General features: G+C 41.8%; 1 protein-coding gene and 1 long non-coding RNA gene across 3 annotated transcripts; one reads left to right on the top strand and one right to left on the bottom strand.

Moving 5' to 3' along the window:
* Window positions 1-23,700: 23,700 nt before the first annotated feature.
* LOC125714353 (uncharacterized) lies at window positions 23,701-25,747 on the bottom strand. Of its 2 annotated transcripts, XR_007383650.1 has the most exons (6): window positions 25,495-25,747; window positions 25,002-25,113; window positions 24,890-24,945; window positions 24,778-24,833; window positions 24,037-24,112; window positions 23,701-23,823 (listed from the first exon to the last, which is right to left on the bottom strand). It is a non-coding gene; the product is annotated as an uncharacterized LOC125714353 (long non-coding RNA). The 2 variants fall into 2 exon arrangements; XR_007383649.1 differs by lacking the exons at window positions 24,778-24,833; window positions 24,890-24,945.
* Window positions 25,748-49,168: 23,421 nt separating this feature from the next.
* Window positions 49,169-68,118, top strand: LOC125714352 (uncharacterized protein C14orf132). Its single transcript, XM_048984879.1, has 2 exons — window positions 49,169-49,436; window positions 67,415-68,118. The coding sequence occupies exons 1-2, from the start codon at window positions 49,410-49,412 to the stop codon at window positions 67,640-67,642; spliced, it is 255 nt and encodes an 84-aa protein (XP_048840836.1). The 5' UTR covers window positions 49,169-49,409; the 3' UTR covers window positions 67,643-68,118.
* The last annotated feature ends 3,971 nt before the right edge of the window (window positions 68,119-72,089 follow it).

The following is a 72,089-nucleotide window of genomic DNA, read 5'->3' as shown; positions in this document are numbered from 1 at the left end:
AATAGTCACAGAGCTGCTGGGCAGTATTTTTTGAGTCTAATACCATTATATATCTTTATAGATGTGATAATGGACATCATGTTATACTAAAGCTGGTTTTATTTCACAGAAAAATGTGTAAAAGCAGATGATACGAAGAAGACTGTTATTTATGTATGTGCTTCCTGTAATATCTGTTCATTCCTGGCGGTGGATTTCCATCTGGACTTTCAGATCTAGGCTGCAGGTGATGGGCATTGAACAAACGTTGCCAGAGCTACCATTCAGAAGCAAAGATGCACTTCCCAATTCCAAACCACCTACTCAGGACGTCTCGGGGTGGCTGAAGCTTAGGAAGCGATTTCGTGCTGGGAGGTGGGCATGCTCCGCGCGTCCAGCGTGTAAGCCTGCACTGACAGGCTGAGCTGTCCATCTGACAAGCTTCTTCTACACTTCTAACGTCAGTCCTCTGCTTATACACTCCTTGCTTTCCTTCCCTCTCTCACCAGCTACACGCATCTGGATAAATAATTTTTTTTGGATTGTTGGGGTGATGGTGGTTATGAATAAATAATAAGTAAACAATTGTATATGAATTATTTTACTGTAAGTAAAAATTTCTAGGAAAGACGGTAAAACTTTCAGCTGTAACGCTTTTCAAGAGAAATATGCAGATATTTCATGTTTCATCCATATTGCATCTCCGTTTTATTACAAGTTGAGGACACAGACAAAAATATTCCCAAGACATTTCCAAGTGAAAATTGATTATTTTGCAGTTAATAATACATGAAGCCAGACGACGACTTATTATCGACCATTAATTATCCCAAACTGTATTTATAGTAACAGTACAGTAATAAATCAAAAAATTATTAACAATGACCATGATTACTGAAAGAAGCAACAGTAATCTTGCTGAATTTTTCACGATGCAAAGGTATGGTTGCATAAATGTGCAGAGCGGCAGCCTCGCAAGTGCCGAAATCAGACAAGGTACAAGGGGGGGGGCAAGAATTCTGTTCACAGCCACAACATGCAAAACCCCAAGCAAATGCGGGCAGTTTTACCGAGCTGGTCCATGAAAGACCAGCAGGTCCGTCATGCTGTGATCTTCCTGCAGCCCTGGGGAACCACCCAGAGGAAAGACGTAACGGCACTCACCTGGCCCAGCATCAGGAGAAGCATGGCATCGGACATGCTGGAGCGGACTGCTGGTCCAGAGAGCACAAGGAGTCCTCGCGAGTGGCAGCCAGGACGTCTGCTGTCATCCTCCGGCGGTGCCTAGAGATGGGATTCTGGGTGTTGGAGCTGGGAGGGGCGGGCGGGGGTGGGGGGTCCGCCCCCTCCTTCAGTATGTCAAACCCGTGTTCTCGCTTCACTTGACTTCTATCTCGTCAGGACGCCACCGCCCCCTTCAGATCCCCCTGCCTGCTCCGCTGGATGACACCGTGCCCATGCCAGCCGTTACCGGGCGGGCAAAGCTGTTGCCGTGGGGAGCCAGCGAGGTCCTAAGCTCAGCCGTCCGTCGGTGGTGATGGTGGGGGGGTGGGGGGGGGGGGTTGCCGTGGCGAGTGACCTGATTCCGTCCGTGCACGGTCTCCACGCTGCCGTGGTGGAGCTCCACGAGCGCGAGGCATTCCCCGCTCCTTCTGCCGCGCATATTAAAAGGAGCCAGCGTTGCCTAGCAACCCACCCTGGGGAGCAGTGCAACGCCCAACGAGGAGAAGTGCCTGTGACAGAAGCAGCTGGCGAGGGGAGGGCCATCCCAGCTGCCTCTCGCCATCCATAGGGGATCCGCTTGCCTTTTTTTTTGGGGGGGGGGGTGGTTCAAACGCAACCAATGTGAGAACCTGTCTGCCTGGAGCTGCTCAGGCCTGACCACCACTGGGGGGTATGATCCCATCCATGACCCCTCCCACTAAACATCGTTTTACATCCACATGGCAGCTGGAGCAGATTGGCTCTTTGAATTAAGCCATTTTACAATCCCCTGCAATGAATAAATTCTATGAGTAGAGTGAATGTACCCTGTCTGAGGTCTGGGGACTCATTGTCTGGATCTGTACTCTGATCGCTAAGAACATCTCGCGCGCATGAGGTTTCCAGAGATGCCACTTACATCCTGAGCCCTGTCTTGTATCCACATTGCTGCATCATGGGAATACTCATTAAGTGTATCATCCCATCTCAGTGGGTTGAATGTACAGTAGTTTTCCATACTGTATTTAACCTATTTGAATATAATCAGGCACACACTGATATAACAATGTAATGCTTACCAGGGTTGCTGACTTTGGTCACCTAGCTGGTGCGAGACTTTTAGACAAGTCTGCACTTACATTAACATGCGTGTAGCAGTTTTATTACCTTGAAAATAGCCTGTAGGTCTTGCAAACTACCCCAATGCTTTTGATGCAACTAATTTTATATTCATAATAATTATATAGATTTGCCGTAAGATTTAAGAAGAGTAAGTGTGACAGTCTGAAAGTGTGAGTGTCACGCCAGATGCGAGAGAGGTGCTCACTCTGGCTAACAAGTCTGCAGGATGTAGCATTACCAAGCTGGAAGGGGGGGTTGTAGTGGTTTGGGTTTGGGTATTACTTACTTTGTCGTTGAATCACTACTAATGTTATAATACTGTTGCTATTGTAGTTAAATCATAGTTAAATTACTATTATTGTTATAATACTATAACTCATTATTAGTTATAGTATTCTCATAAAAATATTATTATACTTGTATTACTATTACTGTTATAGCACTGTTACTCTTATTAGTAATATTATTCTTATAAAAATATTATTATAGTTGTATTATTGTTACTGTTATAATACTGTTACTCTTATTAGTAATATTATTCTTATAGTACTATTACTTTTTCTAATGCGCTTTTCACCTGACTTCACCTCTCTCCCTTATTATATGTATAATATTATACTACATTTCAGTAAAAAAAAAATCTCCGGAAGACAAAGCCTGATTTATCTGAGATAGGGTACAAATAAAGTGGATAACGAATAATGATATTGAGAAGGATCATGTCAGCGAGCTGAAGGAAGACCATTATCTTAATGGTTCCAGTAATGCATGTCAGCATGGTGGCATGTAAACAGTGGACAGAACAGGGTAGAGGTGTGTGAGTAAAGCCTTCCATTCAGACAGGTTTGGTACATACGGCTGAGAGCGCACTCCCCTCCTAAAGCGGCACAAACCCCTCAGAGACGCTCAACAAGTCGCCTGCTGAAATATACACTTCATTTGCATATCATTCTGTGTAAGGCGTCATTCCACTGGGAATCGTGTGTTACAAAGTGTTTTCGTTTCCTTGAGTATTTGACTTTTTGAGTTTTTTTGTTTTCCTGACATTTTATTCTGTGTTTTTTTTCAGTATTGCAGTGCTAAGTCGATGCTCTTCAGGTAACCTTGCTAAATCCTGCCAGATCTGCTTTTCGCATGAATATTAGATGGCCAGAAACAAGAGGAACGTTTCTGCATCTTTAAAAACATGATGAAGAATGATGGTGCTGGTGATGATAAGAGCTGATAATAACAATAACAACAAAAACTAAAATACTAATCAAAATGATATATTATTATAGCAATTTATTTAAAGTTTTTTGAAATCTTTCTCCAAATGCACCACAGCACAATCTATATTTACATCTGTATATTCATGGGATACAATTCATTATAAGATGGCAGATGGAACATTATACTGAACCTTTACCCCCCTGAATCAGTTTTTATTGAAATATGTTTTCATAAAATATAACAAGAAGGAAAAGAAAATATAGAAAAATTAGAAATGAACCAATTAAGACGAGTATCAATAAGTCGAGATGTCAAGGTCGCGCTGACAGGACGAAGAGAGGGCAGCCCACTGTCACGCCAAGACGTCAGAGTCAGACTCACAGGATGGATAAAGGGCAGCCCAGTGTCATACAAGGGTGCAGTGGTGACAGGACGGATAGAGGGCAGCCTAATGTCACACCAGAACATCAAGGTCACGATTACAGGATGGATAGAGGGCAGCGCAGTGTCACACCAGGACATCAAGGTCACGATGACAGGATGGATAGAGGGCAGCGCAGTGTCACACCAGGACATCAAGCTCACGATTACAGGATGGATAGAGGGCAGCGCAGTGTCACACCAGGACATCAAGCTCACGATTACAGGATGGATAGAGGGCAGCGCAGTGTCACACCAGTACATCACAGTTACAGTGGTAAGATGGATAGAGGGCAGTGCAGTGTCACACCAGAACATCAAGGTCACGATTACAGGATGGATAGAGGGCAGCGCAGTGTCACATCAGGACATCAAGGTCACGATGACAGGATGGAGAGAGGGCAGCGCAGTGTCACACCAGGACATGAAGGTCACGATTACAGGATGGATAGAGGGCAGCGCAGTGTCACACCAGGACAGACTCACAGGATGGATAAAGGGCAACCCAGTGTCATACAAGGGTGCAGTGGTGACAGGATGGATAGAGGGCAGCCTAATGTCACACCAGAACATCAAGGTCACGATTACAGGATGGATAGAGGGCAGCACAGTGTCACACCAGGGCATCACAGTTACTGTGACAGAATGGAGAGAGGGCAGCGCAGTGTCACACCAGTACATCACAATTACAGTGACAAGATGGATAGAGGGCAGCGCAGTGTCACACCAGAACGTCAAGGTCACGATGACAGGATGGATAGAGGGCAGCGCAGTGTCACGCCAGGACATCAAGGTCACGATGACAGGATGGATAGAGGGCAGCACAGTGTCACACCGGTACATCACAGTTACAGTGGTAAGATGGATAGAGGGCAGTGCAGTGTCACACCAGAACATCAAGGTCACGATTACAGGATGGATAGAGGGCAGCGCAGTGTCACATCAGGACATCAAGGTCACGATGATAGGATGGAGAGAGGGCAGCGCAGTGTCACACCAGGACATGAAGGTCACGATTACAGGATGGATAGAGGGCAGCGCAGTGTCACACCAGTACATCACAGTTACAGTGGTAAGATGGAGAGAGGGCAGCACAGTGTCAGACCAGGTCATCAAGGTCATGATGACAGGATGGGTAGAGGGCAGCGCAGTGTCACGCCAGGACATCAAGGTCACGATGACAGGATGGATAGAGGGCAGTGCAGTGTTACACCAGGACATCAAGGTCACGATGACAGGATGGATAGAGGGCAGTGCAGTGTTACACCAGGACATCAAGGTCACGATGACAGGATGGATAGAGGGCAGTGCAGTGTCACACCAGTACATCACAGTTACAGTGGTAAGATGGATAGAGGGCAGTGCAGTGTCAGACCAGGTCATCAAGGTCATGATGACAGGATGGATAGAGAGCAGCACAGTGTCACACCAGGGTGCAGCGGTGACAAGATTGAGAGAGGGTACTTCAGCGTCACACCAGTGCGTCACAGTTACAGTGACAGGATGGAGAGATGGCAGCCCAGTGTCACATCAGGCCATCACAGTTACAGTGGCACCTGGGAAAGAAGGTACCTTATTGCTACACAAGAGTGTCACAGTCATCTTTTTTATGTATGATAGCATTTAAGAAAATCCCTCTGCTTTGCATTTTAAATATTAATTCTTTCTGTGTATTCAAATGAAAACCTTTCAAACTGAGAAATGCATGATTCCATATTAGACTGTATGATTACTGCTCCTTCAGTAAGGCTGAATTCATGATGGCTATTTTGTGAGCTATTTGCTGCCAGTTTACACCGAATGCTACACACGGATATTTAATTGCATGTTATTCCTACAGCTATAAGAAGCGTGAGGTCCCTTCCTCTTGACCCTTACAGTGGAGGATTACAGAGCTTGTAGGCAGGCTGCCTGTACTTTTCAGTTAACATCATTCTATTCCATAGGACCTGTGTGATTTCTTAGTGTTCCTCTGAAACAGATACTTTTGATAATAGAGGCTTGCTTCGGATGGCAGGGCCTGTCCCAGAAAGCAAACTGCTGACATTGATTTGAATAAGCATATCTGAAACGTGAAGTGCCTGTTTATTAAACCATTAGTATTGCACAAAAATATTGTTGATGCTCAAAAAAAAAATCCTCTCAGCTGACAGTCTGATTTTATTGTTTGCACACACAAGTCAATAGGAAACGAAACGTTCAAGCACACAGCTTCATGCTAATGTGTTTTCTTGCCAGCGTTTATAGTTTTACAATTATGTCGAGCAACATAAACAGTTCTTGCCTTGTGACCACATCGATCAATCAAGGCTACCGAAAGCAGATTGGTCGTCACGTCTTCCACTTAAAGAGTATACGTTTAAAAAAAAAAAAAGCATCGCTTCTGAAGGGTCTCACAAAGTCCGGATGATGTTTCAGGAAAAATTAGGACACCAGCATATTAGACAGTCACTTATTGGATATTTTTAATTGATTTTTTTTAATACATATTTTAATTTCAGGTTCTGCAGGGGGCAAAGAAACGGAATGTAGTCCCTTTGGTCGAGACAAAAACACGCAGAACAAGCTCCATACATCATGAAACAGTTTGTACTGCAATATTCAAGGAAAAGCCTTGAACTTTGCTTTAAAGCCCACGTTTGTCCCCAGTCAGCATTCCTACTCCGCTTTGATGTCTATTATCCTCTGTGGTATGCTATGAGAAGACCACTCCGCTATCCTTCCAGGACCTGCCTGACGAATTAAAAAAAGAGGGAAAAAAACTCCCAGTCTTTGCAAGAAGAAAAATGTGCATAAATTCATCATAGCAGTCAGTCCTGCAAGAGGTCACCTCTGCCTGGGAAACATCTCGCCAGACGGGGGCTCTCCCCCTCCCAGGAGCACCCCGTCACTGTGATACACGCTCTCAGCTCGCTGCAATGTAATGGGGGAAATTTCAAGGCTAAAAGGCAGTTTAAAATTCCACCGCAGCGGATGATACATGCGGTAAGTTCAAGTAAAATAGTTTCTTTTTTTCCATTTACTGTACCGAATGTATGAAGGCAATTCAGCTCTTGCTCACAGAGGTAACAATTTCGCCTCTCCCAGGGCTTACACTATATTGTTTTGAACCCCAGTGCAGTTCTTTGACCGCCATACCCCCTGCTGACCAGAACAAGGAATAACCAAAACCACAATCTTGCTCTAATTATAAGAAAGGGATGACTTTCCAACGATCTTGGTGATTAATCCATATTCCAGCTCCTTATCCATTACAGTGCAGTTGGAGACTCACCAGAGAAGCACAGCGTAGGGGAACACCCCCGACATATGGTACGCACAAACAGTACGGGCAATTTAGAGACACCAATTCATCTAAACCTATGTTTTTGGATGACAGCAGGAAACCAGAGCACCTGGGGAAAAAAAACCCACGCATACTATATAAATACAAAGCAGAAATGGGATTCAAGCCCCCAACGCTAGAGATCTGAGGTAACAGGACCACCCACTGAGCCACTGTGGCACCCACAGTAATCAATCTTTATTTTCCAAAAGCATAAATATTACCCCAAATGCTTCTTAGTAAAACTAAGAATTCTCCACTGATGCTCTAAATAAAAAGATAAGTTAAGCCAGCTCTCTCTAGACACATTCCAATATAGAGAGTAATTATCAACATAAAACACGCTGTTGTCTCGTCCCTGTGAACATTTGTCTTTAGATGTGTAAATATGACCATCATCGGTAATACGTTCCTTTATTCAGTTTTACCGAAGCACATAACGGCAAGAATTTAATGATTAATTTGCGCTGTTTAATTGGGCGGTTTGTAATAGTACACAGGTCCACAGCATTCCGTGTTTTATGTCATTGTAAATTGGGATTATACCCCTATGCTTGGATAATTACAGTGGTTTCAGCAGAGATAATTGGATTATTATTTCTCGGTAAGTTTGTTGTGTTTCATTCATCACAACCGAGCAACAAAAACGATCGCGGAACTTGAAAGTCTAGTATCAGATTTTTGTAAATGTCTCATTACAGGGAAGAAACCGGAAAAATAATGAGTAATAATAAAAAATATCATATGTCCTCTATAGCTGCTTGTCCTATGCAGGGTCCAGTATCCACCCGGGAAGGTGCAGGATCACGGTAGAGAATAACCCAGGATGGAGTGCCAGCACAATGCAGGCCATACGCACCTACAGTACGGACGATTTTCCAACTCCAGTTGATCTTAGTATGTTTTTGGACTGCGGGGATAAAACCAGAGGAAATCCCATGATGGCATGGGGAGAACATGCAGAGCTGGGGCTCGACCACTCTCTCCCCCCAGAAGTGTGCGGCAACAGTACCATTGTACTGCCTACTCACCTACTGGTACCATTGTACCACCTACTCATTAAATAGAACAAATGGGAATTCTTTCAAAAGCAGTCAGTAAATACTTCATTTGCTGTTCCGGATATGTATTACTGAGTGTGAGACGTAGCACAACATTTTCTGTAGCAGTGATGTTAAAAAATAATTATGAGTAAATTACAATATACACCCACTACCATGGAGTCAGACTCATTCAAGTCTTGCAGATTGCAAACACAAATGTGATTGTAATACGGCAACCAATAAACGCATACCAAAATTATATATCCTTGGAAGCTGAATATACTGGGAGACAAATATACTTTTTAAGAAATATTTGGAAAATAAATCCAATATTTTAGAATGGATTATAATACATCCACTCTATATTTTTAAAGAAATCTACATTTTTAAATTCCAGTTTAATCATGATTCTGCTGGCCGAAGGCTGCGCTGAGCAGCAGGTTTCGTCCAGGTTCACAATTTGTAAGACAGCAGTTCACAAGAATAAGGTGAAGCAGGAGATGCTGGGAATGACCTGAAACCAGCCAGGTAGAGGGAGGAAGCGACACTCTAATGCCAGAGATGACTGTTAACTTAACAGACAGTTTCTCATGAATTGAAGGATGACCTCAAGTGACCTTCAAAAGGAATGGGAAACATTAAGTGCAGGTGTGAGGTGCACTGCTAGGACAGTTCATATCAGGCTCCTAGAAGCAGGACTGAAGTCCTATAAAGCAAGGAAGAAGTCATTCATTAATGAGAAACAGGGAAAAACCAGACTACAGTTATATAATAATAATATATATTATTCACAGATGCACACTCATAAATTGAGAAATGAGTGAAACAAAAAATTGTGCTGTGGTCTCTTGATTTTTTCCACAGCTGTATATAAACCAGTAACATATATTCAATTAGTGCATAACCACAGATTAGTCTTTGTCCTGTGTTCCAGTCCAACAGATAAGGAAGGCAGCAAATTTGAATTAAGTCTGAAATGAAATTTGAAATGGCATGAAATTACTTTGCAGTATCTGGTACAAGGGCACTTATTGTGCGGAGTGTGTGTAAATCAGCACTTTGCCATCTGCTCTGGTGACGTCATTCGGGCTGTTTATCATCGCCGGGAGCAGGGCTGGACATGGATTAGGCATCAACATTGGCTCTTTTACACAATTTTCCATATCATCTGCAAAGAGATAACAGTGGCCGGCATTTTACAAGACAGTACACAAACAGCATTATAAAAAAATCACATATATTACTTGGCCCAAACACGATTTCTGTAGGAAAGGCGGTACTGTTCTGGGATACTGAAATGTTAACATTTAAGCAAAGTGGAAGAAAATATTTCACTGCTTTTAATTGAATCTAAGGTCACACTACTGTCATAACAAAACCAAAGACAAGAGTATCAATAATTCCTGCTTATATAATAATACTTTGCGCAGTTTGTCACAGATTACTTGCATATTTCTGTATTATCGTATTATGTGTTGCAAGCATACATCTTACTGAACTACGCAGCATCGTTTCTTTATGCTAAATATGTAGAAGCATTACAGCTCAGCCAGAGGTCATTTTTCCAGGGTGAAATTAGTGCAAACCTTTTCGTTCCCCCCTCCCACATATAAATATAGCACTGCTACATAACCCGTTGCATATAGCAAATGTATATGTATGTATTTTTTATTTTTGGTACTCCAAGCGTTCAGTGAGCGATACGGAAGAGCAAAAACCAGCAAAGCTTTTGGGGATTAATTAGGCTTTTAGCAGCTGAACTTTCAGCACCTTGGTGCGGCACATGAAATCTCTGGAGGAAGTCCCAGAAGCAGCGGCGTCTGGGTTTACCCGCATGGGTCTCGAGAAGTTACAGCAGGCCAGCATCCGGCTTAAGACAATCTCATCATTGATTTAAGGCGGCAGCAGGAAGCTAATAGGTTGCTATTTTGCCCATGACATTGGAGATAATATGCTTTTCCATGAATATCTGAGTGAAAAGGCAAAGGTATCTTAAGTAAAGCAATAAACTGTCTTCATGCATCAGATGTTTTTGTGGTCAGAGGACTCTAGGTCTGGAAGCGATGAACACTGATTGAAATATAGGGGCTAAGCTACATATTCTGATGTCATGCTTTGTTAGGTTATTCTTTGTTAGGACTTGTTTACAGCAGGTGGTAGCCCCTCCTATTCCACGGAATTTTCTTAGGGACTGCCAGGCGAAGAGAGCTGGGTAGAGCGCACTGGATGCATTGAGCTTATTTTTTGATAAGATGTATGTGCATGTTTTATGTGGGCCTGGTCTGCCTGAAGATATCAGATCAGCCCACTGTTGTTTCCTTGCTGTCTTCTCGCAACGTGCAGTGTTTCTTTTTGCTACCTCTACTCACGATGGCTATCAGGGGTATAAAATATAGATTTATGTGTTATCAATTATTGTTCTGCATCATTCTCTGATTTCCACAGTAAAAAGTGAATGCTGTGTGAATGTTGAAGCACAGTCATTTATGTATGTTACTAAGGGCTGGGGTTTCCCAATCTGGTCTTCAGGGACACAGGCGATCCATGTTTTTGCTCCCTCCAAACTCCCTGCCAGATAGTCAACATTTTTTGCTCCCTCCCTAGGGAGCTGGGAGGGAGCAAAACCATGGAGTGTCTGTGGGTACCCGAGGACCGGATTGGGTAACACTGCTTTGGATTATAACGATACTATGCCTTGCGTTGAAAATGAGCCAGCAGCCTGTTCTCAGTATCTAAGCAGGGATTCACAAACTGGCCTCTAAGAAGGCATTGACTGACAGGAGAAGCAGACACCTGTGTGCTGTGTTGGTACAGCCAAAGGACTGGTGAGTGGCGGCATCCTGAAATTCAGTGGAGCTGTCCAGAAGTGGGGAGACCGGAGATGCCAACTCAAAGGCTGCGGTCACAGCGGTGAACCTCTGCATCAAACCTGGAGACAAAGGGCAGGCCTGTTGAGTGGGAGGGGTGGCAGGACAGAACACAAAATCCCAGCTATCTCCATGGTTATTTCAGCAAAGGAGACGGCTAAAAACTAGCAAGACATGGATTTTTCTATTCTAAATGTTTTGTGATATTGCTGGGGCATAATATTTCCAGCTTAATGCTACTTTAACCATAAGCCCTATCTTGGTCTCATATTGCTACACTTAGGATTCTTGTAAAATTTACCCCATATATTTTTCGATACAGTTCACAGGAAGGACACGTTTAATGTCAGCAGATGGCGAGCTGCGGTCCTTGCCCCATACTGTGGCCCGGTCTAGGCTGTTACCGATCCATTTGGCGGGAAATAAAGGACGTTTCTTGGCAGAACTCATCTAGAATCTTTCATCTGTATGTGCAAGATAACAGGGGGCTTTCGTGCATAGAATGGTACTTTGGCACCCATGAGAAAGAACATTGTCCTACCTGCAGGACGTGTGCAGTCGTGAACAGTGTAACACAGCCTGCAAACGACATGAATGAATACGGATGTCCCTCATTAAAGGCATCTGTTATAAAGTTGGGTATAGAATTATATAGTATTCAGCTCCATTCCTCTGCAACGCTGCAGTGGCCCTGAAGTCCAAAAATCAACACATCAAAAGACTTCTTAATGTGTTTTGGCCGCGGCAAGAAACTCCTCTACTGAAGGTCTAAGACTTGGACGAGGGTAAGAGTGCCACTGCAGGGTATCTCCACGTCTGAAGGTGTGAGGGGTCCATTAAAACTGGACCCAAGCGCATTCTTTCCAGGACTATATCTGAGGTAATAAAAGAGGAAATAACCAGCATAAAATAATCACACGGTCTCCTTACCTGAAGTCATCCCATAGGATCAATTCAGATTTATATCCTTCCGTTCTTTTAACTTTTACTTATTGTTACCTGATTTTTAAAGTCCATCCATCCATCCATCCATCCCTTTTCCAAACCGCTTATCCTTCTGGGTCACGGGGGGTCCTATCCCAGAAGCTATGGGCACGAGGCAGGGAACAACCCCGGATGGGGTGCCAGCCCATCGCGGTATTTTTAAAGTTTTTATATTTTTCCATTTGGTAACACTTTACTTAGGGCCAAGTTTTTAGTAAATTATAAATACATTCATAATATTTATAGCCATGTTTATAATGCTTTATGAATGCATCATTATTTGCTATAAATGTGTTTATAAATTACTCAAAGCATGGCCTTAAGTAAAATGCTACCTTTCATTTACTCTATATGCCTGTATGTTGCAGGTGTATATTTTTCTGCTACAATACTGTGTGTAGTATCTCTATTGTACATTTTATCTTGCTTTTATGTTGGTGCTGGACAAAATTAATCCAAACATCCCAATTTATGCTAAAGTACTTAGCCAGGAAAGCTGTTCTGCTGTTCTGCTATTTGAAATAGCACATCAGAATGGTTAGTTGTATACGCTCGTGAAGCCCAACACAGTAATGGCTATTCGGGTTAAACACAATGGTCTGGTCATGCTTTCTGAATGCTACTGAACTACGTGAAATATTCCAGACACCTAAGGGAAGATAGATGCTACCCTGATCATGTGATCAACCTGCGTCAATGAAAGCATTCCATTTGCCTTTCAGTGCACTCAGTATAGCTCAGTCTAGCAAAGTTAGAGCAGTTTAATAGGAGAGGAAGTATATGCACCCAACTTGCAAAATTTGATGTGGCTGATGGGACAGTTTGTAAAAGTGACAAAAAAGAGACAAGTGTTTGATGTACATGCTGTACCCAAAAATCGCTGGTAGTAAGATAAATTTTCTTGAAATGTGTTGAGCAACGCTTGACGACAGATGTGATAGGAGTGACAGTCAGAGAGGTCCGATGATCTAAAATGTGCGGATACTCTCTTGCAAGGCGACAATGGGATTCCTCATATTCATTCAAATAATTTGCTAGTATGAAAATGAGAAGATTCTACTCACGTGCTAACATGCATTTTCATAAGCAGTCTTATAGAGTACCAGGCTTCACAGCACCTTGCCATGGAAATAGCTGGACTTTCATGGTAACTCCAGGTATATTTACTGTGGAAAGAGCTTACAGTCTATTATTGCACCTATTGTAGATACATTGACTTTGGGACAACATGGCTTAATGTTTGCTTGGCTTCTCCGATATTCAGAGATATCCAGAGATATCCTAAAACTCTGTCCGGGTAAGTAAGGCGATGTGCATTTTTCATCAGCACCATCAGTGAACCTCGCTGGCAGAGCCTGCGTGATGCTTCTGGTGCGCCGGGGATGATTAAAGAGTTTAATTCTTTCGTGCCTGACAAAGTACCGAGGATATGCATGTAAAGCCCACATTAATTAAAATGACCTGCCATGGTCCCTGTGACATCACAAGCCTAATACTTTCTGCTAATTGTTACCCCCCCCCCCCCCCCGCCCCCCTTTCCCCTTAACTGGGATTTGCAGGTTCGGAAAATAACAGCTGCCTCCTGTCCGTTTATGGCCACAGTCTGCTTCTCTGCTGCCCCCACTGAGAGAGTCTTGCCCTCCCCAGTTCCCCATGCATCTTACAGACATATTTTTGAGCCATAACTTTTAAAAATACTTTCCTTACTTCTTCAGCACATTAATTTGATCTGCTCTTTTGGAACTGCTGTTAAATAAACCCCTGCATGAGCATTTCATCGAGATATATACAGATTTATGAAAGCTAGAAAATACAATATCTGCTGATAAATATATCCCAGTTAAAATGTTAGACATACAGCCGCGAAAAAAAAATTAAGAGACCACAGCACAATTTTTTGTTTCACTTATTTCTCAGTTTATGGGTGTGTGTCTGTGAATAATATATATTTTCTGCAAACTGTAGTCTGGTTCTTCTCATTAATGAAGGGCTTCTTCCTTGCCTTGTGGAACCTCAGTCCTGCTTCTAGGAGCCTGATATGAACTGTCCTAGCAGTGCACCTCACACCTGCACTAAATGTTTCCCATTCCTTTCGAAGGTCACTTGATGTCATCTTACGATTCATGAAAAATTGCCGGATAAGTTAACGGTCATCTCTGGCGTAAGAAAGTCGCTTCCTCCCTCTACCTGGCTGATTCCTCGTCATTCCCAGTGTCTCCTGCTTCACCTTATTCTTGTGTACTGCTGTCTTAAAAATTTTGAACCTGAAAGCATCCTGCTGTTCAGTGTATCCTTCTGCCAGCAGAACCGCAATTAAACCATGATTTAAAAATGCAGATTTGTTTAAAAATATAGAGTGGTCTAAATTTTTTACACAGCTATTAATTGTTTTACCTATGGATATTGTTCTGTTCTTCAAGACCATCTGTGATACTGTGTCTACTTTAAGCAGCACATCAGCGTACTTTTCATTTATCCTCAGAGAACCCCTGTAAAATATACCCCAGTGGCTGAGAACAGATCTTATACCTCTGCACCTTATATGTAGTCTCCATCTTGCGTGGTCACTGTCACCTAAAAATATTAAAAATGTAAGAAAGTTAGTCCTTGCTGCACAGATACTGAGGTACTTGAAATTCTTCTCCTGTGTTCTTTCCTACCAGTAGGAACCTTTGAGGATAACAAAAGTATTCATGAGGTTTTAAATAATTCATTGAGGTCCTCGGGTCACCCAAACGGTCATACTGTATTCCTTTAATTATATGAAATCTCATCAAAGCATTTACCTCTTTCGACTTCCATCTCTGTTCACTATTATTAACTCCTTCCGCCGCAGATGGAAATAACTCGCTATGTTAATCTCCAAGCCTGGGAATTACCTTTGACATTCACTGACAGCTGCTATGCCAGTGTTTTGTTTTGCTGCAGTGCTAATGCGATGGTGAGGGTGTCCTGGCCTTTCCCAAAATCAGTGGCTTTCAGCAGAGCTGTTGGGCAGAATGGCCTACTGGAGATTTTGGGTTAGTGTATCACACAGAGAAGTACCTGCTGGTGGTGGGCTAGTTATGTTGCTGCGTGGGTTTCTGTGGGAACCCCTCTAGCGAATGTACCATGCTGAAGTTCACACAGGGTGCTTACGGTGCCATTCAAAAGCATGGACATGCCAAGAAGAGTGATAGTGTCACATCATGTGACCTGGCCACCTGACCCGAATACAGTAGAAATGGTTTTGGGGGAGTTTGACTAGAGAATGAAGGAAAAGTGACCAATGAGAGCTCAGCATATGTGGGGCCTCCTTCAGGACAGCTGGAAAAGCATCCTAAGAGGCCACTTGCGTAAAGGAATAAGGAGGGTCAGCCAGTATCCGGAGCAATTGGGATTAAGGGCTTTGCTCAATGTCTCAATGGTGGGATCACTCTGCCGACCCAGGGATTTGAACCAACACCCAGTCGTAACGGAAAGTGACGGCAAAACCAAAAAAGCATGAAAATACACCTGTTAAAAATTCCCTCCATAGACTATTCATATTGCGGTGGGCGTTTTGTGCCTGCATCATTAAGGTAACTTGCCTTTGGTGACTAAATTATTACTTAGGAATAAGACTGAGGACACAGATATATGGTTTGCTGGTCCAGAAAGACATTCCATTGCCTAGAGAAAAATGTCTCCTTCCATAATTCAATATAATAAATGAAAAGTGCATTTACTTAAAGCAAAGTATTGGTGCAAAGTTTGTAAATCAAATATATTCCTCCTACAAAATATCAGTAACAACTTGGTTGATTTGAAAAAAAAATTAATAAGTAATAACACTCAGTTAATCAAATGGAAGTGCCTATGCATGCATAAACAGGTGCCGTTTACTTCTGGCAGTCATGCGTGAAATAGAGCTGTTTTAGTTGCATGGTAATATTTAAATCATGAAGCTAAGCAGTTACTAGTAATAGGTTCCCTGATTGTTAGACATGCAGAGCTGGGCAGGATTTGAGGGACATGGTGACAGACCTGCCTTGCGATTCAGTGCTGCTCTTTGATTGGTACATTTGGTTCTCATTCTGCTGCCCGTCCTTGACGTATGGAAGGCTGTCGGTCACATGACTGTGCAGCAAGAGGATTGGGTAGAGAGCTTAATGTGAAATTCAGACTCATTGCCAGGATTTTAGTCATATGATGTGTTAAAGATTGGGAGTTAAGGGTATTTGGCATGTGCTCTTTGAGTTTCTTCCCAGAAAGGCATGTCATAGAACTCCGTAATATGTTTAGCATTGTGTGTGCCTTGTAGCAGACATACCTAGAAAGATGTTTTCCGCTAAGAGGATTTGACCAAGATCTTTCCATCTGGACCTGCCAGGGGGCAGTCTGATGGAACATCAGAAGAATTCGTATTTATTTGAATGCAATTGCATTCTCTCTACATCTAATCACTACAGGGGGAATAAAATGTTGTTGATCCTCAAACCTTAAAACAGCATAAGGAAACATTGCGTTAGGTACTGAACCACAAACCGTGGAGGGCAGAAGAAGAAAGACCACCGGAGTAATTAATCATTTTAGATAAAGGGTGTCATGTAAGACAAATCTATGCATTGTGTGTACAATAACAATAGTTTAACATCAGTGTCCAGGACAGCGTAAAAGCCTCATCGCACGTTCATATATAATGATTAATGTTTTATGAGCAGTGCATAGACATTCATAAAAGATACATAGCTTTGCAGGCATTGTGAAGGATTTATCCAAGACTCAGCTTAGGTAATTTGTTGTAATTGTTATTTTTACCTTGTCTATCCTGTGCAAAAATGTATTTCCACGGCAAACCCCTTAAATCCTAGGTTTTTGCAAAGCACCACTCTCACAGCCCACTCTGTTTATCCGACAGTTTTTAGTCAGTCGCAGATTAGGCATATTTAATTATTCCCTAACAAAGAGAAAGGGACTGTGTGCCCCAGAAAAAAAACAAAAGCTGATTTATCGTGCCGCTTCAAATCACATCTCTCTGACATGAGTAGAAATGACATTTGAAAGGAAATTTAAAAATAAGACCAGTGACTCACCTCTTATTAAAATCTCCAGACTTCATTTTATACCCGCCTGAGCTGTCCAGCGTCATCAGCACTGGAGATTCCGACACGATACAGAAGGTCGTGGTTAACCTTGATGTTGACAGGACTCGAGATTTTTTTAATAGCATTGCCATGATCTGATCTGCACCAGCCGCTGCCTCTTAGAATTATGGTATAACTTCAGACTGACATGACAGAAGATATAAAAACACAAAATAACAATATCTGGGAAGATACTTGAATGCCAAGGAATTCTGCAGGACTTCACTGTGCGTGATAGTCTATTGCCACATCTCTGCAGGTGAAACTGACTATATCTATATCATTTATATTTAGACCTGTAATGGCAACCTGCAGTGAATAACTAAATTAAACCATAAAAATGCTTAGTTTCTAGGTTTATGTGTAATCTTATGTCAATATTGGATTGCTATGACATACCTTTGCTTTTAGCGCAAGTCTTCAGTTATTTCTCTACAAGCTGTCTTTTTGGGGACCGACTGATATGCAGTGATGAATTCATTATATTCCGACATTTTGCTGCGGAGGAGAACAGCAGCTCACTGCTGACAGTCGACCCTCTCCTAACTGCCATGGATAATAATGCATAACTCTTATACAAGGTATATGTGTTCATTTTGTGTTAATTTGCATTTTATATTTAATGAGTAATGCTAAAGATAGTAACCGCATGCCACAAATCTATCAGAACATAATGATGTGAATATCCTCAATTCTACATCAATAATACACCGAGTGACATTGCATGAACAGTGAATGTGACTTACCATCATGCATAATACACACACCATTCCATCCCACTCAGCATTGAGGGGTATAATGTGATAAAAGGGTCTGTGAAGATTCTTGGGATCGTTTCTTCCTATATATAGATTCCACATTTGCCGCACCTTGTCGCAATGGGAAACCTCAAAAGCCCAAAGCGGGGAGGTGTGTCCTGCTATTAAAATGCAAGTTTGAATTTCTTTAGCCTATAAGACTCCCTCTAAAATCAATTCCTACGGTAGATATAGGATGATCTCTAGCTAATTTTATGGGTGTAGACTAACTGTGAACTTCTCCATAATATTCCATTTTTTTTTACACATTTTGGCCTGGTTTTCATCATCCAGAATTCCATCATCTGTCATACTGACTAACTGTTGCCTGCCTGGGAGTAAGAGTCATTTGATTTCCTCTTGAATGTTGCCACCAAGGTCGGGCTGTATTCTAGAATTTCTAAATATCAGCACAGTTACAACAGGTAATCTAGTGTCATGTTGCCATAGCAATGTTACGGTCAAATAAATATTCTCCATAGCCAGACTCCTTATGCCATAAATATCCCTCATATTCATTCTGAGCCACAACGCAAAGCGCCGTTTGGATTCGTGCCCATTGGATGCAGCTCCACATATGATCTTTACTGGAATGCTGCAAGAACAGTGAAGGTTGGGAATGGTCACCATATGACAATCTAATAATCTGACAATCCTAGGAAGAAGAGCACAAACTCAAAAATGTACCTAATGAAACAGCTGCAGGTTCAGCTCGTGCGATTTACTATGCCATTAATAGAAAGGTCCTTGTTTGCCTACGAAAAGGTCAAAAGATTGTTCTGTCGCTATATATCCACTTTTCCGCTGGAGGAATCAGTTCAGCCTTTCTCGGAGAAGTGATTAAAATTATTTTGGCAGAGGTCCATGTCAGCGCTTTCTGCCCACAAACTAAATAGCTCAGCCGGGCGAAACCGGAATTACATTTGAACCCAATAAAAAAGGTGAGTCAGTTATGACCATTATGCACGGACTGTTGTTTCTGCAGCAAGGAGTGACTCTGTGAATGGAGCAGAGCACCGTCTCAGACTGAAAGTTTTTTGGAGACACGAAGATGGCAGAAGCTCCAGAGAGACTCTGGAATCGTGGGACTGCCAGGGTGATAAACTCTTAATGACTTCTGAGCTTCCAAGCACAGAGGGAGATGCTAAACTGGATGCCGTATGAATAACCTTCTGCATTACTCATCCATCAAGCCCTTCCTGCAAGACTCACACCTACAGGGACAAAAAGGGAAACATGCCCATTGCTCTTATTCAATCATTGTCTGTTTACTGATAAATGCATGGTGGTTGTCCAGAAATCCTCATCTGTTCTCAGCAGTATGACTTCTGTTCTGAGGTTGGATTCCATTCCTTCACCACAGCCACACCCCCCCCCCCCCCCCCCATCAGGTCTCCCTCACTAGAATACTGATTCAGCTGTGTCTCACTCTTCTATATGGTTCCTCTTAATTGCCTAGCCTACTTAACCGGTTTCTTCACTGTGAGGAATTTTTGATTCACGTCCAATCCCCATTCCTGATCCCTGCCACCCCCATGTGCCTGGTTGTCCTCCCATGTGGTTCAATGTGAGTGATTCTTCCAAACTCCAGCCCGGTGAGTATGAGTTCTGATCCCTCTCTCAGTACAAGTGTGTGTTCCACTCCCCCTGAGTCTGCATGTGTGCCTGCCTTACCCTGTACCCCCAGGCATGGGCAGATTATGGCTCGGTCCCACTGGATCTTAGGGGGACCTCAAACAACGTTCCATACGTTGTGATGCAGTCCGTGGCCAATTTTAGATTAAATAAAGCTGTAGCTTTGGCTGTGCCAGTCATTTAAGGCCCTACACCAGTTTTAGCCAATTTGTATTAAAAGAAGCAATTCCTGGGGCTCTAAGTCCCCTTTAATTGCCTAAAGGCGGCGTCAAGCCCCGTCATCTATGTTCAGATGCTAGTTAGATGCACCGGTTAGTGCAGACTGGGATTTAGGGGCCTCGGTTTCCCATTTCTGATGAGAGCCTTTGACCATTTTTAGATGAAATCATCCAGTAAATAAGGCAGTGCTCGCTGTTTTAGGAAGGGCCAGAGCTGTCTTAGATAGTACACATTTCTTATCACAAACTGTGGGTTTTGGGGGCTCCCTCAATTACCAAGGGGCACCCCAAGCTTTGTTCCCATTTGTGAGTCTCTTCAGCAATTGTTTTTTAGATAAAAATCTTCCAGTAACAATAGCACTGCTAGTTCTTTATGGAGGTACCCTTATGGCATGTGTACACTATATAATTTTAGCCTGTGCCGCTGTAGCCTGTGCCGCTGTAGCCTGTGCCGCTTTAGCCTGTGCCGCTTTAGCCTCTGCCGCTGTAGCCTGTGCCGCTTTAGCCTGTGCCGCTTTAGCCTGTGCCGCTGTAGCCTGTGCAGTTTTTGTTCATGCTACCAGGATGGACCTTCTGGCTTTCGGACTCCCACTTGTTCCACTGACTGTGGCCTCTGCCTATCATACCTGTTCCCCATTTACCCTGCGTGTGGATCCTGGCTCCCTGAAGGCTTTTGTTACACATGTAGGTCATAGAGTAATAATCAACAATAATGAAGAATAATGTGCAATGAAGCAAAGTCAATCATAGGTGCTCCCTAACGCTGCTTATTTTGCTTAATATAACACGTTCCTGAAAATCAACATGTCTAATCGGTTAATTTGTTTGCGACTTTTTTCAAGATCATGGGGGGGGGGGCATAATATAATCTGCTACTCCATGGACTCACAAGCTCTTTCAGCCTCATAGCTGGTATGGTCTCTGTTAACCCGATGCTCTTGACAGTTTGGGCACACACACATGCACGCGTAGACACACTCTTCTTTTTAAATAGCATGAACAGGATCTTGGGGATTGTGGGGGTTGCAGACAGAGAGGCCTGGAATGACAGAGGATGTAATTAAAGTCAGTCAGCCAGCGGATCTGAAGCGATTGCTACCTGGAGCTCGCCCAGAGACGGGTCACGGAGGTGAATGACTGCAGAGAACATTTAAGATCAAAATAATGAGGCCGGAGGAAGGGCAGCAAGGAGCCTCCACTTGTCAGTCCTAGGGAGTCTTTTTTTAAGGTCTGTGAAAAGGAGGTGAGAGGACTACAGGGAACTGCAAGGCAAAAGCAGCCCACACTCATGTTTTTCCGTATGTGTGTCAACTTGTGTTTCGAGCTGACCAGTAAGGTCAGGACCTTATACCTCCGGTGAGCCCCGGGCCTAGACTGGACTCCAGCTTCCTGATTTAAAGAAATTCTTTTTCGATTTGTTTGATTACTGGACCCCCACAGAATCGGTGGACTGTGGGGATGTGGGAAGCGTGGTCACCAGAATACTGTGCAGAATACAGTGTATGGGCATGGAGGAGACGTCTTGCTTGCGCACATAGTGTATTAAAGGTCTACTACAGCCACGTTTGTCCCTGTTACTTTCCCGAGCTCTATGGCACATCATTAGTTGCCATACCCAGGATCTATCTTGAAACTGACTAAGATTGACCTTATGCAGTATTACACATTGTGCTATTCTTAATATTCAGACAGGAATAGACCACTTCCAAATCCAGGGTAAGAGTAGTAATTATGTATATTTGAATTGTTTTATATTTCCTATTACTGCTACTAAAAATGTTTATAATTGTATCAAAGATATTTAGTTGGCTATTACGGTGCCTTCCTCTCCCTCCAGCAAGTCATCATCCTGTCCCAGCCCTAGCCTGGAATTATCATTATCACCATGGGACTCCCTTTGGTCAGCCCGAGTGGTACAGCAACCCTAAGAGCAAACCAGAGTCCACATGCTGGTGACATGGATCCTGTGTGTGTGGGTGGATTAGGTTTATATTACAATGTGGGGACCAAATGTCCCCCACAATGTAATAAAAAGCTGTTTTTTTGCCATTGTAGGGACCATTTTACAGGTCCCCACAAAGACCTATAAATGCAATCAAAAAATGCCAAAGTCGTGTACTTTGTTTAGTTATTTATGGTTGAGGTTAGGGCTGGGTGGGGGTTAAGGTTCACATCGTTGGGATGAGAGTTTTCCCATAGAAATGAATGGAGAGTCCCCACAAAGATATGAGTAGATGTTTTTTTTTTTATTATTATTATTACAAGAACCTTTATGCAGCACCTGTCATTCATGCGGTTATTTTATGCATTTTACGACCATATGAAAGTACATGAGATATAAATGTCAGTAAAGAAATTCAATATACAAGATTTGCAAGCTTTGCTCCGTATTTCTGCCGCACACAATCAAGCCTCTTCCACCTGTCCATCTCAGTTATTTATCTGGGTCAGGGTCACAGGGGGTCCAGAACCTATTCCAGCTTGTATAGGGCACAAGGAAAGACACCAGGCTCTGACAGGTGGGAGGGGGGTCCACGTGATACAGGGGGAAGATACCAGTGGACCACAGGCAGAATTCAGACTCTTCAGCCCGGCTTTTCTGATTATAAAATAAGTTTATTCTGTAAGGTTTATTGTATACTTCAGCAATATTCATTTGTTCTAAGATTCTGGAGTTCAGACGACTGTGACCCTGGGTGAACCACATCATTTTGTGTCAGAACACTCTGCCATTTCTGATTTTACTTTCTGTTTTTTGTTTTGGTTGATTTCATTTGAGCTCTGCTAAGTGTATTCTGTAACCTTGGACATGTTGTTGTATTAAAAGAAGCAATTTCAGTACCATAATGCTGTGCTGTGCTCATCTGAGATTGTGAGAGCAAAGTCAAACGGTCAGGGGGTGGAGCTGCACCAATAAAATGCCAATTTGGCAGACGTTTGTCATAGTCGTTATGAATGTTGTTATTTTTATTTTCACAGCGTCAAACCTGTGGAAATGGGTGAGCACTTTAGAAACCCACGCTGGCCAAGTGCCAGCGGTGTTTGTACTGGGGCCAGCTGTTACCTAGGCAACAGTGTCACCAGGAATATGCTGACCTAATATGCTTGCCTCTGAGAGTGGCCACAGTACAGCAGACTGAAGGGCATCTCGTAGGAGACATATGGTACTTATTGCTGAGGGTATACATTTTTTACTATCTCATCAGAACAACTGTAAAAAAAAAATCAACAACTGTAAAACCGACGATGTATAAACAAGGCCGGGAACGGATCATAAAAGATGTTGTTTATTTGTCATGCTGTTACTGTAAACCACAATCTGCGTTTTGGTTCACCTATTTTTACATTTTTTTTCTCCTTGATTAGTATCTCCTTTGAAACCAGGTTTATAATACTGACAAAGAACTGCATCTATTTCCAAAAAAGTCACGTATATGATACAAATGCCTACACGTCTCACACAATGACGGGGGTGACAGTTCATAAACTGAGTCAGGCCATCGTATCCATGATCAGAAGGTTGTTGGTTATAATCCTGTGGTTGCTGACTGTTGTCACTGTGGGGTCCTTCAGCAAAGCCCTTAATTCCATTTCCTCCAGGAATTGGCTGACCCTGCCTCCTCAAAATGTACATTGTTTTGGGTAAAAACAAAGTTTTCTTTCTTATATTCCTGGCTTGTATCTGTTTTAGGGTACGACATGATAGGGCAGCGTTCTCAAGAAATTATTAATTTACTCAATGAAATACATGAAGGTTATTGGCTGCTTCCAAAGTACAGGGCAGCTAAATGCCTGTTGTTTCTCTTCTTACTGTTTTTGGGGAAGATCATTACTTCACATAGTGACAGTGACACTCGGGACACTGAGCAGAGCTTCCCATAAATAGGAATGTCTAGGATGCTGACAGGTGTCACTGATGTGGAAAAAGGAAGGAAAGCCATCAGTGGACATTAAGCTAACCAGTCACAAGTAGGCACTTTGGCAATGGACCCAAAGGGTGCAAGATTATACTACTGAAACGGAGACTTCAGTGCTAAATGCCACATTAATAAAAGCTGATTGTTTTAGTTGAATAAATGTAAAAAGAAAAGCAAAAAAAATTTTGCCATGGTGCGTCACACTGTACCTTCAGGGCTGTGCCTCAGCTGTGTGAGTAAGTGCGTTTAGTTTGCATGTTCTCCCCTGGGAGCTCTGGTTTCCTCCTATGGTCCAAAGACATGTAGTTAGGCTAAATTTCTTTTTAATTTGTCTTTTGCTATGTACTTTGCTTGTACATGACTTTGGGGAAAAAAGCATCAACTAAATAAATAAACGCAACATAATGTAATGGTATGTGTGTGCATTAGTCCCGTCCAGGACGTACCTGGGCACTGGGAACTGTGCTGCCTCTGCTGGACTGGCATCCCGTCCAGGACGTACCTGGGCCCTGGGAACTGTGCTGCCTCTGCCGGACTGGCATCCCATCCAGGACGTAGCTGGGCCCTGGGAACTGTGCTGCCTCTGCTGGACTGGCATCCCGTCCAGGACGTACCTGGGCACTGGGCACTGTGCTGCCTCTGCCGGACTGGCATCCCGTCCAGGACGTACCTGGGCCCTGGGAACTGTGCTACTTCTGCTAGACTGGCATCCCATCCAGGACGTACCTGGGCCCTGGGAACTGTGCTACTTCTGCTGGACTGGCATCCCGTCCAGGACGTACCTGGGCACTGGGCACTGTGCTGCCTCTGCCGGACTGGCATCCCGTCCAGGACGTACCTGGGCCCTGGGAACTGTGCTACTTCTGCTAGACTGGCATCCCATCCAGGACGTACCTGGGCCCTGGGAACTGTGCTGCCTCTGCTGGACTGGCATCCCGTCCAAGACGTACCTGGGCCCTGGGAACTGTGCTGCCTCTGCTGGACTGGCATCCCGTCCAGGACGTACCTGGGCCCTGGGAACTGTGCTTCCTCTGCCGGACTGGCATCCCATCCAGGACGTACCTGGGCCCTGGGAACTGTGCTGCCTCTGCTGGACTGGCATCCCGTCCAGGACGTACCTGGGCCCTAGGAACTGTGCTGCCTCTGCTGGACTGGCATCCCGTCCAGGACGTACCTGGGCCCTGGGAACTGTGCTGCCTCTGCTGGACTGGCATCCCGTCCAGGACGTACCTGGGCCCTGGGAACTGTGCTGCCTCTGCTGGACTGGCATCCCGTCCAGGACGTAGCTGGACCAGGATAAGCAGATAGATGGAAAGTCTAAAAAGTATTAGTGATGATTCTATGCTGCGAGTTTCTGTGGAGGCGCATGATGAGTAATAACAAATCACACATTATCCCATTATCCAAATTAATGGCCGGAATGACTAAGTTAAATAGTACCACAATATTTAGCTTTAGCGAGTTTTTTCCAGCATCGTTAACTCTACTTGCAAATTGCAGCTACCACATTAACCTACAAAACCAACAGAGTAAACCGACTTTGTATTCATAAACCACAATCCGTTTCTTTCAAAAAGGTATTATACTCGAGAAAGTGTTTATTTACCCGTTAAATCTACTCGGTCAGGATTTGAGTGTAGCGCGATGCCCCACTGCTCAGCTCTTACCGTATTCTCTGATTTTGGGCTGTGTTCCCATCTTCTAAAGTGACCATAAGCCAGGGACACAGACAGGGACGAGGTCACTGGGGCACGGGCCCAACTGATAGGGGTTCAAATATAGTTCAAATTCAAAACATATCTTTGATTGATGATAAGGTTGGCCCCTCTTGTGTCCCCCCACCTAGAATCGCCCCTGCCATAGGCAAGTTGCTCATATTTGTTTTCAAACCCCTGCCAATAATAACAAATAAAAACCAGCTTAGGCCCTTAGCTGGTCTTAGCCGGTTTTAGCTGGTCTTAGCCGGTTTTAGCTGGTCTTAGCCGATCTTAGATGTTCATGTCCCAGCTCTTGCTGCCCTTGATGGTTTATCCTTGTGGATCACCAGCTGGTATGACCAGCCAAGCCAGCTAGAATAACCATAGTAAGCTGTTATGACCAGCTAAACCATCAATCCATCGTGCAAAAAACTACCCTAAGTCAGTCAACAGGGATGTCAGCTGTAACAGGAAATGGGGTGAGTTTCCTCTCTATGGTTATAGGGACAGGGGGCTCATGGGTATCATTAGTGCTTCCTAAACACTGAATAAGGGGGTTTGGGTGTGGCAGAAGCATCTCAGTAGGCAATCCTTTAATGAGGACTGGCTGCCATAATCTCAGCAGCTCTCCCTTCAAAAGCATCTGTCACTGTCATTCCTATGCCGTCTATCCAAAAAGGGCGGAGCCTTGCTGAGACCTGGGGGGTGACGCTCTGGTTATCTCACACAGGAGGGGAGGGTTCTTTGTAGTCGGGGAAGTATGCTGTCGCAACGGAATTGACGCAACCATCTGCATCCCGACTCAAGGGCCTTCGTCTGAGGTGAGCCTGACACATCAGAGGAGCTCCTTGGGATTTGTCGCCAGCAGATGGAGCGAGAACTTCCAGTCATCTTCTTCAGCTTCACAACATATTATGCTTTCTTGTTATATAACTACCAGCCAGTACACGTTTTTTACGTTTGTAAAACCTCCAGTTTCCTTTGATCTCCAGGATTTTCAATGCCTTATCAGGGCAGTCACCACAATTAAATATTATAATAGTTTCCCTTCTGGTATTTGAACCTGCAAATGTTTTCCCAGAAATCTGATTTCTTAAGCACACAGCTAATTATGGCCCCTTTCAGGATACTGCACTACAGAAAGCATCTCCATTCTTGTTCTTTGCTGCTCTCCTTGAACGGGAAACCTCTAAGTGATTATCTCAGATTATGAATGTCTAGAGACATTAAATGTCGGAGTGATTTCTGGGAGATGAACTCTAGGTCACAAGACAATGGTGGAGATATTGCTATTGAGGTTTCAGATAAACTCTTGAGTCAGATCCAGGACAGTCTGTCCTAAATTTTTAAGAAGCAAAATTTTACAAAGAAGCAAAGAAGATTGCAGATTTTTAAAAATCATGCTCCACGGGAAATAAGCATGAGAACCAAGGGCTGTTTTTCAGAATGTCCTCGACATTAAAAAGAAGTTGCAACCTTCTAGTTCAGGAATATGCTGAAGGACGTCAACAGGCAAATAAAAACTGATGGAACAACGACTGAGCGGAGATGGAAGCAATTGAAGATCTTTACGGCAAAGACATCAAGAACCAAGAAACATTTAATGAGGTCGGAACCTTCAGTGATGGAAGAGGAGACCTGAGCAGATTGAGATTGCTGCCAAAAGGAAATCCCATGAGGACAGATGACATCCCAATAGAAACATTAAAAGAAACTGAAGAACCAATGAAGTATGAAGAATCAAGCGTTGACCAAATTATACCAACACATTTGAAAAACAAATTAATATCCTTTAGAATGAAAGAGGTCAGATTCTATTTCACCACCTAAAAAGGAGACCTGACTGTATGTATACTGTGCTGCTATTTCCCTTATATTACATGTAACTAAGATTATGCTGAAGATCATTCAATGCAAAATGTTCAGTGCATCTCTAAACAAAAGCAGGCACAGTCAGGACAGAATGCAGAGAATCTGACTGATGTCAAAATGGGTTGAGGTCAAGGTTGGACAAGAGTGCATACTGCTGCCATATCCATACCATACCTATGCATGGAGAACTGGAGAAGTTGAACTGGAGGAACACAGCTGTGGGGTCTACTGGTGGTAGAAATATCAACTTTTAATATTTGGATGAAACCACACTTACAATGGTAAATACAGAAGATCTGAGTACATTTACAAGGAAAGTTAATGGGCCGAGAGAAATGTCAGTCATGGCTTAAATGTAAAGAAAACAAAAGTTATGACAATGTAAAAATCGCAATCGAGAATGTAAAAACTTTAGCTCTGACGGCGGTGAAGTAAATTATAGACGGCTTTTACCTCATTAGACAAATCATCAATAACGAGACCCAGCACTTGGCAGAGCTGCGATGAAGAAGCTAGAAAAGATCTTCGGATGTATTGATATATCTCTCAGAACAAAGATCGGAATTATTCAGAGGACGGGATTTTCCGGGACTCCTTATCGATTGGAAATGCAGACAATGAGGAAGCAGAAGAGGATGAGTATCAGTGCCTGTGAAGTTTGTGCTTATAAGAAGACACTGGACGGAGAGAGACGACTAGCAATAAGGTGGATCTTCTCATTTATCCCAAACCACTGAACATCCTGAGCACCAAGGCAGAAGAACAAAGTATATGTTCTGGAGGAATATAATCTTTATGTTCGTCAAGTGAGTACATCAGCTATATGGTACATAATACATATAATCTATGTAACATAACACATACATGCTTGTATATGTATTTGTGGAGAATTTTGTGCCAGATGAAAATGAAATGAAAATCGAAGAAACCGCTCAGTAACTCCAGCATTAATCCCATGCTGACCTCTGGTGGCGTGAAAAATTATAGTAGCCTGGTCTTGCTTTTCTGATACTTACATTTTATTTAGCAGACACATTTATCCAAAGCCAAAGACATTTTGATTTTTTTCTGAGAACACAGGGTTAGACAGTCCCTGTAGGGGCCCGATGGTGGCATCATGCTGCTGATATTTGAACCGGCAACCTTCTGGTAACAGAACCCCAACCCACTTAGCCACACCCCTCCCACATAAGAGAGCAGAACATTGAAAAAATGCAAAAGGGCGTGGCTCACTAAAGGAATTACTACGCTATGTCTTTTACATCATAATCTGCTCCTTAAAAAATCTTTATTGAGAAAAGCGGAAACAACATCCTGATATTTTCACACCAGGATCAAGATGTTTTCAGTACTTTACCAACAGGTCATTATGGTAGTGAAATATGAAAATAGCTTGAACCATTTAAGATTTTTTTCAAAACAGCTTTAATACCTTTCTTTTCTATCAGAATGTGGCATGCAGCAGTGTTGACTATCCTGTGTGGACTGTGCAGAGAGGAGACCTCTGGAACACCTTGAGGGAAACTGGGTCACAAAAATGTATTTGGCATTCAAACATGGTTTTGCATCAATGTGCAGCACCAGAGCGGAGTCAGCCGAGAGCACATTGCCTGGGATTGGCATCTTCTAATAAGGCACGATTTATCAAGCACGTAGCCCATCCTGTTTTCCTCCTCACTCTCACTAGGTACAAGAATACCCTGATTTATTCCATTGGTACCTGCAGCTACTTCTGCTTTAGCTCTGAATTGTCTGGGTGGGTCCGTTTCCATGGGAACCGAAATGGTGACGGTTTGGACTTAGCATGGCTTTTAAATATGAAATGTCTGTCAATTATTGTAGGGCACAGGACCAGAAAAAAGGGAAAATCCACAGAGGCAGGGGTCACACAGCTTTACTCTGCCATGAGGTTATGGGTCTCTGACAGAGAGTCAAGTTAAGTCTTGATTATCTTGATGGTGATTGAACCTGATACATCTTTGATTTTAATAAAAAGACCAGGTATATACCGTACACTACAGCCGTGGGGAAAATTAAGAGACCACTCTATATTTTTAAACAAATCTGCATTTTTAAATCATGGTTTACATGATACACTAAGCAACAGGATGCTTTCAGGTTCAAAATTTTTAAGACATTAGTACACAGCAATACGGTAAAGCAGGAGACAACCACATGTGCCATCCTGGACATAGACCGTAGCTGGCTATTCGACACTAAAGATAAGTTACAGCAGAAAGAACACGAGGGCTTGAGGACTTGGTGTGGAATTTAGCATTAATGTTTTTAGGACCAGTATAATGCATTGGAAGATGGATGGATGGATGGATGGATGGATGGATGGATGAACGGATGGATAGATGGATGGATTCAGCAAAAGCAGAAACATGGAAAGCAGCCTCTGTATTGTACAGCGCCCTCCACAATTATTGGCACCCCGTGTAAGATTTGTAAAAAGGGTTAGAAAAAGTCCACCTTTTGGTGAAGCAGCTTCATGTAACACTGAAAAATTGAGAAAAAAATACCAACCTTCCAATAACATAAATTACTCCTAAGAAAAAAGATCCTTCATCAAGAAATAATTCTCTTTAACAAAAACACACATGTGCCACGATTATTGGGAACGCAATGTAACTGAAGCATGTTTCCCCTGTAAATTGTACATCTTTGAGTTGAGTGGAGTGAATAGGAACTTTCAAGTTGTAATCCGTTACTTCCTGGTCAACAGGGATACAAACATGAGGAGACACAGAGCCCAAATTCCCTTAGTCATCCATCAACATGGGAAAGGTAAGAGAACATACAAACCAAATGAGGGAGAAGTGTGTTGACCTTCACAAGTCAGGGAATGGGTATAAAAAAATATCTACTCGCCTAAAAATGCCCATTTCTACTCTTAGGACAATAATACACGGGGCGCCAATAATTGATCGTGGATTTCTCCCAACTTGCCACATATGTACCCCAGAGAGCTACTACATGTGTGTGTTTATGCAGTGATTTTCATCCTCACTGACTTTTACTGCATTCTTGCACCAGTGCATGGAACAAGGTATCGTGGCATTTTTGAGGAGTCTTGACAAGAATCATCTTAAATGTTTAATTGTACTGCAATCATCATTCTGGTATCACGCATCCCTTTTGTGTTCCAGCATGGATAATTCTGGAAGGTAAGGTTTGAATCCTATCTTCGCCCCATAGTGCATATGCAGTCTCTGTGGATTTTCCCAAAGCCTGGGGTAAGAATACTGTTTAGATTTCCATCTGTGTCTCCTGGTAAAAAAATAAAAAATTCAATACAGCTGATGCATTGTAAAACTCAAAGAGCCTTCAGAAATGTCAAGAGTGCTGCAAATATGCAAAGGTCAAGTCTTATTGTGAAGTTCCGTAAAAAATGTTAGATGATTTTTAAATACGACACTGCCGCACGATATTTATTTTCTGTTCACAGCTGCAGATCACGTTCAGTTGTTGTGGTATTTTTTCAATTTTTCAAAGACTGACATTATTTGATTTTATTCTAGAAACGAAGCATATTTTATGCCAAACAGAAACTGAATGGTCTCCTAGCCACAGGATGAAGAAAGAGAGAAAAACAAGCCTCCATATTCCAGAGGGTAAACTGCAGCTCAGTGCCTCCTTTCTCCTCAGAAAGATGCTCGTGTTTTCCCCGGGATTCCACAAGAGTGACTGATGGTTAAATGCGTTGTTTTCATTTTAAAAGCCTCGGATAAGGAGCAGCTCCATCTGTCAGCGCGAGCAGTTCAGGCAGGCCAGGAAGGTCGTTCGTAAAAGTGAGCCTGGGGTCATTTTTGCTTTTACATTTACGTTTATTTAGGAGCAGAAGTTCTTGCCCAAAGTGCTGTACATATAAAACAAAGACTTTTCTTCACGATAACAATGATTTGCCAAAAGAAAAGAAAATATCACACAAATATCATTTAATGCCAATATACAAGGGCCAGTTTTCTGTGAAAACTACATGAATGCAACAATGCAGAAAAATTCCCAAAGTACTGTGTAAATCAGCACCACCATAAGCTTAATAAAAAGTTCAATGAAGCAACATTTTTCCTGCCTCACTAAACCAATAGACGTCAGTGTTTTTATCATAACCTATTCATTAATAGTTGTTCAAATAGTTAAGGAATATGACACATTTTTAAACCCACCCAGTGAAGCAGTACCTCCCAGTCTTTCCAATTATGCCACACGTTTAATCATCTAGAACGAGTTCAGCTATCAGTCAGAATAAACTCACTTTTTCAAGCAACACTCCTGGTTGGTTTGTGGACAGGGCATTGATTTATTCTAAGTGACAGAGCCAGGAGTTCATCTTAAAAAGAATTTGATTTGTACATACTGTTCTTGTTAATTGCAGCGAATCCCGTGTATATGCTGATATGCTGTAAACACAAACATTTTTTGTTCATTTTTTTGTTTGTGTGTGGAAAAGCAAAGTGCAGTCGTGCAGTTAAGTGTTTTGGGAAATGTGAGGATTTGAGTTGCCATCTGTCCGTATATTACAGGATAATCCTGTACTGAAAAACAAAATGCGATTTGTCCGGTGTTTTCGCTCCAAAAATGAAATAAACAAGACTAGTGAGGACTGATTGGTTGATTTGATGAAGACACGGCACTCCAGTTACCCAGACACAATGACACAGCGAGGGAAGCTTCTGAAAAGGTTGAGTGATACGATTCCATTCTTGCGTTGACGGGGACTGACATTCAGAGGACATGATGAGAGTGAAAACCCTGACAACAAAGGCAACTACAGGGGAGCTGACAGATGCACTTTGCCGCTACGGCGACGCTCTGCCTCTTGTTTGCGTGTTATGATCCTACTCATAATTTAAGATACATGAGTGATCAACTTGCAGCTCATCAGACTGGAGTCAGATGAAGGCATGAAAAGGGAACCCGCTCATTCAGTGGCCCCATCTTCTCTTTTAATTATCGACAGAATAATAGCCTTCACGACAGAATCACCTTGGTATTTACAGGGATGAAGCCATTTCTGGGATGGATCTCTCTTATATTCTGTTTGGCGAAAGGTGGTGATCTGATGCAGATTAATCCCAGGCCTTTTGTCTTACTGGTATTACGGATATTTATCGCTGCTTGTCATTTATCGCTGACAATATCGCCTTGCAATTTCTGCTTTCCTAGATGGTATTTGGAAAAAGACAACAGTAAGAAGCAGACTCAGAGGGAGCAGCAAATTGCTAGTGGTTTACAGGTTGGCATGGCTACTCAACACTGTAATTATAGTTTTTAATTTTTATATCCTTTTATTTAATTATTTTCTATTTTTATTGGAAATCCAGTTTAGTTTTATTGAGTTTTCAGCGTGGTGTTATTAGTTTGGTTTAGTTCCAGTTTAAATTTAATTTAATTTATTACTCTGGTTAAACTATAGTTGTAAACACAAACATTTTCTTTATGTGTCTCATCTTTAAAGAATCCTACATGAACACACAGTGCACACTTTGTACTAATGTCCTCAAAATGTGTTACACATATTATTAATGGTATTTAAAAATAAGCAAATCATTAGCCAAATAGCATTTTATAACGGCAATGGAATGTATTTGACTTTTTTTTTGTCATTTATTTCAGTCAGTTTCCAAAGTGACATTTATAGTTTTTGTTTAATTGTTTTTCATTTTTATATTTTATTTTGAAAATGTTATCTTATAGTTTTTAGTTTTTCTTAACGGCAATAGCCCTGCTACGAGATGGCACGATGCATTGTCTTGATAAGTGTGACTCTCTCCTCTGGGCCCACGTGAGCCCTAACACTCACTTTCATCCTTGAAATCCTCTCGTGATCCGTATGTCACACAGAACCACATGCTGCTCCATTCCCTCTTCCGTAAAGCCAGCTTCTACTTCATTGTCTTGCAAAAGGCTGGAGAATCAATGCATGAAAAAATGGTGACCATCTGCAAGCCATAATAAACGACCTACATTATCTGGTCATATCTTTACAATTAAACCCAGCGCAGAGGGAATTCCCACCGCGCTGTAACCTCATTTTTGTGCATGTAGGTATTATTCATGCAGCATTTTCCAAGATGCCTTCTCTGGTTGGCTAATTAGCATCTCCAGTTTGTGCTATTGTGTCGCTTCTTGTCAATCTCTATGCCCCTTTTCTAAATGCATTAGAGGCGACCTTCCTGCAAAACGTTCCTCTGAGGCTGCTTTCCTTAAGGACATGCACAGAAATGCCTTCCCTCAGTTTCTAAAACGGGATTTTACTTCTAATATTATGGGGTTATTGTGGTTATGGTGGAACAGTTGAGCTTTTGATCAGGCTGTTAGGACCATTTAATATGCCTTATGGGATTGCCAGTATTAGTGCATCATATAGTATCCACTGGTTTACAGGGACAGTCATGTGTATTGGGAACTAAATATAGATATAAAGACCTAAGGAGTTGTTTAGAAAATGTAGAAAAACCAAAATTCTATATCATTGTTTATTTGTTCACCATGAAATTGAGCTTGGTCCATTGTTTAACTATGTAAAACACAGTAGGCCTAAACTAAATGTATAAACATGAGTATTTCCATCCATCGATCCATCCATTTTCCAAACCACTTATCCTACTGGGTCACGGGGGGTCTGGAGCCTATCCTGGAAGCAATGGGCACGAGGCAGGGAACAACCCAGGATGGGGGGCCAGCTCATCGCAGGGCACACTCACACACCACTCACTGTCACATGCACACCTATGGGCAATTTAGCAAGTCCAATCAGCCTCAGCATGTTTTTGGACTGTGGGGGGAAACCGGAGTACTTGGAGGAAACCCCACGACGACATGGAGGGAACATGCAAACTCCACACACATGTGACCCAGGCGGAAACTCGAACCCAGGACATCAGTATTTCAGCTAGCTTAATGAGCTGCAATAATGGATCATTTCCTTATGGTATCAAGTGTTGTCATTGGAGCATCTGTAACTTCAGGCTGAATGTCACAGTGACCTCATCTGCCCTTAGCACCAATGTCAAGCCAACACTGCTACGGTTAGACATGGAGGCAGGAGAGGGCGTGATGCTGCACTGTCATCATATGTGGAACAAAGATGGTCCCATCAGGCAAAAGTGGGAAGCACCATCTCTGAATTGTCAGAGTTTCTGCTGATTAACTGCGATGAGTGCAGTGCTAATTTTTCAGTCGCGAAAGTTTTAAGTTGCTGTCCGACTCTGCTTTGAATTATGAGTTTTGTAATGTATGATTATGACTTCTACATCTGCTGTGTAATCAAACATTATCCCAAACGATCACAAGCTGAAAGAGTAAAATTTAGGGCGCTGTAGAGCGTTCAGGCCCCACAAAAGTGTGGCGAAGCGAAGAGAAATTTTTTTCATACAAGATGACAAATCTTAAAAGAACTGACCACACCAACTTGGAAATTTCACCCTGGAAATACAGTTTTCAGATAAGCAAAGCACAAGGACACGCAAGAGAGCAGAGAGCTGGTTCCAAATCAATAAAAATACATTTTATTAGACACGCACTAAAACTTCGAACGACACAAATGGCCGTCACACAAAAACTCCTGCTGGCTGAGGTTACCAAGGGGACAGTGCAATGCGGGAAAATTCCCAAGGCCGAATTCCGACAAGCAGGGCATAAGTGTTCCACATGTTGACAATAACAATGCAAAATAAGAAGAGAGAAAAACAAATAACTCAAAACACATATACACAGAACTCATCTATATGGTTCTCGCACGTGCGCCGTCTCGCAGCGGTGGCCGGTTTCCACTGACGAACGAACAGCACGAGTCATGGCGCTGGGTCCGTTCGCCCAGGCAGTTGAGCTACTGAGCCTTAAGTCACTGGCTCAGACCAAGCAGAAACAAAACGAAGCAAGCAAAAGAATCAAAACCAAAAACCAAGACAAAAAGAAAATGCAAAACAAGAAACAAAGCAAATGAACCGTAAAGCAAAACAAACCGTAAAACAAGAAAAGAGAAACAGAAAAGCAAAGCAGCAGTACCATCCACACGAGGAACACGGAAGGGCCCTAAAAAAATTATAAAACAGTCTCATTACCATATAACGAGCTAATAAAGTTTAAAACCACATTCTAAAAAGAGAACAGGACCTGCCGAGACCCAAGTAAATAAGGCACAAACTATAAAAGCAATCGCATGAACTTCCATTCGACACAGGAAGCAATCAGTGGAAAACCAATCCACAACACTCAGGTGGTCGACCGGTGGCACTCAGCACCGGGGAATCAGCGGACTCTTCACGCCAGAACGTAAGCAAGAGCAAATCACTATCGCCGATAAAGTTCGGCCGGCAGCCCAACAGCGTTGGTAACGAACGTGCCTTACAGCAGGGGAAGCTGTAGTTTCATAGCCACAGAACCAAATAATGACCAAGAACCAGGTGCAGCACTAGCCTCACTGGCACGCTGGAACAGCCACACGCCCGTGCTCATCCCTCACCCATTTAGCAGTTTTTGCCTAACACACTAGTGAATTAATTACCCAATCAGAACCATGGTGCTGCCTAGTAACCATGGTAAATAGACACACCCACATGCCCAAAACCCAGACCAAAAATGTTTACATTTTTTAGTGGCCCTGTCACTCTGGGGCCCTTGGAATTGGTGTAATATTTAGATATGCAACCTAGGGCAGTGCTTCCCAACCCAGCCCTCGGGGGAACCCGGACAGTCTACGTTTATGCTCCCTCCCAACTCCCAGCCAATCAGGAACACCAAATACTTGGTACAGGTGCTGAGAGGAAGCAAAAACGTGGAATGTCCGGGGTTCCCTGAGGACTAGGTTGGGAAACACTGACCTAGGGTGTATGCTAAGTCAATCAATGTAAAATACTTCATATAATCACTATGACTGCTTATATAAGTGCTTATATAAGTGTTTGATGATCAGCCATGGAAGAAATGCTAGACAAGGATTTGGAATTGACTTAGTAGTCCTTTAGGGGATTTGTGTTTTGAGCACACCGAAGTGCAAAACACACTCTCTATAACCAACGGGAACAGCACAGGGACATAGGAGATATTCACACAAAAAAATAAATATCAATATAAAATGATAATTCTGGTAATGATAACTTGGAGCTGAATGTAATCCCATTTCGCTTGGTCCTCAAGGAATTGCCTGATCCTATGCCACTAAGAAGCTCAGCCACATCGGCTCACTTTTGAGTAGTTATATACTCAAGATGTCTGGTATAATTGTATAGCTGCGGGTGTGCTTTCACACTCTTCTGAGGGCAAATGAAGAGGAACTCAAAGCACTCAAGACAATTTAGCATCACTTGCTATTACATGTTACGTAACGCCTTTCAGTCCCTGCAGTTTCCATTGAAGCTGATTAAATTACGACCACATTTTCTGAACCATTTTTTTTCCCAAATGAACAGATTAACTTGTTCTGTGCAACACTTACAGGTATGTTGACAGCATACTGCATGTGTGGAATTTGCTTGAATGAGTCTGTCGTCACTCTGAACAGAAATCCATTGCCTTTTTGGAGCCATGAATATTTAAATTTAAATATTTAATTTTAGATAAAATATAAAACATTGATTAATGTGTAGTTTAGTAGAACGTGTCTCTATTATACTTTTTCTACATCTCATTACTTGGTTTTAAATTTCACTTTTTTGTGTCTGTCCCTTGGGAGTTGCAGGGAAAGGACCCCGAAAATCCTCAAGCTATTGTCCCAACAGTTTATTGCTGTATCTGATCATCACATAGCAGGTTGGTAATTGTTTCTGCTGCAGAGAGCAGGTGGAATGACACTTCTCTCACTGCCCCCTACCAGCAGGGTAGAGAATTGCGGTATTTTGATGAGAAGTGTTGCCTTTGTGCAAATCCATGGGTAAATTCACATTTTTGCTCCTCATCCCCATACATAAAAAAGTGCAGCACTATTGGTCTGTATTTGTTTTTATTTCAATGATATCATGCAATAATCATAAACAAACTGCACCCCAAAGTTTTTTTCAGGATTTAAAAATGTTATATGCAAAATAGAAACACTTAGTGAAGAAGCATAGTATCAGAAGCCCTGAAGTTGCACAGGTTGATTGTTTCATCTGTTGCTTCAAAGCCTCTTGCTCTCTAATTACCCATAGCTGGATCTTGTCCCCTAAGAACACTGACGCTTGTAAAGTTAATCTGTGAATGAACTGGAAGGTGTGGGGCTGCGTTGTTTATTTTGCAGGCCGCCTGTGGGTTTGCAGGCTTGGCCTTTTTGGTTTGGTTTATCTTTAGTGGTCGGCGTGCGATTAATCAGCCCTTGCTTGCTGTCCTGGTCCTTACTTAGGAAGAGCTAGTGGGGGCAGCAGAGAGGGAGGGTTGGCTCTCACTGTCACGCAGCAAATATCAGTGCCTGTGCTTTCTGTGTTTACATTGATGTTCTTGTACAAGCTAAAAGGCCCTTCAAGTAAATTCAGAGTATCTTCTAAGGCGTACTACTTTTTTATCAACTCCACATACAGTATATATTAAGTGTGTGGAAAAATTGAGAGTAAGTGTGTGCATGTGATGTGGAGTGAGTTCTGCTTTTTGTTTGATATAATAAACACCAAAATGCTTCTGGGGTTAGCCTGAGGGCTAAGGACTTGACCTTTAGAAATGCAGTGAAGAGACTTATTCTACACAAAGGAAAACCTGCTTTCGAATGCAGGGCTGAACACAAAGGCATGCATTACTCTGATGCAAAGGGGTCTTCAAGGGTTTTGCCAAAAGGCGTCCATCTCTCATCTCTTCTATTAATTATAATTAGTTATCTGATTTATGTCTATATCAAGCTGACTATGAACCTGTGCTCTTCAAATGGATTTAATATATAAATACTTTTTGAATAGTAAGCCATAGTACTTTGCGTGCCAAATTACAAGGGGGTTTATTTACTGCTGGTAAATAACAGGTCATTTTACAAAGTGAAACGGGACACCTTGCAATGGAGTGATGTCTTGTGATCTGTGCTTCCTGGGAGTGGCTTCAGGTTCAGCATGACCATGCGTTGGAGAAGCGGCACGGCAAATGGATGGGTGGATGATTGGGAGGCAAGGCGATACACTGAAAGAGCAGTAAAAATGCTCTCTGAGGGAATGAGTCTGGGGTGGTCAGTCTAGCTTCATGTAGTTCTGCATTAGGTGGAAGGTATACGATATGCCCCATACTCTGCATCTCACAATACCCAGATGGTACCGAGCACCTTCGACTCACACAGAGGACCATGCCGTCTTAATTAAGGGGTCGGGGCTGCTGTCAGTGGTATTTAGTTGGAGTTATTACACGCCACAGAGCCTGCGGCTTTCTTTACCTTTTTTTTCTAATGGAATTGTAATGCAAAGCACTCCCTCATTGCTGTTACTGAGCGCAAGCCCTGTGTTTAGTTGTTGTCCCATTGTAATTTAGTAGATCTCTGTAATCACCACTTTGTTTGAGTTATATCATTGTGCTGATTTTTATTGTGGAAGACTGATTTTACATTTGCATTTATTCAGATGGTGCTTTTGTCCAAAACAACATACAAGGGTGGCAGATAATGCATCTCAAGAACATTGTTGTCAAGAAGTCAATTTAGGTGTAGTAATTGTAGCTGTGGTGAGCTTCCGATGAATAAGTGACGAGTACAAGTTAGATTTGGAACAAAACACAAAACATTTTAAGAACTCAAGAAAAGAGCCATTGAAATCAAAGATACCATGAAGAAAAGACAAGTGCAAAATACAAGAGAATTCAGGGGTCCCAAGAGATCATAATGAAGGGATGGTGGATGAAAACAGTGAAGGCCAGTGATTGAATGAGCTAGCTGAGTGCTCTCGGAAAAGAGGCTCGTGGCTTTTCTTGGAGGCTGAAAGAAGGTTGATGTTGATGGGTAGGCAAGTGGACAGGTTTTGACACTGTAACAAACTGTAATGTGTATACAAACAGAATCAAAACTCACGACTGCATAACGTAGATTAAGTTTCACAAAGGAGATTTTATGGAGAAGGAGTTACGTGGCGCGTTGTCTTCACCCCTTCATTGCTTTCTGTACGTTTAAGCTGGACCTTATTAGCTGATGAGCCGGCGTTTGTCATCTTGATTTCCAGCTGGACGATTCCAAGCTTATTGGAGATCCGCTCGTCCCGCCTACTTGTTAACGTGGTGGTATGAATGCCGGCGTGTCGTTAATTAGAGTCGCCGCCCCTAACACTTCCGCCACTCCTGGATTTGAAAACTCCGTCGGCAGTACCTCGGATGAATGACTTCTCGCTACCTCTGGCTTGTTTCGTGTTTGCTTGCTAATAACTTTGCAGCCAGGTTTCGGAATTGTGCTCTCTTCCTCCCCTTTTTGGTCTTTTCATTATTGTTGTATTTAAGCAATTGTTTGTATACAATTCTGCTTGTGTTGATCAGGTTGGGTTGATGTACAGTAGCTTTATTTGGGTTTCATGATGGTTTCGGTTTGCTCATTGCTAAAAGGAGTCGGTAAGATTTTAAAAACAAATCAATGGGGGTGTTTTGGTTTTGTTCTGTCCTTTCGTTTGGTGTCGCTTCAGGCCAAACCTGTATTTCTTCCCATAATCTTTGTTTTACCTTTCTGCAGACAACGTGTATCCGGATTCGTTTGGAACCTATATGACATACACCCTTTGAGATAAAGAACCGTAGAAATTGATTGACATTTTTGTCATTATTCATTCTTTTCAATAGCTTTCCTGGACAAATCAAAACCTGGACAAAACAGAAGGTCTTAAAGCTGGATGAGGATGATGTTCATAAACAGGTACAGACCTCAAAGGCTCCTGGTACCATTTACCTGTATTTCCTCTGCTTTCCTTTGTTTTTAATGTCCTCAAATCCTACACAGGTGATAACTGGAAGGAGGTTCACTATCAGTTCAGTGACGTCCGACAGCACACCTCCAAGGATTTAGAGCTGAAGAAATTACCGCTGACCATAGAAGCTTTCATGCACAACAATATGCACAAAACATCTAAGTACTGGAGCTATGCCTCCGGAACAGCTTCATTGCTGCTTGGAATGCCTTGCAAAGTCCTGAACTGTCTGTAGTGGAAAATTCAAGAGGGAAGACCTCCACTTCTTTAAGTATGCAGAATATGGAAATCTGCGTTATACTCTATGCTCCAGAACTTCCAGGCTGAATGATGTATAGATCTGGTCATTGAAAGATGTATAGATCTGGTCATTGAATGGTGTATAGATCTGGTCATTGAATGATGTATAGATCTGGTCATTGCATTGTATGATGTATAGATCTGGTCATTGCATTGAATGATGTATAGATCTGGTCATTGGGGGGCCCATGGAAGGTATCCTTGTTTTGCAGTGTGTATAAGTGCTTTGTAATACGGAAACATCATTGTTTGCACTATAAGGTCTATCTGGCCATGAAAATTGCCTAATGCTCCCTGGTCATTAAATGACCAATCAGAATAATCATTAGACTCCCATGAAATGGCTTTCCATGCTGCCACAGATCTCCTACCTTATGGCTTTGGTGCCCCTTACACCAGCCGCTGTCTCATTGCACAAAGACCTTGGATATGGCAGGTTTGAGAGTGGCAGCTTTGAGGCTATACTTTCCTTTGTTCAGCAACAATCCAGTTAAGCATCCTTCTCTCCCTGTCAGTAAGCTTTGATTTGTGATTCTGCTCCTGTTTCATGATTCGGTGTGTCCATGTTTCTCATATCTGTCATGATTTCTAAAACATCTCCCCTTGACACATTAAATAATTCAGCAGTTTTCCTGACCGATGCACCTGCAGTCTCAGCACTGATGACTCCTTAGCCTCATTCCAGTTCTACGTTGTGTTGCTTTTAAAACTCATATATCAAAGTCCTGATTGTCAGATGTCCTTTACTGTACATCTCGCACATAATACTAAATGACATTCAGTGTAATACGATATGACAATATGAGAATATGACGATCCAGCCAAATGTGTAATGGTGAAGTCCTTTAACACATGGCTTTTCTACATATGTAATTCCAATATTTTCCTGATTACTGTTAAGTTTTTTTGAAAGTTTAAATTTTCTCTCTCTTTTTTTTTTTTTTTTGCTAGTGAACGTTATAAATGCGCTACCACAGAATACATGCCAGAGGTCCAGGGAGTTCAGAGTATTGAAAAATCTATATTCGTGGCTAAGGAACAGAAAGGGAGAGTTTGCTGAGAGTTTAGTGATTTATGGGAAATGCATGAATTTCCATTTCACAGGAATGATCAATGCAATGAATGTTAACTTCTACACTGTTCTGCTTTCTCATTCTTTATTTTTAGGCTTTTACAGTATATCATTTAACATACACAATTTAACATTCATTTTCCCCTTGCTGAAAATGAAATTATCAAAATACTTGATATAACCAAAAAAGCCAAGGTTAAATTCTATTGGCTTTGCTATTGTCTTTGGTTCTTTAGTATAATCACTAAGCCCATCAGAGACTGTGAGAATCCTTTGAATCCTCAGCTTTACCCACATCTAAGTACCTTGTGTCATATTAGAATGACAAGTTGAATTTTAATTTAGAAATACCTTCAGCTTGTTTTTTCATTTACGATTTTAAAATATCATCGTGACCTCATTCTGAATAAGCGGCATCGGCCGAACGGATAAGTGAAGAATTTCTAAAGCTGTAGTACTTTCTTTCTCCCCAAAGAACTACATTGGTGTACTAAATTTTGGAAGAGCAATGCTTAATTTGTATGAAGGCATTCATTGTTTGTTTACTTACACATAGTCAGACTAAGTGTGATTAATCCTGGCAGTATGTGGGTTAACTCACCCTGCATAGCTGTTTATCTACCTTCTCTTCCTTATTGGTATCTTCTGAGTGAAGCCTCAGTCCACAGAGGCTTCAGTTACTTCAGAGCTTCAGGGCTTAAAAGCTGGAAATGCAGTGCTTTTGATAGGAGTGCCGAGCAGGGACTGTGAAACAGATGGCCAGTACAAGCTGCCGCCCCCTCAGAGGACAAGAAGCTTTTATGGAAACGTGTCTCACAACAAAACATACATGATGCAGCAACATCATGGCTGGGAGGCTTGAAAATGGACGACTGGATGGGTTTCTCCCATTTTATATTTTACACTCACTGCAAGTATAGAATTAATGCACAGTAGACATCTATAGTATCTGTTTTTTCCCTTTAATTGCTCCTCAGGAACAAATAAAGTTAATTGAATTGAATTGAATTGAATTGAACTGAATTTTCGCGTGGAGCTTAATGGGAGTGAGAGATGACTGGAGAACAGTCTGTGCTTTTCCAGTCTGCCTTTGTTTAGCTCCCGCAGTCAACAGTCAGTGTCATTAGCCTGAAAATGCCACTTAGTGCCGTTGATAGCGGCTAATATTCCATTAGCCTTCAGATGACTGAGTAACATAAAATAATCTTTCCGCGCACTGAGTCTAGACAGTGAACTGATTTCATTTCATAGACTTGGTGGGTGTTGTGATAGCAAACCAGATGCCAAGGATGTGTCCTGAAAATAAGAAGCTCCTGTACCATGAAGATCTATTCTAGATAATTACGGTGGGTACACTCTGTCACAGGACCAGCAGATTCCTCTAAGCTCTTATGAGGACCCAGCAAAACTTTCTTTTCTTGGCAGGAATTCTTGGCTGTTATCGATACAAGTAGTGTTTTTTGGGTGCAAAAATGGGGACTAAATCATCACAAACATTTTCTGCAACAGTACTCTAGGGGATGGAAAGAAATACACATCTGAAAATACAGGCTGTATACATAGAATTCGTAAACAAAGGAGACAGTATCAAAGTGTTGTGGTTGAATATCATTTTAGCTTGATGGCTCCATCCAAACCGCTGTCCACACATTGTACCAGTGAGGCTTAACTGATTCACAGTCTTGGTGCTGTGAAAAGCAAAACATCACTGATGATTTGCCCGTATATATTTTATGCTTTTTTTTTCTGACTGCCAAAATGTCCATTTGCCACTTTACTGTCTGCCTGTGGAAAGTGGGCATGGTGACCTTCTTATCAGCTTCCTTTTCTATAAAGGTACATGGTTCCAGAAGCATAATGACTATGTTTGCGTGCTGCGTGGCGCAGTTCATTACGGGCCACCTGAGTCATCTCCGTCAGTTCCACTTTGCAAGTCTCTGTCCAGCCTGGTACCTGCAAAGGGCCAGGGGACGTGCTATTTATCCGGCCTGCCAGCTACATGTGGCCGCAGTGAAGAGTCTATCTCACATCTGCCGGCGTAATTACCCCAGCAATGACGGCCTGCTTCAGCTACCCGGCAGATATTTACTTGGCTGCATACAAATGGATCTCAGGGGAAAGACTGTGATTTCCAGAAGGGACCAGACAAGGCGTCGTTCACGTCCTCATCTTGGCCCCCCATGCTATTGTTGACATATCTCCACCTGGCTGTGTCAAAGTCTGGTCCTCTCCTCCCAGTCACTGTTGCATATGTGCTGTGATAAACATCCATTCGAGAGATAACATCATACCTCTATGCAAATTGGGTAACTCGATCATTTCTTTTAAACAGTTTTTACATTTCTGTGCATTTCTATGTTTATGGTCAAACTGGCTTAAATTCAAGATTCAGGAGTTTGATATCATTCACACAGTAAACAGTCAGTTACACTAGATAAAGAAAATCTTACTCTGCATGTCCTTCCCGCCACTAGCAAACAAACTAAAGTAACACTTTACTTAATGCAGTCATCATAATGCATTATAGATACCTTCATAAAGCATTCATAAAGTTTTATGAACATGGCTATAAGCATTTATAAAAAGGCATAACACATTATAGGCATGTTTATTAAGCATTATGAATACTTTATGTAGCTCTCATTCATAACACACCATAAATACTTTCATAATGCGTTACAATGGTCAGTATAATGCATAATAAACATGGTCATAATGTGTTATACCTTTTGATAAATAGTTACAGCCATGTATATAATACTTTATGAATGTGTTATAATGCATTATGAATGTTCAAGTATCTATAATGCATTATACATGGGTGCTTTAAGTGTTACCCAAATGAAAACCAAAACACAAATACAAATTGAAAGTAGTACAATTAAACAGCGAGGCAATACGTGTACAACTATAATATATAAATATGTAAACACAAGAAGTGCAACGTGAACATATAGTGCAATGGAAACATAGAGTGCAGATATAGTGAGTATTAAATGTAGAATGGACCAGATTGTACTTTTGTTCTGGGATGGTAGATGTCTTTATAACTGATAATCAATATTGCAGGTATCAGAAATTACTCACTATTTCTGTCAAGCACAGATTTTCAGCAGTGGCACATAAATTAGAGGAAAACACCACTCAGGATGGGTAGTAATTGCACTGCTTCAGCATCAGAGATACAGCAGTGACTAAGCTCATGCCTGCCCGCAGTCTAGTATGCTCCATTTTATTTTTTATATGTTACATGTTTATGATGTAATGTCATATGCAGTTCTGATGGGTTCCATCCCACAGCCCATAGTCTAATGAACTGGTAACGCCGAAAGATCATCAGAGCTTTCAGGGAATTGCAATTCCTAGCATCACTACAATCTCTGCAAACTGTACAAATACAACATGTGTAATGATACACACATAACGATTGAAGTCAGGCAGAGTTGCAGCACGGAGAAAATGAAAGGATGTGTAATAGCGTTATGGTGAGTTGGTAGCATAAATTGAACTGGATTTGTGCCTTTGGCTGCCACCGCATTCACAGAGGCAGGCAGAACAAGATATTTCTTGTTAAAATTACAAGGCTGCTTGTCCTTAATTCATCACCTGCCATAAATTTTAGATACACTACATGAGGCACATACTTCATTAGACATGTCCTGGATGTGAAGGACAGACAAAGAGAAAACATGCAGAAATATAAAACAAAGGGCTCTTTCAACGCAATGTCTTCATCAGAAGCTGTATCCAGGACACTACAGGCCAACAGACGCATTCAAGTCATAGTAAATGAATGTAAACAAAGGCCTTCTGGTTCTTTGTCTGCTATACAGCCACTGAATTCCTCATTTCAGGCCTCATTCAGATTATCCCAGGCTGGCTGTGAATGGGATCCATCATGTGTACAGTTCTGTGGTCCTTTGTGCTAGTGAAATTGTATCAACACCTACTTTTTTTTTGCGATTTTGTACATTGTTTTCAGTCTCGCATTGTTTGGCAGCTAGTTATTTTGGCCAGAAGATATTTTGGTCATTTGGAAATGCACAACAGTCTGGGAATACTGTAAAGTAAGATGCAGTGTGCCAATATACAACACGATCCTGTACTGGCAGGAGATTTTGCTAATATACTTATTCTAGTCATTTAATACATGGCACAGCTCCAGACCTATGAACAGTTAATAAAGGGTATTGGCAAGAAAATAACTGCACATTGATGCTTTGATAGGAAAATGGGTAATACAGTAGGAGTAAATATCTTATATTGTCTTATCTACCTTAGGCATAGTCTCTAAATAGAAAAGCAAGATATCTTTCCATGAGCCAAATGATGTTGTATATTGATACAGAGGTAAATGTATAATACATATTATTATGATGCGAAGGGGTGGCCCCCCATCCTGGGTTGTTCCCTGCCTCAGGCCCATTGCTTCTGGGATAGGCTCCGGACCCCCGCAACCCATTTAAAATGAATAAACTTCAGAAATCCACTCAGTGTGACTACATACAGTATCAAGCTCAGGGAAACATTATTTTTATTTTTTTTTTATGATTACTGGCCAAAAATCTACAATTATGTAGATTGTATTGTTCAGACTGGGGAGTGAGTCATGTCACCATGGAAACCATAAACAAAACGTGGGCAGTCACCCGTTCGCCTGCTTGAGTATCTGTGCAATTATCAGGCAGTGGCAGTTTTTTATTGACAGATTTCTATCATTGTCATGCTTTGATCAATACGCTGCTAAAAAATCATTAAGGAAAGAACACAAGCAGAAACATTGCCTCCTACCAGACTTATTGTGAAATGAATCCTAAACTTTTCAGAATACAATAAATGATATATGTTGTTACATTCTGGACACAATAAGGAGATAGAAACGTTCACACTGATTGGACAGTGATTGGAAATGTATCCCTCATTGTACCACCTGCTGAAAGTCAATAATCCCTGCTGCCACACCCACCCAAATCACACCCCCCTCACCTGATATACTGCATAGACACACCTCCTGATTAGCCCCGGGGTCATATGAGGAAATCTTGGAAATAAAAACTACTTTAAGGTATTTAGTCTGCTCTTTGCTGAACTGCTGCCCGTGTTTATGGTTTGAGTGCTGCTTTCTTGCTCTGAGTTGTCTTGAACTTGTATTGTGTTTTGACCCTCAGTCGTGGATTACATTTCGGTGCTTGTCTGTCCTTGATGCGGATCGTTAAACCTGCCGGCTCTGCTCTCGAATCTTGGAATTCTATCATAACATCCATATTCATGCAAATCCTTTTCTCCTCAGTGGGATGCTGCGTTTTTATGTGGACTTCTATGTGATATTTCTTGAGTATCCATCCTTAAAGAGGATGATTTCTCATTGATGTATTACTTATGGAAGATGTCTAATGCATTTAGTCCATTAGAGTAAGGAACCAGTATTCCACCACACAGCAGTTTCAGACATTGTATCTTATCAGTAATATAACCCCCTTTTTCTCTGCATTCCACTTGCACAATGCATTCAAAATAAAACATTGTTTTACCAATAGGGTATTTTTCATTGTTGGGAAGAGAACAATAATAGGCTTTTGTGCAGGGTGCCAATTTTTCAAGAGCAAAATAACAGGAATCCTATGTATTCAGGTTTTACATATATAGGCCTACATTACAGCAGCTGCCGGCAACCAGTCGATAAAGATTGACAGGTCAAACCGTCAAACATTCTTAGCCAATCGCGACAATATCTACTGAGAATCCCCAGCCCCCCCCCTCCACCACCTCAGTTTACAAAATATACAGTTTCAACCCTGTAGCTTCACAGATTATTTTCCCAGTAAAATCGGCTCTTACTGAAAAAGGCCGGTTGCCACTGCATTAGAGCACATCGCTTCCTAAAATTTATTCTACAGCAACTGGCAAGAAGTCTTGCTATGAAAAACCCAGCAGTTCTATTGCGAATTAGACGGAAACCAGAGAAGTCTCTCCTCAAGATAAATGTACTTCAAGAATGATTAGAGTACATTTGTTTTACCCAAAGTCCCTACAGGTTAGAGTTTGAGTATAGTGGTCGAGTCTCACAGTCACAACAAAAAAATAGAATTCCCTCACAAAATTAAAAACAATATAAATGTTTCTGTTATAGCATAGATAGCATTGGAAACTATAGAGCTCTTTTATCATGTCCTTAATGTATTTTTCTGAAGATGACCGTGTTACATCCTGCCCGTCATGGCCGCCTGACCCTCATGTCTCCTCTCTGATGTGAGCCACACCTGTTCCTTGTTACCTCTTGCTAGTCTGTGTACTTAAGTACCCGTTTGTCTCATCATCCCCAGTCCAGTCATTGATGCCACTCCTCCTGTCTGCCCATGTCCTTCCCCTACTAGACTCCTTCTTCTTGTATATTTCTCTGCTCTTGTTTAGGTTAAATAAAACCTGTTTCAGTCCTCCCAGTGCCTGTCCTGGAAGCCTTCATTTCTCGTGCCGTCATAGACCGCTCCTTGAATTTTTTTAACTTTATTTATTTATCTTTTTGGTTCCTCTCTTTGCAGCTGGGTACCATGCTCTGTCAAAAGCTGCATTAAAGAAGGATTTCTAAATGAACATAGTAACATTGTTCTCTCCCACTCTTTGCATAAGGATGATAAATGTTAATCAGAACAAATGAGATAAAAAAACAGACTTTTATGGATCACTGGGCGCTTGGTGGGGGGGATGATAAGTATTTGGAGGAACAATGACAGTGATTTTGAGCTCCGGTGATGTGGTGGAGGCCAGAAAGGAAATGCGGGCAGACTGAGAGATAAACCTGCAATTATGTACTCTAGGCACCTGTAGAAGGTAAAGATGTTGACTTGACAAAAAAAGGTCATACTATAGATCCACATCACAGGAGAACATTTGCTGTACGGATTCAGATCGTCTTGTGTAATGCATCTATGTAAAAACGATAATAAATACAAAACACGTATGATAATAAACTGATCTGGAAAAAAAAGCTTCTTGTCTGTCAATTCAGACATTACAAACTAAAGTTTGAACAATTTTGTAACTAATTATAGATTAATACTTCAGTTTCTAAGTTCAGATTTAACGCAATAGGTTGCATTTATAATGCCTGACGTAGTAAAAAAAAAACAATGAATCCTGAAATAGACCGGAAATATTAAATATTGACTAATTTAGATAACTATCATTAATCACACAGACTATTTTGCGTTTAATTCGAGCACTCAGCGAGATAAATTACCTCATAGTAGATCTATCCTCCTCGTTTATCATGAAACGAAATAGTTCAAAACTCGTTATTTTCGAACCGTGTTGCCAAATCACAAAAAAATCACGATAAAAATGAGTTTCAATTAAGGTTTGTTATGCCGGTCCAATTCAAAATAAGGAACAACCGATCACATATTAATAAAGGCACGCATTCATTTCAATATAACGAAGGGAGCAGCTGAAATAAACAAATAAATGAGATCATATGCACGTATAGGATATTTACAAATACAAGGATAATGTTGAGCCTTAATGAAGAATGAAGAGTCGACTGACATCCGGCAGCGCGTCCTTTGTCCTCCCTCCATCATCGCTGCCCTCCCCGTCTCCCCCTCCCATCCTCTCTTTCTCCGTCTCTCTCTCCCCCTCTTTCTCTGAATTTCAGGGAAAAGAGTGTCTTCTGGTAGCAGTAGACGGCGAACGGCTGGACTTCATACTTAAGATGTAGAGGCTTTTTTTGACAGCGTAAACCGTCAGAAATAAGGCGTTCAACCTTTGGCTGATTTTTCTGCTGGATGTACTGAGATAAAAACAAAATCATGGATCTTTCCTTTATGGCCGCGCAGGTAGGAAAACAGCAGCCGGTATAATTGTGTTCATGGCTTTTGCTTCCAATGAACATGTAGCTACAATCATGTGCGTAAACTTTTAGTAATTTAACTTTTGTCGCCACGCCCTTTTGTTTTTATCTCCTTAAATAATTCCTTAGACTGAACTAATGCGCTTCATTACTGATAATTTGTTTCCTAAGTATAGTAGATGCTAATTAGTTATTGGCCTGATATGCATATGCAAATATTCCTTTATGAACCTATTAATTAACTGCTCAGTGATTAATCGGGACATATACTAGTCATACGTGAGCATTAATTCCTTTATGTTTGCTATTTATTTGCTAAAGCCCGTTTAGGAGCTCCACCGTAGAAATATTATTTTTGTAATTTAATATTCAAAGAAGTGGCTTCAGTGCATTTACATTTGCTACAATCAACAACAGGAGGTCTGTTAATGATTTCTTTTCGTCGCGAAAGGGGCTGTTTTCCTGCTACATGGGTTTTGTAGTATTGTGAAATGCACGAGAAAAGTCCAAATGTAACAATGCTATAACCATTGCAATAGAAAAGACGTCAGTCCCTATTGTCAGATAACTTCTATTAGAGTAACTTTCTTTTCCAGTTACTGTAGGGTATGTGTTTTCTCATTACGCGGTTCAACATGGCCACTGATACTGGTTATTTGCTCTAACAGTTCCCCCTAGCACTAAAATGCCCTCTAGGCGGTGTAGCTATCAGAAGACGGTGATCCTATAGGAAAGTTGCAAGTTGGATGGTTGGGTCAGTATAATATATCCATGCATACATTTGAATTAGCCATCACCAATAAACAAACCAACAAACAAACAGATAAATAAACAGACCTTAAGAAAATAAGCAATACACATGTTACTAGTAACTCTACAGGTAGCAATCAGCAAATCATTACTAGAACTAACTTAATAGAGCTTATATACTGAATTATGGAAATTCATTATTTGTAACATCATTGTGCATCATTTGCACCGTTAATGTATATAAGATCTGGAACCTATCAAGTAAAATACTGAGTCTGCATTATTTATTGTCTATCCTGAAAGGCAAAAATCTGATGGCCCTCTGTCTATAAAGCTTTACAGAGTCTGGTTAACTTGTCAGAGATGTTCAGCACCATCCAGGGTGGCATTATGCCAAAGCCAGGCAGATGTGTACCTGTGTAACGAGTAGCTGGATGCAGAAAGAGCTACTTTAATGTTATCGACATTACCAAAGAAGTATTCCTGACTTGTTGGGGAAAACAAAGATATGAAAAAACAATTCATTCATTATTTGAGTGCATAAACAAATGCCCTAACTGATGTCATACCAGCGTACTCTTTGCCTGGTGACCCAGAGAATTTCGGTACGAAGAACAGTAGATGCAACGTTCAGCCAGGCAAATTAACCTTTTTTGTGCGCAGTCAGGGAATTAACAAGCAGGTGCCAGCCGCTAATTGATGATTCAATGAGGTCCACCTTAATCTTTATCTTAATTACCCTTCCAAAACTTAACTGGCCTTAATACTTCATTGAATACCTTGGGGTTCTGGGATCTAGCTGTCAATGTGTTTCATATTGGATTAATTAAACTCCAGTCTTACTGCCATGCGCCATGAAGAAATTCAGGTAAGGTCTTTGGATATTCATTAATCAAAGGTATTTATAGTCAACCCAGCCCTTAATAGTCTGAAAAACCAAACAGCAGGCATGTAAGCGGCTGTGGTTGGTGGCAGTGGACCTTCCGTAGTAGAGTGGTTGGGCTGTTTGGTGCTGATGTTGAGTAAGGCGTTTGTCAGGATTTCTGATCCTAAACTCCATGTATAGCAAAGACAAGCATGCAGTGTGGCAATGGGGAAAAAGGTCTTTCCATAGATGGATTCCTGTTCATGGTTTGATGCAGTGGAAAAAATAAGCTGTCAAAAATTCATCACCTTAACCGATTGTAGTATAAATATCTGTCTGTATTTCTTTCGTGCTTCTGTTCCGAAAAGAACAGAACAGAACAAAATCAAAAATGATTGAATCTCACACTGATGCAGTGGACTGAGGAGAGCTAACAGTTCCACTGGTAATGACCGTAACAACAAGAATGTTTTTGCTGTGGGTGTTTATCAGAACAAGCCAACCCTCTCGCCTTTATGTAGCTAAAATAAGTCCTTTAAGAATCATGTGGGTAACCAAGAATTTTGGCCAATCAGTTTTTACCCCGATCAGAATGGTTTCCTGTGTCACCAGATGATTCAAATGAACAGCCAACGTTATAAATCCCAAGTCTTGTTACTGTAGATCACATGTGTTCCCCCCCCCATTCTATGCAAGGCCGGTAGGATCAGTCACTGTAACTGATTACGCCATTAATCCCCACCAGCCTCACCTGACTCCGAAAGGACAAATCTTCAGGCTTATTCTAAAAACAATGGCAGCCTCATCAAGCTTTGTGCTGTTACACCCCCCTGTCAAATTGGAGGAAGAGGGATGCAGAACTCAAAGAAAAGAAAACATTGCTAAAAACTTAAGGAAACAGAAGTGAAGTCCATTGGTGGATTATGGCCATTTGTAGTGACTCAGATTCATTGCGCTTGAGGGGCAAAAAAATGCACTTTGTCTATCCTGCGTGTTAACACATGTTTCTAATTTACAGATCACAACCTATTACTTTGTCTGTCTATGGTACAAATAATTTATGCAAAGAATGTAGTGTGATACTGGTCTTCCCAATTAAGTGCAAGTTCAACTCGAAAGGCTTGGGCTGGGTGGGGCGGGACTGCCCCCCACCCCCCAAACTTTGCGCATGATAAAATGTTCATATGGCTGAGAGCAGCAAAAAAACACATTATTCTTTAATAATATCCAACTGGGAAGCTATATGAAATGGATAATTGTCTCCTATATGTAAATGGGACCATCTCATAAAATTCTAAAGACTTCAAAGATTCAAAGATTAATCATTATCCTGTTTTTTTTTTTTACAATTTTGAATGTTACATATTACATCATGATATTATTGAATCTTGAATAGAATGAAGCTTTCATTTCGACACATTCTTATGGTTTATTTAAAATTAAATATCAGTGGGTTATATTATAATCTTCTGTAGCCTATTCCTGGAAGCACAGAGCAGAAGAGTCGGTCCGGAATGTAAATCACTCCGAACAAATTTCGGGTCCATGGCATTTAGGGTATAAATAACACCATAGTAAAGGTAAATTATTTTGACAAAAATAGAGTATAGACAGACTGTCAACAGTGCAACCACACCCTATCGTCCTCTGACCAGTGTAAGGAAAACCGGTCGGATGTTTTAAATATTTAAATACAGTAGTGAGTGACACTGTGCTGTAGGCAGATAGATGCGGGGCTGTGCCTCACTTGAAGCCCTCTTTATTCTAGCTGGATATCTTGCAGTGGTGGGGGTAAGTAGGGCCAGCTGGGTGGATTCCTGAGAAGGCCGTTGGGGGGAGGGAGGGGGGGCGAGCTCCCTTGGGTGAGGTTCAATCTGAGGATAGGTTTGGCTTAATAGTTCGAGTCGTCTGGGTCCTTTTTAATTTGCATCATATTTTGTGAAAATTCTTTTAGAGGGATCTTGACACATGTTTCATTCTCATTTTGGCAAGAAACCCCCCCCCCCCCCCCCCATTTTGTGCCATCCATTCTGCTTTCAGGTCTGCTCTGTCTTCTCACAATGCCTGTTTGATATGTCACGGGCGTAATAAAGCGTATTAAACTTGACAATAAGAGAAAAGAGCATACCTGCAGTACCCTGCTGTACATCATGAGCAAATTTTCCAGTGGAAGGTACAGCACATTTCCCACGCAGTGCATCCCGATATGACCTGCTGAAGGCAAGGTTCAGTTTCACGGGCATATACCTGACATTGTGTAGCTCACTGCATTCACAGTTCACCCACCAGCCACCTACAAGAACATTAAAACAAGATTAGTAAGTGCGTGTGTGTGGTGGGGGGGGGGGGGGGGGGGGGAGATTCATCCTTGTGCTTTTTTCTGTGCATAGGCAACCTTGTCTTCTCAAAAACCTTTGCTCACTTTAACTTCACATTGACTCTGATTTTAATGCGATGGATGATTCCTGACTCCATCCATCCATCCATCCATCCATCCATCATCATACTGTCTATCTAGCATGGGCCACAGAAGAAGGCAAAACCCAAATGTCCCACATCCCTGAGTCCACCTCATCTAAATATTAAATCATATTGAAGTTAAACAAAAGAAAAGTTTTGCTATTGTCAGTTTCTTAAGTGACCAGTTTATGGCGTCAGCCCAAATGGTGCATTAATATCTAGAGTAGAGCATGTGTTTAATATATCTCAGCAGGCAGGCCAGCTCCTGCCGCTTCTGGGTCACACAGCAGGGCTGTGCTGTGCTACAGCGGACGTCTGACAGGTTAGTTCCAGGCCGCCGTGGTAATCTGCTCTTCATTCATCCCTGCCTCCGTAAAGCACCGCAAATGTGAGATATAATCAGACAGCCGCCCGATTGGGATTTGGCACGGTCGTAGGTATCAGTGTCCGAAAGAGAGCGGGGGAGCCAGCGCTCCGTCTGGAACGGCGGTAGGGTGTGGCGGTCACGGTCACACCGGCGGCTGCACGGCTAATAGGGATGATTACACTGCTGCCAGAGAACAAAGGAAGTCATCATGTCTTGCTCCGCCAGACTGCATCCTTCTCATTCTGAATTTCTGCTTCCTGATCACATCCTTTGTCCCCCGTTTGCTGGTCCCACAGTGCGCGGGCCAGCAATATTGGGCCACGTCCTGCTGGAATCTTCCGGGAGATGATGCTGCTCCAGACAGTTTACAGACCCTGACAAGGGCAGGAAGACCCTGAGTGGAGCACAGCTCCCCCTTCAGGCAGTGAGCCTTGGTGCATATGATAGTCAGCCAGTGTGTGGGAACTGCATTTTATTACTGATATCTATTACCAGATTGCTCAGTACTGTAAACTACTTTGTGCTAACAAAGCTGGGTGGGGCTAGACCTCAACGGAAGACATTAGGTAAAAGATAAAATTAGTAGTAAAGTTATGTAATGTTAACTGTCAGTGTTAATGGAATAAGATCATCCTGCTATAAATGCTAGGCAGTGCAAAATAAACTAAATAGTAATAATGATAATAATAATAATGACCCCCCCCAACCCCCTAGGCCCTGACCTGCTTCTCCTGCTTCTTTAAAACCCCACCTGATCTGCTCATTATCTACAATTCACTCATCAATTACCTTTTTGTTCTTAATTTTATTTAAAGAGGAAGGATTTGTAAGCATCATATTTAATCCAGATCTTGAGTTCAAACCCAAATTCATTTATGCATTTACTGCATAACGTAATACTTTAGCAGCTTTTAATATATTTAATAGCCTATCTTTATATATGTGCGTCCTTGTCAGATTGTGGAGGACAGAAAAGTAAAATTGTAGTTTAACTTTGGCTATGAATTTAATGTTTACGTTTTGACAGCGAACTGGCAGTTTCTTCAGCCAAGATAAAATTCCACACTGGCAGAAGGCCGTCTGTCCTGGCACTATGTGTATCGTATAAAACACAGTGACAATAATGTCCACTGGAAGAGCCACCATTACTGAGAAGCTGGATCTGCTAATGGCTGCAGAAGCTCTCCAGTGTCAGAAGACATGCTGGGGTCCAACTTTCAACTGGCACCGGCAACCAAAGCTGCGTCACTGTGGTTTTTAACTGGGGGGCCTGTTTGATTTGACACGGCTGACATCGGGGCAGAGTGAAGACACTGTACTGTACTCTCCAGTGCTGAATTAATAAATGGCTCCCAGGCGACAGTGTGGATGGGGGGGGGGGGGGGGGGGGGCGTGTTCAAAAAAAGGCTGCACTGTAGCTGTGATGCTGTATTTAGCTGAGGAGCTTTTTAATTGAAACATAAGAGGCTTAAGATGACACAAATATTGCCCTTCCTGTGAAATGTAAACGAGTGAGGCCTGCATTCCGCATTCTGGAGGAGTGGCTGCCGTTATCACACTTTATGTGCTTCACAGTGGTTATGCAAATGGGGGGGGGCGTCTCACAAATTGGGTGGAAATGAAATTTCCATTGTGGGTGAAGCCAGCGTCCCGATGAGCTTTCAGCTAACAGGGGAGATTCTTTCCTGAAAGCTCCTACATTGAGCCCCTGCCTCACTGTGACTTAATCTCGTCTCAGTGTGTCCATGCAGATCAGACTGGTGTGGGCAGCGCTAATGCTGAAGACCATAACCAATTAAGAAAATGCAATATGTATACATGACTGCATGTTATTTTGTTTAAAAATCTATTCCCAGAGGTTCAGATGATAATTAAACATGTTCTGGGTTTGTCCAGTCTGTTTATACACAGAATGCCATTTATTTTTCTCACTGGGATACGAGCCTTCAAGCCTGTTGTCAAAATTCATTTCCATACCCACTGTCCACCTGACTCCTCTCCCAGCAAAGACGGTTCTTTCTCCATTTTCCTCAGCTCCCAGTTGTTATGTAACCTCTCAATTACTCTTACTTCTTCTTCAGATGAAGACTAAGATTTTTTTTTTATAAAGCTAAAATTGTAATCAGCCCCCAGAGCCTCTACGGTAAAAGACTCCAATAGAAAGCTGGGCTCCCGGATAATTGGCGCAGACAAGGACGTAATTCTTTACAGTAAACACGCCACTTCCTTTTAGCCTCAGAGAGCTTGGTTCTTGAGGTCAATTTGAACAAAATGAGAACATAAAAAAAAGTTTTAAAAAAACGGCTGTATGTATTGTTGGGAGTCGGATTGGGGAGCTTGTGCTTTCATGCTCGGCTGGTTTGATAGTGGCTTCCAATTAGCTTCATTACAAAGTCTATTCTGCTCTTGATTCCTTTGGGAAAACCACGCAGGGGAACACACCGGGCGTGTTTTATGGCTCCCGCGAGGTTACTTTCATGTTTTGAGTCATTATGATAAATATTTAGATATTATATTTTTGGTCATGCCTGAAGTCAATGAAGTTTTATTTAGGACATAAGCGATGTGACAGACTGCATCTCTGATGGGTTTTTGCATTTGATCAGGACCAGAAATGGGTGAAACGTTACTTTGTTCATTTCATCACTGCTTTATTTTCCTGTTCTTACAGTCACTCATCGTTTTAAAAACATGTTCTTGTACAGTAGAACAAAAATTGTTACTTATTTAAAAATTAATAAAAAAATAATGTATTTTTGAAATGTAACTTTAATCAGTAATTCTTTTGAGCGACCAAGAACTGTCAATATTCTTCCAAGACTTCTAAGTCCACCATCTCATGCATTATTCCATCCATCCATCCATTTTCCAAACCGCTTATCCTATTGGGTCACGGGGGGTCCGGAGCCTATCCCGGAAGCAATGGGCACGAGGCTGGGAACAACCCAGGATGGGGGGGGGCAGCCCATCACAGGGCACACTCACACACCATTCACACACACAACTACGGGGCAATTTAACAAGTCCAATTAGCCTCAGCATGTTTTTGGACTTTGGGGGTGAAACCGGAGTACCCGGAGGAAACCCCACGACGACATGGGGAGAACATGCAAACTCCACACACATGCGACCCAGGCGGAGATTCGAACCCGGGTCCCAGAGGTGTGAGGCAACAGTGCTAACCACTGCACCACCATGCCGCCCCTCATGCATTAATCATTAAACTTAATTTATGGCATTGTGCAAATAGTTTAAATTCTGATTTGATAATGTGTTAATTGTAGTAATTGGTACAAAATTTATTTTGTATAAATATTTAACATCAGCTGTCTGTGTATGGTTTTTGTTTTCCAGCATCCAATCACAGAATGCACAGTGTATAAGAAGCAGTGGGGTGGAGCCTATCCCAGGCAGCACATGTCACATGACAGGGGAGCACCCTCAATACAGGACACACACACATAATCCCAAACTATGAACAGCAGTACTACCCACTGCACCATCGTATCATAACACAGTTTCATATGAACTAATAATTTCACGTGTAGTCATTTTCCAGTGCAAGGTACTTATTTTCTGATTTAACATGTTACAATTTAACAATGATCATCAGTCAGTGGATACAGCTGTGCAGTGATACAACTGCCAGTAATTCGGCTACAACTTCGACTGGCTTCTCTGTTTATGATCCAGATGAAATTTGATTAATGGTTTTATATTCCTAATTTCATGGCTCTTAGTTCGGCATCAGAAGAGAAGCACGTATACTATTCATCGTGAGAATTCGGTGCATAAAAAAATCTCTTCAGAAACTGAATGTTTACGGACTCGGCGCCACGTTAAGGGTGGAGCTTATAAACCCTGCTCACTTGAGCGTACTTTATGAGAAAAAGACGGTGATGCTCATTGCCAAGATCCATCTGCCACAGGAGGTGTTCAGAGTGCTACCTTAAGGTGTCTGCAGTTCTCAGTCCATTTTCTGGTTTGCATGAGTGTACGAGGGTGAGTCATCAGTCCTGGCAGTGAGATATTATTGTTTCGGAAGGGATGGGGGCTCCGCAGCAGCCTGGGACTCGTGTCCAAACCAGCTGCCTGTGCGGACAGACTTCATATGCCCCCCGGATCTGGCATCACAGAGTGGAGTCAGGCCCGAGGTTTGGCTGGTGTACACTGCAAGGAGTGTAACTAACAGTCCATAAAGGTACCAGACCACCAATTAGGCAACACAGGCGGATCTGAATCTCCCTGATCCCTTGGTCATCAAAGGAGGAGCAAGCATTTCACGTTAATCAATCGCAGTCTTCACTGTATGACATCACCACATTTTTTTCTCATTATCAGAATCAGCTCAAGTTTAGGGGTCTGTGATTGGAAGATCGCTGGTTGGAGCATAGCCATGGTCCCTTGAATGAGATCCTTAACCCCCAGCTGATTGTTGTTATTATCATCGTACAATAAATGCGTACCCCTACATGGTCTGTACAGCCTTTGCAGGTACGCATGTTCCTGTGTCCTCTGCTCTGTTTTTATTGGAAGCACTCCTTTTAAATAAGACTAGTAACATGATGGACTGGGATCCTCTCCAGGGTGTTACCCTGCCTTTTGGGTAAAGCAACAGGACCACCTGAGACCTTGTACTGGGAAAGAGGTTGGAAGATGGATGGATGGATGGACAATAACACCAATAATAAAAATAACAGCAAAAAATAAACTGTTGTGAAATATTTAATTAAACAGTGATATTCTGGCTTTTAACAATCGATAATTCATTTTATGAGCCATAAATTAATTTATACTTATTTTACAATGGTCCAGACCACAAATGTAACAAAATACAGAAGCATGTAAGAATCCTTTGTCTGACCAGAATGTCATCAATCTGTGTAAAAGGGCCCCTTCTTTTGTGTCTGTGTTGCTTTTTATGCTTAGATACTTAAACCATTTAGACCTTCTGGTTCCTTCTATAGGTTATAATACAGGCTGTCATATATGGTTACATTTCATATAGTAGTATTATACAGCTAGGGGCTCGGGGTATGAAAGCAGCTCAGTGATTTAGGGGGGGCTTAATGGAATAAGGAAGCTCACATTGTCTCATCTTTGACCCCCAAACTGGCATCATTTACGGGCCCAAATGCTTTTTTGTGAACACCGAAGATAAATAATTCCCGTGGCCTTTCCTTGTTACCTCGTCGTCCTAACTGAGAAATTCAGTCTCCGTGCTGTTACCCGTCAAATGAAAAGAGGTCAAAGGCAGAAAAGTAAGCAACATATCGGAATGTCATGAGTGGAACGGACTGAACCACAGCTGGGGGTGGATGGGGGGGGTGGTTATTGGTGATTCTCGGTATAGACCAAAGGCTGCATTTGAAGAGCAGTCTCCGACTTCTGGTTCTTTACATAGCCTTCCCGTACATAGCTATGGAGAACTCAAGGATGTTTATGTTACTCGAGTGAGGGATCCTTCTGTAATGCCCTGTGAAATCTGCCAGGAATATTTAGCGGCGTTCGTGACGGAACTCCCCGGCCAAAGATTATCTGTGCGGAAGTAATCTGCCGTTGAACATTTTTAGTGATGTCAGGTTCAAAACATGCTACTCACGCATATCAGCGGAACTGTTATCTAGCAGCTTTGGACAGGCTTATCTTCATCGTTTGTTTGTTTGCACAAACGGCAAATGGAACTGCAGTTGTCCCTTCAAAAAAAAGTCATACCACTAAACAAGTACCATTCAACAAAAGGGGCCTGTCTACACGAGGACCGTAATTGTGTTTCAGGCTTATTGTCCCCCCGCAAAGCAGGGACAATGTCTATCTTTTCTAATGGTATCTGATTCAGGAGTGGTGGTGACTCCCTGTGTTCGTTTGGCAGTAACTCCCTGCTTTTGATGTTTTGGCAGAGAATCCCTCTGTTTGTTTTGTTAGAACGAACCAGTCCTGCATTTGCTATACATTCACCTCACAGAAAACCACGTTACGTTCCAAATTACACCTGCCCAGGGACCAAGAGGAAGGCAATTATCTAAGGAGGCCTCATTATTATCGCTCATAAGGGATGCTCTTGTGTTTTTATGCAATTATTATTCATATGCTAACAAGCAAAGCCTCGCTGTCTGTATCCCACTGCTATTCAGGAATCAAAGGTATCCAGGCTTTCATAAGATCCGTGAGAAGTCATTTGGAATTATTCTTATGTATGACAGCGTGAATGAAGATTAATGGTAGTTAATGCCTTCGTGAGTTTCACTGCTCATCCTCACCGTGTGATCATGTTCGGCTTCTGGACATGGTGTGGAACAGGGGCAGGAGATGGGCAGAGAGATCAGCTGTGCTGAGGACCGACTGTCTGAACTGAAGATGTCGGAGGTCATGGGAAGACAAGGCTGTTGTCATTAGGGGCGTAACAATTCTTTGATTCTGTTAAGGCCACAATACGATTTAATCAACTCAATTAACAAACATCAATTCATATTATTAAACCATGACTATACACCAAAACACAAAAAATGTCTCACACAAAGCAAACTAGTTTCTCACACTACAGATCGATGCTAGGCAGTATATTCGACGCACTTTAATACAACTATGCTCTTACGTTATGAGAGTAAGCTATACATATCCAGAAATAGTTTATTTTGTTGTTAAAGTACAAATGCTATTTTTTTCAACATACTGTTTTGTTAAAATGAAAAAATAAACATTTCTTGTATTTTTGGAATTTAAATAAATTCCACTGTAATCAGCTTATGTTTCACTGTCTTGAAAATATTGATCGTGCATTACTGAATCGGATTCAGTCATGTTGTGTTACAGAAACATTTCAAATATCGCCAGATATTGAATTGCTGTCTTGCAATATCAAAATCGAATTACATCATGGCAAAGCTTACTGTTCACACCCCTAGGTTTCACAGCATTAGGAATCCCAGAATTCCGGACTCTTGGGATAATGCTCGTCTTGATCTATTTTGAACAATCATTTCTGCTCAGGTTTACGAAGGTCATACGTAATACGAATGATGGAGGATTACAGGATTTCCCTTTATAGCCCAACTGGACTTAGATGGCTTTTTTAGCAGACAAGGAAAGTCTTTTGTTAAGCGGTACATCCTAAATGTAGGTGAAGGCTTTGCATATTCAGAAACTACATCTGTTATTACATGAGTAATACATGAGATGAGTTTCACACATCAGATGGACAACATGCGAGCTTCAAGAGAGTGACGGAAACAATTTTGGGACACGAAGTAAATAAGTAAATATAGTGTTTTTCTCTGTACTTACAATGTTCTGCTTTCACTGCAGAGCAGTGCATCAAGGCTGTTGTCAGTGCATACCCTCTGTGTCATTCACGTTGTTGCAAGGAGTTTGGAACCATACAATGGGGAAAGCAGTTTAAATTCTCTGGATTAAATTACCAAGCCTAATGAGGTATGATGCAGCACATCACAAGGGGATAATTTCTGTGCCTCTGATCTGTTATCAGTTTGCCTTTGAGATACTTTTCTGAAAGTGAAAACAGAGCATATGACAGGAGTGGAACTTTAAACAGAACTACAAGGCTTTTTTCCACAAAGATATGAGATATTAATATGCCCCCAAAGAGTTCCCAAGTCACAGCAAAGAACATTCCAGAAACTTTTTCCTGTTCAGCAGTTGAACTTGAATTTGACACATGTCATGGCAAATTAAACCTTCAAAATGTGAAAGGTAAATAATCAAAGGGAACATTGCTTGATTTTGTCAAATTTTCTTGTTTATTCAAGGAACTCAACTTTAAAAGAAAATCTCTGACACTGCATGTGTACCATTCAGCTACGCCAATTTAAAACAACCATTCCTCAACTCTGAAGGTTAAGGCTGCCATAGTATCACTGAAACCCTTCACTCTAGCGTACCCATCTTGATCGTGAAGATCAGTCGTGTCCTTAGCCCATCCTCAATGTCGGACTATAAGGCCACTTGCATGTTGTTCAGACATTTTCAGGGGGGGACGTCGCTCTGGGACTTCGAGACAAGTAGAAACAAAGAATCATCCTGCACACAGGCTCCTCCAGTTGCTACAGTAACCAAGGCAGAGAGATGAAGAAGATTGCTGCATTGAGGGAACCGCAGAGGCACTAAAGGCAGAAAGTATCTGAGTATTTGCCGGCCTCCTCTGAGGGATGAGTGATCCTCTGGTACCTCGCTGTTGAATGTGTGCCAGAAGAACACGGAACAGAGCAGGATTATATTTAAAATATATGTGAACCTGACATTGCCCATTTCAGTTTAAACAACCCAAACATCATTTCACTGCTAAATATGAGATGAGCCTGCCATTAGGGTCAACGTAAATCCTTGCAAATCGATGTTTGATACGACCTGCGTTTGGGTCTCCGTGAGGTCGATCCAAGGCTTTAAATAAAACTCCTTCTGTAGAACAAGCCCAAGGCCCAGACTGTCTTCATCCGGCCATCGATGGATGTGGTCTGCAGCTCGCTTCGCTGTTCCGGAACACAGGAGCTCTGACAGAACGCTAATGTGCAGCCATCCATCAGCATTAGACGATGACAGGGAGATGATCACCATCGTTACTGTGGTGCCTTTGGTTATAAACGATGAACCTGTGTGGAATTAAAATATCTCTTAGCGGCCATGTCTTCCGAGTGACACTAATTATAGTTCTGGTGAATTATATGCATATTTAACAAGTGTTAAAAATTGCAGCCTGATTTTTACCTCCTTTTGAAATTACTTTTTATTTAAAAAGTTTAGCTATATAAAGTACATATTAAAAGAATGACATTTTTCGAGACAAGATAAAAACTCCTGTACAAAACTTTAAAATTGACAAGACAGAAGAATACATTCTTTTTACTGGGAAAAGTAAAATAACTGACTAGACTTAAATATCCGTACATTAGGAATACTGCAATAAACATTGCAATCTAATATTGGTTTAGAGTTTTATTTCTGAAACAACTTTTAGCTTGTCTTTATTACTACTTTTGCTTTGATGTAAAAATTCTTTAAACAAAGACAGAATGGCAACAAGATGCCACAGCAAAAGCCGTGCTGCTAGGCTCCGACAGCCTACATGTTCTGTGTAGGAGGGGGCTGGTCTTGACTATGCCACACTCATTATCAGTTTCCATGCAGCTGTCAAGAGAAAACACCATTTGTTGCTAAGCACTGCCTTTGGCAACAGCCAATAAGATCTCTGGGTTCAGGGTGAGTCACATTACAGTATAAAGCCATAAGAAGGATGACCGGTGAAAACAGGCTTGGGGACATGATGCAGACACATACACTGATAAATAAATAGGCAACTGGAAAAACTCTACTTTGAAATGCAGTGTTAGGCATACCTTTGATTAATTGTTATTAAACTGTCCTATCCTTATTTTATTTCTCTCTAAACGTAAGTGTGCTTATCTTACGTGAAACTTTAAATGCACGACATTATTTTATGTTTCGACATATAACAGAATTGTTCCAAAAGGTTTCCATCAGCTCGTTTTTGTGTGGCGATAAAAGTTTGTTTAGTTCTGTTAAACCAGACTCTGAGTTTGTGGCAGGTCCAGTACAGAGGATTAATTCGTTCGCTATGAGATCATTTACCTGTGTTCTGGAAAGATATGGTAAGCGGCTGTTGCATATTAAATAGCAAAATAAATTTTACTACACACTAACGTTGACAAATCTCTGAAAGTTTTACCTGGTACTCAATGTGCTTAATGTGACAATTTTATTTCTCGTCAGAACACAGCTTTCAAGAATTTGAGCCATGGTAATACTGCGTGACTTTTAGGGAAGGGTCTCTCGAGACATTGAGTCCTTAGCATGTCATCTGTGTGTCAAGGCTTCTCTCGGGGATGATGTGTATATATAGGAGTGTTTGGCTTGTAGAAAGCAGCTTTAAATCAGTGTCCAGCCCAGGAACAAGAGTCCTCATGGTGGCACTGTCCATCTACAACACACTTTTGTTTATGTTCAAATGTATCTAAGGACATGTAAAACCTTTGAGCAGGTTGCATAGTGAATATCTACAGCTTGTGCATCCCCTGTCTGGACGAGTTTGCTGGTATCTTTTCAGAGGATTACAATGACGTGACAATAACACATATGGCCGATTGCTCTCTGTAAGTCATTGGGGGAGGCAATCATTTCCAGAACGATGGAGGGATTCAGCGTGAACGCATGATTTTTCATTGTAATGCCACCACTTTCAGCTGAGGAACTTCTGCCTCTTTATGAGTCGAACCCATAAACGCTTCGCTTTGCAGGCATTCATATAGCCAAAGCCTGTCATTTGGTGGAGACCGCAATGACTTTGCCCTTGAATGCACTGTAGCGCACCCGCGTCAGACGTGAGAACCTCAAAGGGACGCATTTCACACCATTACATGCAAAGTGCCATCAGTGGTGCTCAGCTGCTTGCTCCTGCGAGTGGGTGGGTGTGTGCTTGACGTTTGCATGCCCGTTGGGTGTATGTGTGTGCTCGCCTCCCCAGTGTGTTCCGCAGTAACGTGGGCGCGAGAAACATAAGCCGAAATCCGCCTCCTTATCCGACCGCAAACAGTATGAATCCTTCATCTCCATGGCAGTTGCGGTGTGTATACTGTATACAGAACAACAGTAACTACCAGAATGCATTAAAAAACAGTTTTCATCTCTCAAAGCCATGTACGCGTTCCTGGAAAGACACTTAATTGTGGTGTCCTGGAATATGTCTCCGACTCAGAGGCAGATCGCATGCTTGTTAGCATTTCTACTGTTGCGCTGGGTACTGAAGACACGCTATGAGAAATTTGAAAAGATAATTCCTGTCCCCTGAAACAAATTGCAATTATAGCAGCACCAGATTTTCCCCAGAAGCTTGAAAGCAATGCTAAGATGTCTTGAAAAGCCCACAGAAGCCCTGGAGTGGAGTTTGCATGGAGGCGGGATCTGTTATCGGGGGTCCCGGCGATGGCTGCTGCTGCATGGGCATCTGTACTGAACGTCCAGGGGTCTGGCAAAGAGTACAAAGAGCCGTGCTCTCTACTGTAAAGCATGTCATTCGGATGGACAGGAAATCGATTGTATTGAACCTTTGGATTTACATTCAAGGTCCGCAGTGACTGCTACCATATTCTGAAGCATTTTTTCTTTAGTAGCAGACTGATAGATTCTCCTTCTGGGAGCATTTTAAGGAAACCATTTGCGTTGTTCACAGAAGTAATTTCAGGGAACAATTGTCGGTTACTAAAAGCCAGAGTATCTGATATTCTGACTACCCAGGCGCCTGTGATTTAATGGCCAATTGTAGCCAAATGAATCTTAAGTTCCTCACACACAAAAGCTGCATCGTGTTTCTCTCTACTGGGGCTCTCAGACGCCTCACTGTAAGAGAGCTGTCTTGCGTAGGTGTGAATCAATGGGGTAAATCTGAAATTCTCCACTCTCCTTCCTTGTTCCAGAATTTCCTTTTATTTTTATAGCTAGGGGGACTCCACAGTACATAAGACAAGGCAATAAAACTAAGGAGTAATACTAGCTGAAGTGGAGGTCACAGTTTTTGATTTATATTTTTTATGTTACCAACAGTTATGATGATTAAGTGGGAATACTGTGAGTTATTCTTAATGTCAGCCAGTGCCCGTGTGTGTGTGTGTGTGTGTGTGTGTGTGTGTGTGTGTTTATATTACATTGTGGGGACCAAATGGTTAAGGTAAGGACTGGGTATGGGGTTAAGGTTGTTACTGTATTGTTGGGATTAAGGTTTTTCCCACAGAGTCCCAACAAAAGTATGAATAGGTGTGTGTGTGGGTCATGTATATATTACATTGTGGGGACATTTTTCCGTTCCTCACAAGGGGAAACTCAATGTCATAAAACATGTGACTGCAATCAAAAAACTAAAACAGGCAAAATAGTTATATGAGTACAACCGTATGTGTGTGTGTGTGTGTGTGTGTGTGTTGGTGCGCTCGTGCGTGCGCATGCTTGTCTATGTCTGTGTGTCTGGGCGTACATGCTATTTGGTTGAAAACAGAGCATTCCTGAGCCGTATTGCCACAGACAGGTATGTACATTGTGTCTCAGTACATACTAATCCAAGAAAAAACACTGCACTGCAAAATGCAGTTCGCAATATGTATCAGTGTTACACAGTGGATGGCCAAATAGCAGACGATGCTGCAAACCCATTGCAGACCTGAAGATGTTTGAGAAGGAGAAAAGCCAGATGCAAGTCAAAGAGCGGTTCATGTGTTTCTGCTGATCCAGAGCAGGTCTGCCGTCCCGCAGGTCTGCCGTCCCGCATGTCTGCCGTCTTGCAGGTCTGCCGTCTTGCAGGTCTGCTGTCCCGCAGGTCTGTCGTCTTGCAGGTCTGCTGTCCCGCAGGTCTGCCGTCTTGCAGGTCTGCCGTCTTGCAGGTCTGCCGTCCCGCAGGTCTGCCGTCTTGCAGGTCTGCCGTCTTGCAGGTCTGCCGTCCTGCATGTCTGCCATTCCAAATACCTCGAACTGAGAAGTATACTTTCTAGCTTTTGGGAGAAAAGGTTTTGCAGTTTTATCTGCACTATTAATCAGTCCAAGCTGGGGGTGACAAAGCTCTGGACTCACATTAGACGTGGGTATAGGTTATGATGCCCGGATGGTGACAATCAGCATCATAAACCTAACAGCCAAGTACAAATCCCTGTAGAAGACTCCAGTCCAAAGATAATTAAGAATAGCTGTTGGGAGTATTCCCAGATTGCAGCAAACAAAGGAAATGAAAACCTTTTTGGGGTTTAACAGTGCAATGCGTATTGTTTTATAATCACAGCACATTAACATGTGGAAAAGCTTGCTTGATGCTCAGTGAAATCATTTGGTGGTATGTTATTGCTGAACCTTCACATACCACCCTTTGTCTGCTCGCCTTGTGGAAGGTATGATTGCCATCAAGCAGCAAGGCGTATAACCATGAGCTGAATTCATCCTTTTGTTTCTAATTTGCTCTTTATGTCTGTTGAATATATCATGCAAAATGACATTTTGATGTATATATTGTGAACTGGTCATTGAATGAATTCCATATCGACTTTTCAAGTCAAAGAGAGAAGAAAATTTTTCATTTTTATTAAATATATATATTTATATGTGTGTGTGTGTGTGTAAAGTAATAATGAACAAAAAAATGTAATATTACACGAGTAGCTGGGGTCCTCTAACTAATTATTACAGCTTCTAGATGAGTAAAAATGTGAAAAGCAAAAGTTTGTCTTTTATTCATTATTCATCTGGCACAAAGAGATTGGCACACGGCTGAAGGGGCACCTAAACTCATGATTCATGGATTTCAATCTTCACTGCAACCATTAAATTTATGCAAGCACCCACAGCATGCTTAATATTGCTGTAATAATTTAAATTTCCAGTATTTCATACTTTCATAGTGGCAGTAGCTGTGGTCTATGACGACTCTTAGTCACTGTTGCGTTTTGAATGTGATTCCTGCTAATGTTTTCTTTATAGAGCGTTAAACAAAGTAACTTCCTGTCCTTTCCTGCAGATCCCTGTAATGACGGGCGCCTTCATGGACTCGCCTAATGACGACTACAGCACAGACCACTCGCTGTTCAACTCCTCGGCCAGCGTGCACGCCGCAGCAATCGCTGCCAACAGCCAGCAGGAGGAGCCGCAGCCCATGTCCAGAGACGCCATCTGGCTGTGGATCGCCATCGTGGCCACCATCGGCAACATCGTGGTCGTCGGGGTGGTCTACGCCTGCACTTTCTGACTCCCGCGCCAGCTTGCGAATCGCGGGCCTCCTGTTGAGGCCTGCAGTCGGAACTGAGACTGGAGGAAGGATGCGGCTGCTTCAGACATTTTCCTACTTCACTAATAAATTTAATTACTTTTTTTTTGAGGTCATTTAATCCTTTACGTCTTTTTAAACTTTTAATTGGAATTCGTTCAAAGACAAGGGGGATACTTTTCACTTTTAAATTTAACTAGTGAAGAAGGTAGCATCGGTGATGTTATCTGTATTTGAATAATAGAAGTTTAAATATGAATAAGTGTATATATGTGGGGGGGGGGGTATTCTACATGCAGAAAGTGGCCTTCAGTTAACCCAACGACTGAGGATAAATTACCCAGCCTGATTTAAATAAAATATCATTGTGCTACAAACCCATGATGACCTATCATCAGAATGACCACAGCTTACTGCCACAGGGGGGTGAGATAAGCAGGGGCCCTGAAAAGCGGGGGGCGGGGGGAGAGTGGTAGGGCCAAACGTTTGTTATATAACCGGATTGCAGCCAAATTAATGTAAAGTTCCTAAAATGCTGTTATTACTCTTCATTAATGTTTCCTTTCCTGGTGCCACATGTGCTTTCATGGGACCTGAAGTCTCCAGCGACTGGCCTGAGATGATGGCGCCTTTGTTAAAAGTGCAAGACTTTAAGTGCACATGTAGGTACACTTATTTTGCCTCGTTATGTGATATTTTGCCGATTTCAAGGTTCCCTTCATAAATTATAACTCACCATGACACACAGACACACATATCTACTTTAGTCTGAATATGTTTTAACACTAACAGATCAAATGTATCACTGAGATGCACTGAACAAATATTAAAATACCTGTATGATCAGAGGGAGTATGGGGCACAGTAAATAATTAAATCACATTTTAAGTAACTTACCAGAATTTTTAATTTTTTTTGAAGTGCAACATTTATTTCAGATGATCCGATAAGATGATCTTGTGTCTTTCAAAGACAGCTTGGACAATCTTTCAAATGTTTTATTTTGTTTAATTAATGACGTGTGAATTTGCATACTTTACGCTTTTTGCGAGTCACTCATGTGGTGATTCAGGGCTGCATATTCAGGCCCGTGAAATCTTCTGCTGCTACAATTCCTACTTTATTGTGTTTTGTATAAACTACGTTTGTCTGTATGAGATTCAAAGCCAGGACTGTGGCACCCCCTGAAAACTGACAATCCAATCGGCGGAGCAACTGTCTGAAGCATAAAATACAGGAGACAGGAAATGGCGAATCTTTCTGATTGTCAGACAGGCACACATTTAATCTACAAACACTGACTTCCCAAAATTTGGAACTGAAACCGAGAAGCCAAATGCACTACCAAGCATGCACAAAAAAACCCAAGTAACCATGGTGATGAATCCTCATTAGATGGGATGTTTCAAAGGTATTGTTCAAACCTCACTGATATCCGAATTTAATGTAAGCTATTCTAGATCAACTCCTGGTGATCTAGGCATTAGTATAGTACAGTTTCTTATATCTGCTCTCTGCTGTCTCAAGGGACATGGAGAACAGACTTTACATTGCAAAAATTGACCTTTTTGATTTATCTTTGTCTGTCATGCTTGTGTGTTTAATTTTTCGATTGCTGTGGTTTTGTGGGCTCAGGTGTCTGATGCTGTTATATTGGGTACTTGTGCTAGAGTATAGAGGTTAATGATACATATTGGCACCTTAATAATATCATGCCTGCAAAGGGACAAAATAAAATAAAGGGCAAGAGGAAAATGACTAATGATACATGTAGTGTTAAATATATATTACATATATATACATGAATACTCTGAGTCATTATAGACCTGGCTGTTAGCTTTAGATTAAAGATGGGTTGTGTCACTGCTAGATGAAGCGAGCTCAGTGATACTCTGTATTAATCTAAACAAGAATGGTTCCGTTCCTTCACTCGCAAGCATCTCCTGATTAATGAAATGACAGTATTTTTGTAATTATTTTTAGATTTGAATCTTTATGATTCACAAGCAAAACATAGCCTTTCATTGTCACCGCATATATTGCATAGACTTGCAATAAAAAGACGCTGTTTACCGTTGCAGTGATGTAGGCTGCCGACAGATAGGAATAAATGCATTTGTGAAGTATTGTTCATATGCAGTGACGTTTACTCAGTAGCTGAACCCTAAGAAAATTAATAGAATTTGTATTTTTAAAGGTATGTCATAAGTAGCCTTGTACTTTGAGGAGGAAGAACATACGTGGAGATTGTACTGTGTGTATAGTTGTGTTTGCAGACTTCTCCTGATGTACTGTTGACCCATTAAAAGAAACACTTATACGTGTTAAAAAACACTTCACTTATGAAGTAAAATGAATGGATGTGTAACGGCAGTGTGGAGCAGCCTCCTCTCAGCGTGAGGAGATTATCACACTGCGGTGATGTGCAGACGTTCAAAGGCCCAGACCTCTCTCATAGTGTGAGCCCCATGTAAACTGCTAATAGACGTTACCTGTTCATATTCCATATATTCCATGTATGACCTAGGAACTGAAATATGACTTTTTGTAACAAAATGTATGTAATAAACAATCATTATTAAACATCACCTGTGTGTTGTGTGTTGTTTGTGTCCGTGTGTGTGTGTATTGTGATGCATATATGAAAAGCACATTTGATAATACAATAGCAATAGCTTTGCGAGACGGTGACTGGGAAATTGCCTTTTACCGAAGCCGATAAACACGTTTCAGTGCTGCGTTATTCCTCTTCATTACTGCTCATTTTTCTGGTGTCGCACGTCGGCAAGATGAATAATAAATACCAGCTCAGATAATAAATGACTTTCCCAAAGGCAAAAGAGGTTACATTTTGGTAACCTTTGGAGCAAATCATGCAACAAATTAAAAATTAAGCCACCAGTTTTGTGGAAAGAAGGACTTTGTATGGGTTTCTTCTATTCCCTTATTTCGTGTTTTAAAAACTATGGAGATTTTATGTTTAAATGAAGGAAAACACTAAGCATCATTATGTGATTCAGGCCCATGACAGTACTGCCCGGTGACAAACAGCTGCATCATCATCATCCCTTTCGTAACAACATACAGAAAGGTGTCTTTGTTTCATTTTCCTGCATTTTAATATTCTCAGGAATGCTCAATCTGACCACACCTTCTCATTCAAATGAGCTTCCTCACCAGGATAATAAACTGGGCTTTCAGACTGAACACCCCCTTCCTGACAGGAGGGCTTTGGGGACGATGGGGGCAGCATTTTTCAAACCTTTTCTGCCTGACTAGTTTCACTGGGCTTTGGGGAGGTGGATGGTTGTCTGTAGCCAAATATATATTAAAAAAAACATTTGTGGTTCTCCTTGAAATTGTTGATCAAGAAATTTCAAGTGTTTGACAATCAGATTAATGAATTCCGAAAAATATAATAAATGCTAAATCATATATCCAGCTTATTCCCAGAGGTGCTTTTGTCAGTAAAATAACGTAACTCCCAGGCAACCTTATAAATCATGTTCAAAATAAGCAGTATCTTGTGATGGATTAAGAAGACAATTAAACCACTGACAAGACTATGTGTACGATCGGCATCAAACAGGATGTATTGAATTATTAGCGTTGGACTCATATGATGTCATAGAATAATATGATTGGTAGAGAGCTGTCACATGCTTCCCAGGCCTCTGAAAGATCTGCAGCCAAGGGCAGGCTCTCCAGGAAAGAGAAGGAATAAAGAACAGCTCAAACACTTTTTAAAATATTTCTTTGTGTTCTAAAATCGAGCCTGTGGTTCTGGTAATCCTATCATTTACGTTAGTTCTATTTTTTATACATGCCAAAATGAGCCGAATTGTACTTATTTAATGAGTGATTATTGATATTAACTGCAGCAAGCAGTGATGGATTTTGCTAATTCTAGGTCTGTCCTTCACTGTCTTGCACATCATTTGACTTGTTATTATATTTGCCTGATTTTACGTCAGATGTGTTATTACAATGAACTATCAGCATTAATTTTGATACGGAGAAAAGTGGGCTGGCCATTTTGCCCTTTCGTGAGCAGCTGGATCCCACGTCGCGTGAGCAAACGTCTGTCAGGTGCTTAGTGGCGCCTCTAAGTGGAAGGACACGAGTCCAGCCGGCAGGGATAAATGTAAAGGCCTCCTCAGTGACTGTTGATCTCTGACAGGGGCCTGCAGCAAAGATGACATTTACTCAGCCAACATGGTCGCTGTTTTTAGTAAAGCCGCGTGTTTTGTCTCTCATTCCTGAGGAGGTGACAGATTTTCAGATCATGTTGAAATGCTCCATAAAAACTTTTTTTTTCCCAAAATTTTGTCTGAAGTTAACAGCACGAAATGCTTTTCTATTCTTTTTTATGAATTAAGAAAAATACGTAAAACTTAAAAACTAAAATAAACAAACAGCTGGTATTTAA

The sequence above is a fragment of the Brienomyrus brachyistius genome, chromosome 19 (assembly GCF_023856365.1).
Source record: "Brienomyrus brachyistius isolate T26 chromosome 19, BBRACH_0.4, whole genome shotgun sequence".
Taxonomy (NCBI): domain Eukaryota; kingdom Metazoa; phylum Chordata; class Actinopteri; order Osteoglossiformes; family Mormyridae; genus Brienomyrus; species Brienomyrus brachyistius.
The sequence above is the reverse complement of the archived record's forward strand: the minus strand, read 5'-3'. Positions and strand labels throughout refer to the sequence as shown.

What these genes read in the sequence shown, in the direction of transcription:
- LOC125714352 (XM_048984879.1), top strand. Translation starts at nt 49,410, where the DNA reads ATGGATCTTTCCTTTATGGCCGCGCAG. An exon ending in TTTCCTTTATGGCCGCGCAG is followed by an intron (nt 49,437 to 67,414) that starts GTAGGAAAACAG and finishes CCTTTCCTGCAG; the next exon opens with ATCCCTGTAATGACGGGCGC.